Below are 72,089 nucleotides of genomic sequence, written 5' to 3' on the forward strand. Positions count from 1 at the left end.
CATTTCTTTTTCTTCTTTTTTCTTTATTCTGTTCTGTGGCAGTGATTTCCACCATCTGTCTTCCAGGTCACTTATCTGTTCTTCTGCCTCGGTTATTCTGCTACTGATTCTTTCTAGTGTACTTTTATTTCAGTTATTGTATTGTTCATCTCTGTTTGTTTGTTCTTTAATTCTTCTAGGTCTTTGTTAAACATTCCTTGCATCTTCTTGATCTTTGCCTCCATTCTTTTTCCGAGGTCCTGGATCATCTTCACTATCATTATTCTGAATTCTTTTTCTGGAATGTTGCCTATCTCCACTTCATTCAGTTGTTTTTCTGGGGTTTTATCTTGTTCCTTCAACTGGAACATAGTCCTCTGCCTTTTCATTTTGTCTATCTTTCTGTGAATGTGGTTTTCATTCCATAGGCTGCAAGATTGTAGTCCTTCTTGCTTCTCCTCCATTTTCTGGAGCTTTGTTGGGAGATAGCTGAGGACTACAAGGATGCTTAGGAATCTTCTCAGTACAAGAGTCCTTGTGTTGTTCACCAGGCTCTGTTCCATGGCCCTTAAGTGTGTTAACTCCAGAATCCTTATAATAATCCTCTGTGGTAGGGATGCTATGATCCTTTCCACAAATGAGAACACTTGACGGAGAGGTCTACAGGAGCTTGTGGTTAGGAAGTGGACCTGGAACTTGGACCCAGGTTGCCGGCCTCTGGGTCCTACACTCCTGCCAGCCAGGCCCACTGCTTCTTCAGTAAGATGGGGAAGTTCATCGGCAGTTTCCATGGAAACTTTGAGGGCAGGAAGTGAAAAGCATTGGCTCCTCATTGCTTTCAGGGCTACCAAGGACATTCTAGTTTTTACTTTTAATTTTAAATGTGCTATTTTCTTTTCTAGAAATATTAGTAGGCACCAGAAAAAAAAATTTTCCCTGTTTGAAAAAAATTTTTTTTATTCTTCTTAAAACAAAAATAGGGAAGAAAGGAAGGAGAGAGGAAGGTAGAAAGGAAGGAAGTCTCAGCCAATGAGAAGCACTGGAGGATCGGAGGAAAGGCAAAGTCAGAGTACTTCTCTCTCTTTGTCTCAGACGGTGTCCTGGCTGTGGCTGCAAAGCCCTGTGGTCCCTACCTGGCAGGTCGTCTATGTTCCCAGCTTCCTCCAGGTGGCCCCTCTGTGGAGACCCCTCCCCAGCCCCCCAACTACTGGGAAAGGGAGGGTAATGGCTCATCCACCATTGCCTCAATGTCTCCTTTGGTTTGTCAGTGCTCCCATCAACTTTGCAACCAATTTCTTTTTTTTAATCCCTTTATGGAAACAAATGGTCTCTGTTTACCCAGCTGGACCTGTCTAATACACCCTGTAATACCTTTCTTGGAATGCAGCAGCATGGGTGGCATCCAACCCTTCCAAGAGCAGAGAATGGGTGTAGAAATAACCTTTCAATTCCTTTTTCAGTCCAAAAATCTATATTAAATGTGGTGTTTAGTAAGCCCTGGGTTCCCAATTTGTGAACAGAAATTAAATTATAAGCTCAGAGTGCCAAAGAGTGAAGAGGTTGCACTTAGTTTAATCCCATCCTGCCACCTGCCCTCCAAATACCTACCCCTCCTCTGCCCATAATTATGTGGGTTTTGTTGTAGCTTATTTATCTCACCGCTAAATCTGAGAGACCCAGGCTCTTCTTTTTATTCCAAGAGTGCAGAAGATATTTTGGTGAGGTCTCCCAATCATCCAATGATAGCATCAAATTGCAGGGCTTCCCTGCAATGGGAATCCTATCAGACAATAATTACCAAGCAACTACCATAGGCCAGGCCATGTGCCAGGTGCCCAGGGGACACCAAGCTGAACTAGGTTTGGTTCCTGCTCTCTGGGAGCTAAGAGTCTAATGGAGGGCTTGACCTGAGGAGGAAGATGGCAAGTGCCGTAGGAAGGGACACCATGGATGCTCGAAAGAGAGGGATGAGCCCAGCCTTGGCCTTGGCATATGGGAGTCTGATTGGAGAATCTGGGGGGACTTCTTCAGCAAAGTGATGGAAAGTTGGGCCTTAAAGGATAGGAGGATAAAGCTGGGAGAAGGAAATGGGAAGGTTGTCTGGGTCTGAGCAGGGAGGGCAACCATGGGGGATTGAGGGCCCAGAAAATGGTCCAATTTGACTAAGCAGCAATGGTGGGACACCCCAGTGCCGGATTCTTGGCCAAGTTCTCTTTCATATACTCTGAACAAAGGCTCACAAAAGCACTCTCTCTCTCTCTGTCTCTGTCTCTCTCTCTCCAGTCATCTGAGTCTGGCAGAGCTGGTCCTCGGGGAGTAGAAGACACTGTTACTGCCTCTGTGACTCACATCCCCAGCCCCCTCTCTGCCCCCATCCCGTGCTTCCTGCTCCCTTTCTCCAACTGCCCGTCTTCAACCCCACTTTGGGGGTTTCATTTTCTATCCCTTCAGTGGCCCTGCTGTCTGCTTGCTTGCTAAGTGATATATCCATTCCAGACTGAATCCAAGGCAGAGTGCGATGAAAACCAAATGCAAATCGACTAGAAAGAAAGGCCAGAATAAACACACACTTCAAGACTTCAAGCTAACAGTTTTCAAAGTTGAGTCTGCGTCTGCGCCATCCTCCAGGGCTCTGAGGCTCAGCCCAAAGCCCATCTCTGCCTCACGAGGTCTGCCTCACGAGGACACATGGGGAGCTGGAGGGAAGGTGTCTGGGTGTTCCTTCTTCACCTTTGAAAGGCTGGTGTCATCTCAGGGCTTACACAGGGAGCCTCTGCTGGGTCAGCATTTTCTCTGCCAATGGAGTGTCCTGTTCCCCCCACCCCATCCCCTCTGTCACCACAGCCCCCGTCGCCCCCAGCAGCTCTTGGGGCAGATGCTAGCCTTCTGAAGAATCTTCAGGAACCACACCTCCTACCTCCACTGGGCACGTGTGTCCGGCTCGCCCCAGCTCAGGCACCTGGAGAGCCCACTGGCTGTCAGTGTGAGTTCACTCTGGACTTTCTTCCTGGGTACAGAACTTTGGACCCATAGCTTGAGGGACTGTGCTTCCAATAACTGCTTCCTCTTTGGCGTTAGGGAGTAGCAGCCTGAGCTCAAATCCCAGCTTTGTCCTTAAGACATTTTGTAACCCTGGACAAGTTACTGCACCCCTCTGGGTCACCATATCTTCAGCTAGTCAACAAATATTCATGTTACTGCCACTGTTCTGGGCACCACAGACATAGAGGTGAGCATGAGAGATAAGACGTCTTAGAATTTAAGTCTGGTCGTGGGAGATGATCAATAAATGAGTTTTAAAAATCCGGGGCAGGGGAACCTTAGGAGAACAACTTAGTTGAAATATCTAGTTGAAATATGAATGCCCTTTGACCCAGCAATTCTCTGCCTAGGTATATACCCTCGAGAAATTCTTAAGACATTTACACAAGGAGAAAGAATGAATATGAAAGAATTTAAATGTCAATTTGCAAGAGAATGAATAATGTGGGACTTATTCCTACGGATGGTGCAGAGTAGTGGAAAGAAATGAATAGGAGTTGCACATATCAAGGTTGACTGTCTCACAGACATACCATTGGCTTAAAAAAGCATGCCACAGGGCTTCCCTGGTGGCACAGTGGTTGAGAATCTGCCTGCCAATGCAAGGGACACGGGTTCGAGCCCTGGTCTGGGAAGATCCCACATGCCGCGGAGCAACTAGGCCCGTGAGCCACAACTACTGAGCCCGCGCATCTGGAGCTTGTGCTCCACAACAAGAGAGGCCGCGATAGTGAGAGACCCGCGCACCGTGATGAAGAGTGGCCCCTGCTCACTGCAACTAGAGAAAGCCCGTGCACAGAAACAAAGACCCAACACAGCCAAAAATAAATAAATTAATTAATTTTTTTAAAAAAAGCATGCCACAGAAAAAATATGTAATGTGCAATACCATCTATGCGAAGTTAAAATATGCAAAATAATAGTACATATTATTGAGTGACAAGGCATTTTTTAATGCATGGGAATGAATAACATCAACTTCATTACACAGGGAGGTTAGTGCTTTCTTCTGTGGAAGGAGAGAAGAGGATGGAGTTGGGGAGGGGGAAGTAGTGGGTATCAACTGTGTTGGTGATGTTCTGTATCTTAACCCAAAGTTGTGGTTACGCAGTTATTTCTTATAATATTCTTTAGATCATGTGTGTATATTTTCAATGTTGCCTTAGTTTTTAAAACTTATTAGATAATGACAAGTGTTATGAAGAGAATAAAGAATGACCAACGTGGTGGTAGTTGGATTGGATGGTCAAAGAAAGCTGCTCAGAGAGGTAAGAGTTGAGCTGAAAATGTGACTGGCATGGAGAAGCCAGCCGCGATGATGCCTGCAGCATTTGAGGTCGAGAGAACATTTAGTGGAAAGTGTCAAGAACCGTGAAGGGTCTGAGTGAGTACCCTTCTTGCATGCTAACAAGGTAGCCTGCCAGTTTTGTGGGCGCTGGTCGAAGACCCGAGGCATCTGGGTCAGACCAAGAGATTTTACTATTCTCGGCAGCAGGCAGAGTGACATTCGTGTTCACACGGGTTCTCCGTGCTCACTGCCTGCAGGCGACGCAGAGGTAGAGTGGGTAAGACTTGCTGATGACTTTGGATGCGGGGGATAGGAGAAGGACAGAAATTTAGGATGCTTTCTAGATTTGGGGCTGCATCTAAAGGAGAATGAATTGAGGATCCTAGCAAGGGGTGAGAAAGATTCAGAATAATTACTCTGAGCATGGAAGCATCTAAGATGCTTAACAGACATCAAAGATGAGATGCCTAGTAGACATCTTAATAGATGCTTAATAGACATCCAAGAGGAGGTGCAGAGGAAGCAGTTGAGTGTAAGTGTCTGGAGTTTAGGGAAGAGGTCAAAGCTGGAGGTAGAGACCTGAGAGGCACTGGCAGAGGGCAGGTACTTAGAGCCCTGGGATAGAGGAGCTTGTTAGAGAATGCTGTTCATGTTTACCAGCAGAACCACTTGGAACACTTATTAAAAACATAGATTTCCAAGTCCCATTCAGATCTTGCATGTAAGCTTTTTTTATAATGCAGATATATTTTTTGCATAAATGCAATCTTTTCCCAATATTTATTGTGTGCCTATTATTTCAAGTACTGTGCTTGGTTGTGGTGAGAGAAGCTATATCATTGTCCTGTGGCCATAAAGAAAGGCCAGGAGAACCACTGAGATTTTGGCACTGATTTCATGAACCCTGGACCTGCTTCCAAACTTAACATTATGAGGGAAAAATACCCCCCTGTTTATTTAAGCCACTATGGTTGGGGTTTTTTGTTTCTTACTTTCTGCCAAAAGCATTCTAACCTGATACACATGTTGTATTATTATATTTATAAGTCTAGTACATTTAAATAAAATAAAACTAATCACGTCAGGGAAGGGGGCTTTGATTAATGCTTGATTAACTCAAATTGAATAACCAAACTCCCTTAAACCATCAGCCTCCTTAACAAGCATCATTTATTAAAATCTCTTAAACATTTTCAACTCCTTTTATGGACCTAATCATAGTTGATTTTCTGTTTTAGCACTTCATATAACTGACCTGGCAAGTTTACCACTAATTAAGCCAAAATGTTCTCATATACTCAAACTGCTCTTCTAAATGTAATAAGTTAAATGTATAAATACAGTGAATCTATTTTAATACTGTTAATGAGTAAAGTCAAATTTTCTTACACCTTTCAACATAAAATTAGAAGTCTAAATCAATTTCACATTTTAAATTGGAATCATACGTTTTAAAAAAACACATTTAAATTACTTAAATAAGAAACATATGCAAGATTATTCTTGACATAAGAGTATCAATATTATGGGTTTGATTTATTTCATCACCTCCATCTTCGATTCTAAACATTCTCAGACTTGGGAAGTCACTTATTCGACAAAGGAACAGATTTCCGACCTCAAGGGAGTCCAAGTTACTCGTGACCACAGCGTGGTGGAACCTCAGAGAAGCCGAGGGCACCAAAGAGCGAAAATCAGAAGGAAAACGAGGCACCGACCCTTTCTGTAGTTGCTATGACAACAGGGGACACCTTCAGAGGCATTTGATTTTAGAAGCTTCATTCCAGTTTCCTCTCAGTTATTATTCTTTATTTTTCGTGATTAGAGTAGAAGGACGTTGGCAACTCCACCTCCACCCAGGTTAGCTAACTTCCTCTATTACTTTATTGGCTTCTATGTTTGCTTGGTCCTCTGCAGACATTGCTGACATATTTCCGTGTTGCTCTAGGGACATTTTAATGCTGTTGAATTTAATCCTGAACGTTTGGCTCTGAACCATGATTCTGAAGTCATGAGACTAACACAAACCATTCCCCTTCCTTGTGACTTTTCAGGAATTCCCAAAATGAGATTATAGCATCTCACAGTTCATTAGAACTACCGTATTTAACTCACAGGATCTCTGCTGCAGGTACTGTTCGTCCTGGAGGCTGTACTTGCTGGATGTTAGCTGAGACCACCCAAAGGGGATGCTGATCTGGTCCCAACCTCAGATGCATCAGCCCTTTCAGCCCACTGCAGCACAGGGGGTCTCCTTACCATCCCCACCTCCTGTTCTCTTTATTCGCTTCTCTCTAAAAGGCAGAGAAGTTCCCCCTTTTTTGAAGGTCTGGTCTTTTGTGTGTGTGAAAGTGAGGCCACCACAGCAGAGCTGGAGCAACGTTTGTTTTAGATTTTTCATTATTTATAGATATGTGTGGATTGAAACATTACAATTGTTCCCATTTCACCAAATTCTAAGGGAGTAGTCTGCTGATATCCGGCAAAAGAAGTTATATTCCTCGTGCCTCTAAAGAGAAATATTCATTGATAACTATATTTTCCTTAGGTTAAAGATACTCCTAAAAATGGTTACAAAAAATTTTTTTAGTATCATATCTGTTCAAATACTCTTTAAAACCCCAATATTTAGAGAAATTCACTGTTAATCATCTTTCTAAGGTGAATAATCACTTGTAATTTGTACATTTGGCTTAAAATGGAGTATACTTTGTTGAGTTTGAACTTGAGCAATAAGTCTTTTTTCCTCCAATTTCGCCAACCAGAGAAGCCCCTCTTCCTCCATAGAGATAAGCAAATAACGTGGAAATAGGGACTTTCCTTCAGTACTTCTGAGATAGAAGTTTCCACTTTGTAGGCAGAGGCAGGAATATTTAGGAAGAAGGGAATTTTAGTTTGCTTCTCTATATATTTATATTGATTTTCTTGGCCCAAATGGTTGCTCTATTTAAAAGCTGTATCAGACAAATATCAAGCAACCTTAACGTTTCCCTTTCAGAAGAGGATCTTTATGCCTTTCATCATCCTAATTCTAATTTCATCCATTTCTTCAGACTTCCTTCCTCTCGGCACATTTTTTGTTGTATCCAAGTTTATTTCCTAAGTTCCAAGTTACTTGTTTGGGAGAAAGAGACTTTTGATGCTTACTCCCATCTCAGTCCCCTCTTTTTCCAGACACAGGAGGATAACATTTCCTGACCTTCTGATGAGGCCATGTGACTTAGCTCTGGCCATTATACTCCAATAAAGATGTTAAAAAAGAAAAAAAGTTAGCTCAAAAATCTCCAAAAAATAAAATAAAATAAAATAGATACAGAGGCCTGAGAGGAGCAAGAGCCTTCATAGGGCGAGTTTGTGACAAAATGTTGAGATGATTTACAAATGGGGACAATATATACCTTGGGAGCAGCTGTCGTATGTCGGTTAGATATATATTTAGAGAGAGAGACAGATGGGAAAGAGGGTTTTCAGTTTTGGAATCTTCCTTTGCTGCGTTCTCAAAAGAAGGCAGTAAAGATATTAATTGCTGATCTATGATTATTGGACAAACAAGAACCATCTGATGTTTCTTTGAATGCAACCCTACACATAAGTGGGTCAAAGGGCTGGGCTGTACCCCCATCACTGAGAGATCTTCAGGGAGCAGTTGTTTTGCTGGCTCCAGCTCCCTCTGCCCCGGAAGCTTAGTGAGAGTCTAGGACTTGGTATCTGAGGGGCAGACTCTAAACCACATTTAGATTTGCCCCTTTTTTCTGACACTGATTGCCATCATAGGATCTTACTATATGTCTCCAGTCTCTCTTCCCTGAAAATCAGTTTTCCAAGGAGACTTTTCCTTACTAGTAAATAGATCTGTTTCTAGACCTCCCTATTAAATAGACTCTGAGGTCCCATCCAGAGGCTCCCAGAACCCACCAGAAACAGCCAAGTCAACCTAAATCCTCAAAACAGCTCAGGCTCAAGCTGAGATGACAGAACGCCCTTCCTTTATATTTTAAGATGATTTTGTGCATTAAGGACAAGACTCTTAAAGGGTGTCATTTTATTTTTTAATTTTTGGGGTCAAATGTGCATAGCACATAGTATTAATGATAGTGATAATAACACTAATAATAATATCAAGAGCCCAAAATTAACACCCTGTGTCACCTACCCTATGCCGGGAACTACATGTGAATCATCACACTCAGTCTCCACAGAAGCCCTGAGGTAAGCACTGCAGTTATCCTCATTTCACAGCTGAAGAAAATGAGGCTGAGACAGGTTCAGTTCTCCACAGCCACCCAGCTGGGGAGCAGCAGAAGGGAAACCTGAATCCAGGCCCATCTATGCTGTGCTGTCCAGATTAAGAATTACTGGGCTTCCCTGGTGGCGCAGTGGTTGAGAGTCCGCCTGCCGATGCCGGGGACACGAGTTCATGCCCCGGTCCGGGAAGATCCCACATGCCGCGGAGCGGCTGGGCCCCGTGAGCCATGGCTGCTGAGCCTGCGCGTCCGGAGCCTGTACTCCGCAACGGGAGAGGCCACAACAGTGAGAGGCCTGTGTACCGCAAAAAAAAAAAAAAAAAAAATTATTAATCATTCCATCCGCCAAAGAGAAGGCTGGCTGGAGCACCCCCCAAATCTGTACCTTTGCAAATGTGTTCAGCATCCATGAGAAATCAGGGCTGTGTTTCTGGGTGGCATGATTAGAAGGTGATCAACCCTTTGCTCAAGGGCCCTAACCCATGTGATAGGACTTCCACTTTCCTCTCAAGTGGTTCTGTACTTGAACAACTGCACTCAGACCCCGACCAGTGTCCGGATTCCTTCTCCACCCCACACCTGGGGGCAAGGTTCTCCCGCACCCGCAGCTCCTCAGCAGGGTGCCCTAAAACTAGCAAAGAGCTCCATGGGCTCAAACAGCTTCAAAACATTAGAAATAGAAGTTAATAAATATAACTTCAATTTCTTTGCACCGTGATGCCAAAGTGTTTATTGTTCTGCTATTGGAACTTAGAGTATCTTTTTCCTATGAAAAACAACTTGAAGTACAGTGATTAGGTTCCCAGCGCAGTCCACATAAATCTAACAGAGCCACCATGTTGTTAAAAAAATGCTCGTTGACCATAAAGAGTTCAGGACAGATAACTATCACAATACTAATAATTTTTTTAAAAAGAATGGAAACAAGGTATAAGAAAGTTTGTATTTAGTAAAATGTGTAGACTTGGGGAAAAGCACGTTTAGAGAAAAAAAGATTTACGATGGAAGATTTTGGAGATTCTAAAAGAGACTCTGGGTGCTTCAGAGGCCGACAACACAGGTTCTTGTAATATCCAATTATATGTACATATTTTTAAGAGTTTTATTTCTTTTTTTTGGCCACACCACGTGGCTTGCAGGATCTTAGTTCCCCAACTAGGGATCGAACCCAGGCCCTCAGCAGTGAAAAGGGCGAGTCCCAACCACTGAACCACCAGGGAATTCCCTCTAATCATATTTTAAAGAGAAAAAAATTCTTCCTTTTCTCTGATACAGGTTTGTCACCAGCTCTGACTCTTATCGATGATACGATTGATGATCTTATCAATGCACCGTGTGACACACGAATGAAGTGAAAAGAGACAGGGGAGTTTTTCTGGAGGGATCTGAGTTTAAAAAAAAATAGAAGAGAAAAAAGACAGTGGAAGGGGATAGAGAGGTGAGTAGAGCTGCTTTTGATGAGCAATTATCTGAGCTCTGAGTGTACCTGTGTGAGCAGCACCCCTGGAAGGGAAGACAGAGGGTGACAGGTGAAGGGCTAGAGCTGGCAGTCCCTGCCTGGCACCCTGTGACCCCACCGGCTCCATACAGTGTGACTGCCAACTGGAGAAAAAGGATAAGTGTGTTTCTTTGGGGGAGAGTAGAAAAGAAGGGGAGCACAGTTAGAACTCCCTGGTGTCTGGAAGACAGTTCCCTTTAAGAAAAAGAAAGCAAGCCCTGATTTGTGTGTTCCTGCCAGTTGCCATGGTGTAAATCCTCGCACCATGGGCAATTTCAAGCTGCAAATGGTTTAACAACTGGCTCACAAAATTCCTGAATATTTAACCATCAGCTTCAACCAGCTGGTGCGAGGCAGCTGCGACACGCACTCTGGACTATGCGACTAACCATCTATATGTCCAGATGGCGGCCAGTCTACACAGCACGCGCTGTTCTGTTCTGTGCTTGTGATGTTTTAATTATTTTGAAGGTTACTCATTAAAAACTGGCAGAATAGGGGCTACCCTGGTGGCGCAGTGGTTGAGAGTCCGTCTGCCGATGCAGGGGACACGGGTTAGTGCCCCCGTCCAGGAAGATCCCACATGCCGCGGAGCAGCTGGGCCCGTGAGCCATGGCCGCTGAGCCTGCGCGTCCGGAGCCTGTGCTCAGCAACGGGAGAGGCCACAACAGTGAGAGGCCGGCGTACCGAAAAAAAAAAAAAAAAAAAAAAAGTACATCTTTGCCTAAAAGCCACCAGAAAGCAAGGGGCAGAAAACTGTTTGATCAGTCTAAATTTAAATTTAAAAATCATCACATAGCTGAATTCTTGGGACTATATTAAATTTTCTGATGACTCTTTCCTCTTTGAGTTTTTAAAGAGTGAAAGAAAAAATCACCCGTGAGTTTTCTGGAACACTTAAAAAACCTTAAAAACCAAGGGCATGTTCTTAGCAAAAATTTAATGCATTTCCAAAGTGGATAAGAAATGGAAGAGAACATACCTATTCATCTCTTACTTTGTATGGTTCAGCTAATCACACTATCAGAAGCAGGGCTTCTCAGACCCAAAGTGCTATAGAAAGTGCAAAGGTTTCTTCACACACACAGAGGCCAGTCCTGTGGAGTGGAGTGCCAGGAACACCCAGGGAGAGAGCAGCCTGTACTCCCAAAAGGAACAGGAGAAAGGAGTGGGGGGCATCACCTTCCAGCACGTCCCTGCCTGTGTCCTGCCTACACAGTCACCATGATCTGATCCAGAGGCTTCCGTGCGAGGTCAGGCACCGTGGCCTCTTCGCTGGGGTACCCCACAGGGAGCAGTATTAGCAGCTTTTCATTTGCAGGGCGGTTCAGGAGCACCCTCAGACGGGGGCCACAGTTGAGAGGAGTGGTCGTGACAGTCACCAGTCCCGCGTTCTGTAACAGGAGAGGAAAAGAAAACGTTTTAAAGTCAGCAGGCAAAATCCCAGCCTGGGCATGTTCTAGTCCCTATAAGATTTGCTTGTCCCATCATTTCCCTGAAGTTGGGCGGCAAAGAAACGACCAGCTTGGGTCATGGTGTCTTGAATCCTACCTGCCCTCCTCGACCTCCCCAGACCCCACCTTCTCTTAACCAAACAGTGGGAAGCTTCTCGGAGAAGAAAATACCAGTCATTTTTCACAGATGCTTAAGAAATGGGAATGGTTATTTCATGGAAAGAAATTTGGGGAATCCAACTACACCAAAGGAACGGAAAAACAAAAGGCAGTTCCTGTGGTTATATAACCAACAGTGGAAGCAGAGCGTCATCCCTAGCTGAAAATACCTATGTCCAGTGAGGGAGGACCTAGTGGCCAAGAGGTATGTAAGAGGTAGAGGAAATACTCCATCAACCTCTTCCCAGCCCCCTCGAATAATAAACATCCAATAAAAATCACATGTAACTTCAAGACACTTTCCCAGTTGGCCCTCTCCATCCCCCCCTGCTTTTCCCATCAGATGCTCACTACTAAGCCTGGACCAGAAGGAGGTTCTGGAACTGCCTTTGGGAGTCGAGCACGCCTCCAGTCTCTGTGCAATCTGCCCAGACAAGGGCTTCCAGAAGATTCCTTCCTCCTTGACAAATCAAGACCTACACTCAGACTTATGCCTTATAGAAAGCTAGAGGGCAGCAAACTCCACAGTAAAGTGGGAAAAGTTGCTGATGGGAATGCACAGAAGGCACAGGTGAAGGGAACCCACGCCAAGCCTAAACTGCCTCTTCAGGAACCCTGTCTGGGATGGGGACGGTGCCTTGCGGTCTGACGTAGCACAGCAATTCTTTTATCTGTTACAGAGTCGGGAGGTAGATAGGATGCCAGCTCCTTTGGAACAGTTTTTCAAGTCATCTAAAAATATATTCCTCTTTTATGTCACAATGACTATTTTGCAAGTTTTCAGCAAACACATTTTTCTTTGAGATAACAAAGAAGCACAGTTTTTTGGAATCTACTCTCCCTTGAAAGTAGGCTCATTCGCTCTTATAATCCTGTTTGTTTTCTTTATTTCACGTGTTTACTGTCACTCTCCACCCTCTCCCAGGACTGTAGTCCCCACCAGAACGTACAGTTCACGAGGTGACTATTCCTGGTGACTCCTGAGATCTGCCACATAGAAGGAGCTCAGAAAATATCTGTTGAGCGAATGACTTGAATCATGTGAAAGGCAGACCTCAATCCTGCTCTGTTTGACGCTTAGCAGGGCTGGAGCTACTATGTAGATGGAAATTTTTTAAGCACATGGACATCTTTCTAATGCAATACGATGTAAACTCAACTTCTGAGGACAGGAGCTCTATGATAGAGTTCCCCTTATAGCTATTGAATCATCCCACTGGCTCAGACAACAGTAAACGCAGCTGAGAAGCCAGGCCCTGGAACTTTCAGGCTCTGAAGCTCTTCATGTGTATTTACTAAAGCCCTTAAAGCTTCATGTGTTTACAGATGAAGGCAAACACTGCGACCGTTTTTTGACCCTTAAATAATGTTATAAGTAAATTTCCAGGAAGGATGCCAGCTTGTTTGAAACATCATCCTCACCAATCCAGGTTTCCAGAGGCAGTTTTTACATCAGAGTTCCCTTACTGAGGAATCCCTGTCCCTGAACGAGAAACTCAGCTGAAATTTGCAAATAAAACCACAGTTGGCCCCCAAGTATTAAGTCTCTCTCTTGGGCCCAGTGGGAGGGTGACATACCTGCAGGGCAGCTAGGAGGATGCCACATGCGATGGAAACACTGATCTCGTTATAGTAGTGGATCTTTTTCTTGCCATTTGCAGCAAAACCGTGTACTCGTTTGAAAATGAGAATCAAAACAGGCGCTGTGTCCAAGTACTCCTTAATCCAGTTGGTCCTAAAGGGGGAAAAAAAGATATTCAGAATATTTTCTCTTAATGGTTTTTTTGTTCCCTGTTTACCACCTTATATACATTAAAAATAGAAACATTTCCTTGTCTTTTATGTTTAAATTAAAAAAGAGTAGGATTTTTGTTCACGTCATGTTTACCTTTTTCTATCCCAAGTCTATCTATCCCAACAGGTATTAATAAGGGCCTAATATAGCAAGACACGTGAAATGCTGAAAGATACAAAGATAGATCCTATAACCCAGAGGGCAGTAAGCCAAATTTAGCAAACTAAAACCTGGTAAGTGTTGTTAAAGAAATATAAGACAAGGGCCTTAGGAGCCCAAAAATAAAATGTTAGCTTTGAATAAGATTGTCAGAATATTTCCAAAGTTTCTCTTGAGGCGGGGCACTGAAGACCAGCTAGAGAAGGGGCATTGGGAAGGGCAGCCCAGGGAAGAGATGAGCAAAGGGCAGAGTCAGAAGGAGAATGCTTGGCCGGACAGGGAATTTCAGAAGCCTGGTAGGCTGGACGACGGTGTGCGTGGTGGGGCACGGGTTGGGAGGCTCGCAGTTTTCATACAGATTTTGCAGGGTGCTGGACTTGGTTCAGCGGGTGATGGAAAGTTATCACAAGCTTCTGAGCAGAAGCATCACGCAATAGGATCTGTTTCAGAAAGAGACGGATTGGTGTGGGCAAAGGACCAGCTCAAACGGGACCAGATAGGAGACAAGGGCAATGGCCCAGGAGAACTTGGGGAGTTGTAGAGGCAGGAGCTGACAGATCCGGCAGTGGAGCGCACAAGGGAGAAGAAGAAGGTGATGGTGAGTTTGAACCGAAATTCCAGGTGGGCAGATGGTAACGTTCTTAGCCTAGTTATGGAGAAAAGGAAGGAAACTTTTGTGGGAGTGGGAGATAACTCACAGGAGGTATAAATGTTGAGTTTCCATTTTTATTTTCCAGATAAGAGCATATCTTTCTCTGTTTCATTACCCTGCCCGTACATTTCGGCAAACGCTTCACTCTAGCTCAGATATTCAAAGGAAAGATACTCATACGATGCTATATATTGGAATTTTTCCTTAGGGTAAATGATGTCATCAATAAGCAAGAGATAGTCACCACTCATTTCATTCTTAGCTTAGTTACGCTTCCTTGTTTTAAAACACATTAAACCCACGTGTGTATTTTCTACAGTTCCTTGAACACTGCTAATTTCTATACATTACATTCTCAAAGCTACTTTACCATACTCAACCAGCTTATTCACATGTGACTAGTATCAATTCTTTTTCTCTTTACAAAGTGGGAGAATGTTAATAGTTTACAAAAAAAAATCTGGAGTCAACTAGCTTTGCCACGTTGGGCAACCGCTCACCTTCTCACAGTTCAGTGCCCTAAATGTAAAATGTGCTATTGTACACTCACCTCCAATGGTTATTGCGACAGTAAAATCAGTCCCAATAGATCAAGTGCTTAGAATAGTACCTAGTACCATGTATGTGTGAGCTAATATTATTATTATTACTATGTATTATTTTACAGTGAATAATTCAAAACAATTGTTAAATATGAGGTGAAGAATAAGCAATTTACTAGGTCAGAGGCAGGTTAGCAATTTTTACTAACCTTTGTACTTATTTTGCCTAGGCATACATTGGTAGCTAGTATTTTGGGTTTGTTCAATTTTACAAGAATGTATCGTGACATCATATCAGAGCTAATAAAAAGATAGCACCGTGCCGAGGCCTGTTAAGAAAGGACAACTAGCACCTTCCACCTGGGGTGAAGGGTCTCACGCCAGCAGCAGGAGAAGAAGGCTTGACGGGGAGGTTGGACCAGATTGTATATTAAGCCTTTAATGACAGCTATGAGTTTCAGAGTTGACTCAAACTGGCTATCAGGACATATGTCCATTTGTGATGCAATTTAACAGTTATTTAATTACCTACTATGCATCAGCACTGTGCTAGGTGCTACAATATAAGACTTTTTTACACTAGAGGTCTCTGGACCCTAGAGACACTATATATATATATATGTACTATATATATATGTGTGTGTATATATATAGTATATATATACATATATATATGTATATGTATATCTGTGTGTGTGTGTGTGCACGCATATTGTCTGCAGAGAAAGTCTATAATGTTGATTGGATTCTCAAGAGTATCTTGGTGTACCACAAAGGTTTCTAAAATATGGCCTATAAAATGAGAAGAGAAGTAGGCCAATAATTAAATAACCATGTCATAATGGCTATTTTAAATGCACGGAAGGTGCGTATTAGGTGCTTTGAGCACAGAGACAAGAGAGCAACTGATGCTGCCTTCTTTGGGGAGTGACGGGGCTGGCAGCGGGCACACACAGAGCACAGCCTCTCTCTAAGAAGAGAGACTCAACTTTGCCCATCCGTTTTTTCTCATGAATATGCAATTAGATTTACATATTCATGATTAATATCCTGCACTTATTCCACAACACAGCCATAAGTTACAACGCCAATAGACATCAATTTCAATAGGGTTTAAATATCTCAGGAAAAAAATTGTCCTCTGGGGCAAATAAATGAGACAGGAGTAGGACTAAGAGGCCATCCTTCTCACCACCCAGCCCTGGCTACCGGAGAAGAAGTAGTCCCACTTTACCCCACAAGATGGAGATCCCACTGCGTTTTCTTAGGCTTGTGTCACAGTGGGTATTGGATGGCTGGTGCTGGAACTGGCCGCTAAAGGCCCAGAGCTGAGAGCCAGAGGCACGAGTACCTCTACATGCTACGTGCCAAGAACTCGAGCTGGCTTCCCCTCAGGGCCTTCTGAGAGGCCAGGACAAATATCTGTGCCCCATCCCTCCTCATGCTCAGCCTGAGAAGGGGTTAGAAGGGAAAGGAGATGCCTCTGTGGGGAGGGCAGTATTTGTAAACAGGACCCTGTGACCAGCGTTTTAAAATGACAAGGCTGAGCCTGAAAAAATTGAAAGTGACTGTGTTAACTACAAAAATGACTGAGAAATTATGGAATCCATCCTAGATATTGTGTACGGTGACTGGTCCTCAATGGGAAAAGTGGGATTAACAAACATAGTTAGTTGTAGTTTCCAGAAAAAAAATGAAACCTCGCACGTGTCTACCCGAATACGCTGAAATTTCACGGTAAAGCCAGTTACACTGAATTCCAATCCGCTTCTTCCCTGGAGATAAGGAAGCCTGCAAAATTACTAATGCCTAATGAATATTATACCTCTACTAAATTTGTACTTTTACTAACATGTACTAAGATGAAAGCCTGCTGAGTGAGATCATGTACGAGACTATTTATAGGAAAATGTAATTTACATCACTCAAGATCCTGAGAAGTATTTCACAATTTACTAATAATTATATGGGTCATAGCCTATTTATTTACCCGATTCATGTGGCCCTTACTATGTGCCATCACTGTTCTAAGTGCTTACAAATTCATCTAATTTTCATAATGCAGTAGATACTAGACTTATTCCCATTTTACGGATGAGGAAACTGAGGCACAGATAGGTTAATAAGCAGCAGACCTCATATTTGAACCCAAGCACTCTAGCTTCTCAGGCCCTACTCCTAGCCTCTATCTTATTTAATCCTGATACCAAGTTTTTAACATGATCGTTTTGGGTGAGAAAACAGAAGTGTGGTGGTTGATTTTATGTGTCATCTTGACTGGGCCACAAGGCACCCAGATAGCTGGTTAAACATTATTCTGGGTGTGTCTGTGAGGATGTTTCTGGATGAGATTAACATGTGAATTGGCAGACTGAGTAAAGCAAGTTGCCCTCCTCAACGTAGGTGGGCCTCATCTAAACCGTTGAAGCCCTGAATAGAACAAAACAGGTGGAATAAGGGAGAATTTTCTCCGTCTGCCTGACTGCCTTTAAGCTGCGACATCAGTCTTCTCCTGCCTTTGGACTCAGACTTGGACTGCAACTTACACATTGGTTTTCCTGGTTCCTAGGCCTTTGGACTCAGATTGGAACTATTCCATCGACTCTGCTGGGTCTTGGGACTTCTCAGCCTCCATAATCACTTGAGCCCATTACTTATAGTAAATCTCTTTCTCTCTCTGTTTCTCTCTATCTCTCTCTGTCTCTCTTTCTCTGTCTCTCTCTCTCTCCATTGATTCTGTTTCTCTGGAGAAACCAGACTAGTGCACTTAGAGGGAGTAAGCAAATGCCTAAGGTCTTGCAACTGGAAAACCAGAGCTAAGACGTGAACCCAGATGGGATTCCAGTCGGCATCCCTCACCCCTGCGCAATACGTGTGCTCAAGGCAATTCAGCGGTGAGGCCTGAGTTAATTTCCATTATTTCTTCCACAGGTAAAATGAAACTTTTTAACACCTAAAACAAAACCAGAAAACTGAAGTCATAATTATTTCATTTTAGGAAGCCAAACCAAACAAGCCTAATTCTACCCACTTTTGTACCTCAGTTTCTTCAGGTCTGAAACCCATTGAGGTCCCATCCTCTTCAAGTAGTTTATTTCCTCTTCCTCCTCAACGATCTCCTGAATCTTATGCTTCACGTCTGGGTCCTTCACAACCACAAAGGTCCAGGGCTCTGTGTGGGCCCCACTTGGGGCTGTTCCTGTCACCCATTAAATTAAAATCAGAAATTAAAACTGCAAGAAAAATCTGAGTCTGTTAATTAAGAATAAATGTAACTCATAGTTGCTCAAAATGAAGTTAGATCACCTGACACACAAAATGCCTGGCGGTAACCTCTGGGATGTTGCTGCCAGGCCCGTTTTGTTCAGCCTCTCTGTCAGGGTCTCCAAACCAACTAACCGAGATCAAAGCCAGTAGTTCCTAGGTTTGGGGAATTTATCACTGCTTCTCTGATCATGTGAGAGAAAACATCCCTAGGCACTACTCTGTGACCAATAAGGGAACACAGATGGGAAGCTCTGATAGCCAAAAGCCTCCAAAATGCTGTTTGTTTTGATATTCTTGAAAAATGATCAAGTCAGGAAGTTTATTGGAAATGGCAAAATTTAAATGGCAAATGGTTTCAAAAGGATCTCCAAAAGGCAATTGAACTATAAATTGTTTAGTGCCTATATCAAAGTTCTGAGTGTGGCACTGTGGGGTTTGTGGCCCTGTTGTGAACACATGAGAACTCTTGGCCCTGGGCACTCAGACACACAGCAGAGTGTCTTCCAGCTCTTACAGGTTTTGGGAAACCTCAGCCCACCCTTGGATCAGTGCCAACATCCCAGACAAAGCTTCATAGTGCATCATGGGACCCAAGGAGCTTAAGTTCCCTTTAAGATTCCAGCCAGCAGCACTTCCCTGGTGGTCCCGTGGGTAAGACCCTGTGCTCCCAATGCACGGGGCCTGGGTTCAATCCCTAGTAGGGGAACTAGATCCGACATGCATGCTGCAACTAAGAGTTCGCATGCCACAACTAAAGATCCCACATGCCACAACTAAGACCTGGCACAGCCAAAATAAATAAATAAATATTTTTTTAAAAAAGATTCCAGCCATGGGCTGGCCCAGCTTCTGATCTGGGTGTCACCTCTCTGTCCTAGAAATGGACAGAAGTAGACCACGGTTTCTAGAAGTTTCTAGAAGTAGACCACGGTGACCCACTGGTGGTATATTTCAGAAGCAAGTATTTCTTTCTTCCTAGTGAGTAGTTCAATGGCATAAACTCTACAGGTGGGGTCTCAGGCCTGCCAGCCTTGATGAGTTTGCCATCCACAAGTCCCCGTGGTAGAGAGGGCATGATTAAACTGTGAAATGCAAGTCAAATCTAAACATAAAGCCCAAATTTCTGAACAGAGGGATTCCAGTTCACTTTGTACACGTCGTCTGTTCACTAAATATTGGTGTCACCAAACACAAGAAATAAATTGCCGCTTAATGTTTTCAATTACGCCAAACCTCTCTGAATGTCATATGCACACACCCACATATTTAGATACAGATCTATACACAGAAGAAATTTAGTAACTGCTATTAGTTAGATAAAGGACTCACCAATCTAGTGTATTTGTGTTCTTAACTGAAGTGAACTGTTTTATTCTTACTTCCTTTTAATTTGGGCAATGGGTTTATGATAGTCATGCAATAATTTCTGCAAATGAACTTGAATGTGATTTATATAGGAATAAGAATCCAATCAGAGGAGACTCTCAAATAGGGGGCTTTCTCATATCTCCTCTCCCTTTTTCTATAATTCTCATCTATTCCTCTGGGAATAGATATTAATTTACATTGAAAATGCATTTGGGGGACTTCCCTGGTGGTCCAGTGGTTAAGAATCCGCCTTCCAATGCAGGGGACGTGGGTTTGATCCCTGGTCAGGGAACTAAGATCCCATATGCTGTGGGGCAACTAAGCCCATGTGCTGCAACTACTGAGCCCCGGTGCCACAACTGAGCCCGCTCGCAGCAACAAAATATCTTGCTTGCTGCAATGAAGATCCCGTGAGCCGCAACTAAGACCCGAAGCAGACAAATAAATAAATAAATAAAAAGCAAAAGAGGGGGAAAAATGTTTGCCTTACTTTGATTTATTTTGTGAATTCACATGAATATATTTTGCTAGTTCATTAGAATACAGTACTAGAGCATCATGGTGTGTAATATAAGAAATTCGGTTCCCCAAAGAGAAATGTATAAATGTGTGTGTGTGTGTGTGTGTGTGTGTGTGTGTGTGTGTTTTAAGGTGAGGTGAAAGTAAGGATGTTTCTTTTCTGATGTATAATAATGTGTTCAGAAATTTTCATTCTTCAAAAATTTTATAATGTTGAATAATTTCAGAAGTTTTGAACTATTGTCACATCTGCTCCCGAGAAGTTTGTAATAGTTAAAAGTTTGTAGAGGGCTTCCCTGGTGACACAGTGGTTGAGAGTCCGCCTGCCGATGCAGGGGACACGGGTTCGTGCCCCGGTCCGGGAAGATTCCACATGCTGCAGAGCGGCTGGGCCCATGAGCCATGGCCGCTGAGCCTGCGTGTCCGGAGCCTGTGCTCCGCAACGGGAGAGGCCACAACAGTGAGAGGCCCGCGTACCGCAAAAAAAAAAAAAGTTTGTAGAAAGTGGAAATCATCTTGTGCTTGGAAGTCAGTCAACACCTGGGTAAGACTTTACAGGTAAACATATCATTCCAGGCTTTATTCACTGTGTTTGAACTTCAACATTGCTCCACTATTGTCACTTGTAGCGGATGTTCTCAAAGACCCACTGTGCACTTACAGACCTGCTGCTTTGATGACATTATCAATCACTTCCATTGGGACTTGCTCATTACTTATGAATCTAACAGACCGTCTCTTATTGAGAAGTTCATAAAATTCCCGGGATCTCGTAAGCATTTCCTTCTCAGGATACCGGGTGTGGGAGAATGGGATGTGTTCCACCTCTTCCTCTGACACTTGCCAGTCGTCAGCGTCTGCCAGTAAGAACAAGGAAGACAGCAAATTAGAGGATCTCTCTTGGTCATGAAGGGGAGTGCAATGTGCCCCTCCCCCAAAATATGTCTCTTTAGCATAAGAATTATTTTGAGTTAACTATTTTTAGGAAACGCAGACACAGGAGAAGTTCTGAAAACCCGAGTAGAAGTCACCCTATTGTAAGAGACATTTATAAAGGAAATCTCTATTTGGAAGTGTTTCCCTCTCTGTACCAGGAAGAGAAGGATGATTCTAAATCACAAGAAACTCTTGTCAACAGAGAAGGTGTGGACTTAAATCTCTGTAACAATCTTACCCTTGTTTGCTCTGCTTTTCCTGACAACCTCCCCTAACTGGGTCTCCCCAGTCCCCAACGCCTTTCTTCTGTCTTTATCTGAAGATGGATTAAGGTGGTGGCTAAGGCTGTTTGGGGGAGTTACTCAGTTTTCCTGGGTCTCTCCCATGTACACAAGAGATATACATGTTATTAAACTTCTGTTTGTTTTTCTCTTGTTAATGTGTTTTTATTATGGGGGAGTGGTGGTCTCAGCCAGAGAAAATTATTTTTACTCCCTTATAGTCATAAGGTGGTCACTGGGGAGAAGGAAATAAAGTTCTCAAAATATCTGTAAGGTTATGAGCTCAAAAACATCAAGCAAAAATGGGAAAAATAGGTCTACAGAATCCTGAAACTCTGATCTTGACTGTCCTTCAAAGCCCAGACTGGTCATAAATCAAGAAAAAGAAAACTTTTACGTACATAAAGATGAAAAATGTAAATTTCTGTTAATGGTGAACTAACTTATTTGAACCAATCTCCGTTGGCTGAAAACCATAAGATCTTTTTTTTTTTTTTTTTTTTTTGGCCAGATCTTAGTTCCCCGAACTCGTGCCCCCTGCAGTGGAAACATGGAGTCTTAACCACTGGACCACCAGGGAAGTCCCCTGAAAACCACTAAGATCTTGAAATAAATAATTTTTTATAAAGCCGTTTTAAATTCTTTGAGTTACTGACAACATAGTAAGAAATTCCCAGGCCAAAAGTGAAGGGAAAATATGATCCTGCAGAAGTAGATAAGCACAGACGCTGCATTTGCCCTGATAACATCTGCCAATCCCAATATATTTGAATTTTTATTTTTATATTTTCAGGGATCAAGCTGGACAGAAATCAAAGCCCAGGTCCATATACGATGGGAAGTCTAACAAGCTGGGACCCCAAGACTACATCCTTAGAAAAACTAAGAACCATAAATAAATCAGGGACTTCCCTGGTGGTCCAGTGGTTAAGACTGCACTTACACTGCAGGGGACATGGGTTCCATCCCTGGTCAGGGAACTAAGATCACTCATGCAGCATGGCACGGCCATAAATAAATAAATCAGCCCCCAAGAGTTTATAACATTTTGATGGGTCCTGCCTCAAACCTGAACTTGGAATAGTGTGGTCCTGCCTGAAAATACCCCCATTACCCAGCAGAAGCAAATGCCAATATATAAATAATTTTAAGTACAATTATCAGCAACACATAAAAGACAACCAGACATACAAGAAGAGTATCTTGAGCAAGAAACAGCAGAATAGGTTTTTAAAAATAGAGTCAGACACCAGATTCTCCAAATATTGGAATTATCAGACTCAAGAGATAAAACAACTATGATTACTAGGTTTAGAGGGGGGAGAAAAAAAGACAGACATATATAGATCTGTAGGGTACAGGAAAAGATGAAAAGTGACATAGAAAATATTTTAAAATAGAACTTTTAGAACTGAAAAATAAAATAATAGAATTAAGAACTTGGTGGGTGGGTTTAATAGCAGGTTAGACATACCTAAAGGAAGAATTAATGAACTGAAGACAACTCAGAAGAAAATATCTAGAATAGAGCAAGGAAAGACCAAAAGACAGAAAACATAAAAGAACGATCAAGAAAAAATAAAGCAGAGCGAGAATGTTCTAATATACGTGATGATAGTGACAGCAGGAGATGGGAAAGAGGATGTGGCAGAGACCATATTTGAAAGAGAATATCTGATATGAAAACCTGATGAAAAATGCCAGATCTACAGATTCAAGAGGCCCAGTAAATCCCACGCAGTATAACAGAAAAGAAGCCCACACCTTTTATAATCAAATATAAAATCTTAAAATCAACCAGAGGAAAAAAAAAAGATTCCCTTAGGAAGAGGCCCGGATGGCTTCATGAGGGAGTTCTACCAAACACTCACAGAACAATTATTGCTAACTTTTCTCCAACTCTTCCCAAGAATAGAAATAGAGGACACGTCCGCCACCCACTCATTCTATAAGACTAGCGCACACTTGCTACCAAGCCTGACTAGGACATTAAAAGAAAGAAAAGCTACAGGCTCAACTTTCTCATAAATATAGATGCAGAAAGTCCTAACCAAAATATTAGTAAACAGAATTCAACAATATATAAAAAAACAATACACTTCGGCCAAGTTGGGATTACCCCAGGAATGCAAGGTTAACTTAACATGAGAAAAGCAATGTTGTTTGTTACATTCGCAAGCTAATAATCGCTGTAATGCAGAAAAGGTGTCTGATAAAATTTGGCATTCATCTCTTAGTAAATTGGGGTAGAAAGGAACTTTCTTAACCTGATAAAGTCTAACTATGGGGAAAAACACCAAAACAATCCAGAACCAACTACATAGTTAGTGGTGAAACATTGAAACTCTTCCATCAGATATTGAAAATTAATGAATATTGCCTGTTCTCACCACCGTTCTAATTATGAAAGACTAATTTTTGAAGCTTTTAGAAAAGAATATAGGAGACTATATTCATGACCCTGTAGAGAAGAAGGATTTCTTAAACAAGATACAAAAATATTAACCATAAGAAAAAAATCTGTTCAATTTACCTACAGCAAAGTTATCTTTACACCTGCCTGCTTCTGCCACTTCTGGTTTCCCCCATTTCCTTCCTGTTCAGAGCTGTGGAAACCCATTATCTGTAGCTCAAGGTCTTACAGAAGATGAAGATGCAATGGAGGATTCAATAGGTGAAGTTGAAGCTCTACCTCTGAATACGTGTTTCTTCATTCCTTTCAAACCCATGAGTAGACAATACTTTTGATCTGAACTATGAAGATTTAAATGTGAACTACAAAGATTTCAACGGAAAGAAATTCTAAGATGCAGTATTCAAAAAGTTAAAAAGTGTTAAAAATAGGAATGCTTTGAATGGAGTATATATACATATATTTATATATATACTCCTTGCTTATCTTGAATTAGCCTTGGATTTCTGATTGTTGTTGGACTTCATCAACTCCCAGAATCTAGGAGGCAAAAGATACCAAAGGGGCTACTACAGAAAGTGGACCTCGGTACATCAAACCAGAATGAGTTGAGGTGAGTTGGACTTTTCAGGGAATTTTAATCACATAAATAAGGTTTCACCAGGAAGTCTGCCCAAGAAATAGACACTGAAAATATCAGTGGACTCTAATGAGTAGATGGTTCTTCTACACAGAGGCTGAAGACTTTCCTGAATCTGCTCTGATGTTTTTCAGCCTGACGGGGACCCGTGCAGAGAAGCCGTATCACCAGTAGGAGGCAACTCCTACTTAGATAAGAACAGATAATCAGAGTCCGCGATGATAAAATGGCTGAAAATGCCCAGCGCTTAACTTTCATTAAAGTAACAAATTTAGATTGTTTTAAACCATTAAGGTTTATTTGTGTGCATGTGTATGCCTTACCTGAATTATTACTGTACTACCTAAACTGTGTCTTTAGAAAACTGAATGTAATGCTATCACATATCTTCATCATTCACAAACACCCGAAAGCCAATGAATATTTGCCTGATATAATGTATATCCCATGCCTTCCACTGTGTGATAGGAAATAATTAGTCGTTACTTCCTTCTTTGCGTAGATACAAATCCACTTTGATGCCATAGATTAACTGATGTTTTGGTTACGATTCTGATTCTTGTGACATTTACTAAAGGATTTTCACTTCCAGTAATGGTTATTTACATAATTTACCAAACCTCCAAAGTAAAGAAAGCTAAAATCCTTAGTAAAATACATATAGAACATTTTCTTCTAAGTACTGAAGAGCTAACCTGTGACTGTAGAACATCACAGTCAAAATCTGGGTGAAGGTTAGTACCCACAGGGGTAGATCGGCACTCAAATGTCCAGAGAATATTTTCCAATTACCTAGATACCGCCATGAGGCTGAGCTGAGATAAAAGGATGGTGACCAAAGTCAAACCCCCAGGGCCATCCAGGGCCTGAAGATTTATGTTACAATAGTAAGAGTCAAATGTAAGTAATCCAGCCCTGGTGCCTTAGAGCCTAAGGTAATATCCTGTGAGTGATCCAGGGAACCGTAAGCCTTGAGCTCAGATTAAAGTTGCCCCAGAGTGTGAGGACGTTGCTCTTCTGATAGGTGAAAATGTGAACATTCCCTGGAATAAGTAACAGTATCCTAGACCTCAAAAAAATTTATATGTAATTTTCCAATAGAATGACCAGCAAAGAAGTAATTCCCATAAAATTCAAAATAATAGTTACTTCTATAGGGTATGGAAGAGGTTGTTACTGGGAAGGAACATATAGGGGTTTATGGAGTACTGGAAATTTATATTTCTTGATCTAAGTGATAACTATATAGATTTTTGCTTAAAATTATTTGTTAAGCCATTCGTCTATCTTTTATACACTTTTCTAGTAAGCATATTACATTTCACAATTAAGGGTTTTGGTTTTTTTTAATGAGAAGGCCATAGAAACAAATTACCAAAAACACCCACAAGGGTAGTTCAACTGACTACAACTATTATAGTGATTTAAGGACGTCTGAAAAAAAAAGAAAAGACACTTGACACTTTCTTAATGAGATGAGAGGATGAGAGATGAACCATCTGGGGAAGGTGGGACAAAAGTAGAAATAGGAATGAATGGGCACAATTAACTTCTCCTGACCAGGCAGCAATCCTTCATGGAGCCAGAACTATAGCCTAGGTTTCTTAACTCCTTAATCAGTGGTTTTTCCCCCAATACAGTAATCCGTAATCCTCCCTTATCAGAGGTTTTTCTTTCTCAGATTTCAGTGTCCCATGTCCAGCTGTGTTCTGAATATATGAAACGGGAAATTCAAGAAACAAACAATTCATAAGTTTTAAATTGTGCACCATTCTGAGTAAGATGATGAGATCTCATGGCTGTCCTGCTCCATCCTCCCACCCACGTGAATCATCCCTTTGTCCACGTATCCACCCAATTAGTCATATCCACCCAATTAGTCACGTAGTAGCCTCTCGGTTGTCGACTGTCAGGATACTGCTTGTGTTCAAGTAACCCTGATTTTACTTAATAATGACCCCAAAGCACATGAGTAGTGATGCTGGCAATTTGGATATTCTCTTACTGTGTCTGATTTATATTAAAGTTTATCATAGGTACATACGTACAGGAAAACACTTAGGGTTTCAGGCATCCACTTGGGGTCTTGGAACGTATTCCCTGAGGATAAGGGAGGACTGCAGCAAATGTCCAGTAGGCAAGAGGGAACGCTCGTGAAAAGGGGACTTCAAAGACACTGAGAACCCAACTACAATACCAAAAGGGACCACGGTTAGCTCATAGCTAGTACTGAGAAACTTCTTTTTTTATGCTTTACTAGCCGGGGCAGTGGGGACCCACACTGTACACATTTTTTTTAACTTTTATTTTATATTGGAGTACAGCCAATTAACAATGTTGTGCTAGTTCCAGGTGCACAGCAAAGGGCCTCAGCCATACACACGTGTATCCACCCCCCTTCAAATGCTCTTCCCATCCAGGTTGCCACGAAACGTGGAGCAGAGCTCCCCATGCCACACAGCAGGTCCCTGCTGGCTTGAGGAAGTAAGTGTGATGGGAGAGTGGCAACAGCTATCAGCTTTCTAGCAATCCACTCTGAACCGAGCCCAGATGTCATCAGTATCAACCCCAAACCCCATCAGTATCAAACATGTCAGCAAAGACTTCAGCACCATGATACTCCCACGCCATTTGTCATGAAGTCCGGCAACCTCCGCAGTCAGTAAGTGGAAAATGAGCCAATGCATGCAAGGTCTCTTTAACTTCGGGTCCCTTCGGCATCTGTGTAAACTAAAGGCAGCCGAGCGGCGTGACGGCAGTTTCTGCAGCAGCTAAAGGCCAGGGTAGGCGCTCCGACTCTAGCGGAATGAAGGGGCTCCTCCCTGAGCTTTATCAGCACAGCCTTATCTCTGAGCACAGCAGACAAATGGTCCCAACCGCCACTGGGCTGGATTGTCCAGAAGGGCTATCCAAGCAGAGCACTGGGGCGCTGCTCTTCCCGGAGCCTCTCCCAGGGCAGAAAGTCTACACTTGGCCTGGGGAAAGGGGACAGGCTGAGCCAGCTGGGAAAGAAGCTCCAGGGGATCTCAGGGCAGCAAACCCATAAAAAAGGCACAGCTCTCTCCTTCCTCTTGAACTCCTGACTGCCCCCAAGGCATAAGCCCTCACCAGAGGGAAGAGAAGAGCCTCTGTTCCGCAGCTGTCCCGCCTCCACCCTAGACCAGCCAAGCAACGCTGGGGGATTCATTCAAGCTGTGGAGCCCACATATCCTAAAATAAACGCACGCTACAGTGGTCTGCTTTTAATGTAAGTCCTGTGCTGCCACACATGGGGTTTGCTATTGACACCAAGACCAACACGCCTTTTATCATTGCTTTAATGCCGAGGAATCCTAAATTGCTCCGTAATTAGGTTTAATGACCAAGTAATTCTAGGCCACGGCTATCCTTTAATGTTTAGCTTAGAGGCATTTTTTCTGGCTGCATCTCTACGGGAATTGCTTTTGTGTTTTTGCAGTTCTACTTCAAAATCTTTGCAAATGGGCCAAATGTTTTCCAGCTATGAAACTACAAGGCCAATTTGTGTCATGTCACCCTTGTTCCCTCCGAGCACCAGTATTAATAAGGCTCAGGGTGACACGGCTCTCACAGTAGACAGATTCTGATGGTGGCAATGAGAGCAGCTTCAAGGCTCAACACCGGCTCAGAGAACTCCTCCTTCCCACTGTCTCGGCCATCGCTCTGCTTCCTACGTGGGCCTCTCAGCCATTCAACTCCCTGACTGCAATATAGACTCACTACCTCACTAGCAGCAGCAGGGGGGGCTGGGGGCTGGGGAGTCTGCGGATGTCCGGATGGAAAGGCCTTGAAGAAAGCAACGGTATCCCAGGTGAAGTTGACAGAACTTGTTTTCTGAGCCCCTTTACCTCTCGTGGCGTCCCCGGTGTCCCCGGTGTTCTGTACTGAGCTTCACTCTCCCCAGCAGAACCCACCCAGACCTGATCCCAAGAACAACATCTCCATTCAAGTCCTTTCCTTTCCCTAACCTTCTCTCATCTGAATTTGAATTTACCTGCCCTTTGTCCTAGAACCATAATGTCTTACAGGAGCCCTGGTAGACCAGCCTTTTAGAATTAGCCGTGCAGAAGTATGCACACGTAGGTGTGCTGAAGAATGATGAAATGCAAAGATGAAGCTGAATTTTTTGCTTCCTGGGGCAAAGGAAAACTGTGCTGGTCATGAGTGCTGCCCTTACACAGTGTTTTTGTCAGTGGTGTGCTGGTAAACCAGCACTCTGAGAAGAGGGAAAAAAGAGCCCTGGTTTATAGCACTTGCCAATTTCCATAGAGTAAACACTCCCATGATGGCCCGATCTCAAGCTATTGGCAATTGAACAAATGGCCCACAAATTTCCTGAACATTTATCCGTTGGCTCTCGCTAGCCCCATAGGGTAGCTCTTGCACACCACTTGGTTGGGAAGCATGGAGTTCAGGCATTGGTGGACTTCCAGGCATGTAAGAGGGTTGATATCATCTGCAGGAACAGTGTTACTTGGTTGAGACTGTTGTTGACTGGTTGGCCCTCAGAGGGGCTGGTCCTGGAGTGAATCCATCTCTGATTGGTTGACTTGTTAAGCTTTTACTGAGATGTGTTGTCATTGATCCAATGAACAGGTTCGAAACAGCTGCCTGTGGGTGTATAAAAATCTGTCTTTGCCCAAGTCCGAGGGAATATTTTATTCTCAGGTGTTGCCCACACCAGATAAAAATGTTAACAAAGGCTTTTTTAGTGGTCACTGGGACAATCAAAATTTCAGTTAGAATAATAGCTTCTGGATGGCTAGTGAAGCTGAGTGAAGAAAATCCCCACTAACATTAAAATGGACACATCTTAATAAGATGTGTTTCCTGTATCTTTTTCTCCTGTTTCCAGTTCCATGAGCTTTCATGAATCTGGGCCTGACTAGAGAATTTTTGTTCAGTATTTCCCATTCATTTTAGGGAAACGATCTGAGGTTTCCACTTGGAGATTAAATACCAGTCATTTCTCCTCCTCAGACCTCTGCTACAGATAAACAGGGAACTGAAATGCGTTAACAGGATGCCATGTGTGACTGGTCCCCAGAGGAAGTCTGTGTCTGACTTCTAATCCGCATGTCTTCTCTGTACCCCCGACCCTTCCCCCCACCCCGTCCCCCCAAACAGGCTGATTCCTTGATCTATGAATGTCGAATAGGAATTCTTTGTGAATCAGAGCCGGCGGAAGCTAGATTGGTACCCATATATTCTTTAACTCACACTAGAATGGCCCACAATACTTATTTTACTGTTTTGTCCCTGATTGTTAGTTTTCAAAATGGTTTGAATCTGGTATCTATTTGCTGTTATCAAAACCATCTCATGTTTCCTTGGTAATGGAATCCCTTCTCTTCTCCAATTATACATCCTCTCTTAGACTGTGTCCACCCACCCAATGGTTAAGCGCAGGGACTTGGGTGGCAGAGGAGACTGAGTTTAAACATTAGTCCTTACCTACCACCTGTGTGACTGTGTGACCTCAGTAAGTATCACTTATGTAAACAACAAAAATCCCAACAAGAGACTGTGAACTCTGCACTCTGGGAAGATTTGCTCACGGCTGCCGAGCGGCCACTATGTGTTCAATTCATTTCTCTGTGTGAGGAAGAGAGAGTGGAGAGGCAGAGGATTGAAAGTGAATCATTAGGTGGAGAAGCAGAAGGGGGCCATACAGCTTTGTTCTCTGTTCCCAGCCTTCAGGCTCAGCCCCAGGTCCCCGGTTCCCCACCAGCCTTATCACCCCCTCTGTATCCCTCAAACTCTTGGGTCTTCAAATCCAGTGGCCTTTGCTCCATACACACTACCTCTGATCTCTCAGGGAATGTTTAACCCTGCTGGCCATCTCCTGCCCCCTCTGTTCTGGGTCATTCTTTTGGAAAAGGAGCCTAGCGAATTGCCTGTAGGCCTGGACTCTGGAGCCAGCCTGCCTGGGTGCTGACTCTACCACTAATTGCTTGGGCAGGTGACTTAGCCGATTTGAGCCTCAGTTTCCTTATCTGTAATATGGATATGATAATAGTGCCTGCCTCACTGTATTGTTATGAAGACAATAAAATGAATAAATGATTCACCGTATGTAAAAGTGACATTGGATACTGGAAGCACTATGTGAGGGCTTGTTATTACTACCCTGGCCCTCCTTTCCCACGCCTTGTTTTCTGAGTCCATTCCTTCCAGCAGTTCCTCTTATCTGAAGGTGCCCCCCGCCAAGTTCTAACCTCAGCCTTCTCTCTAGCAATACCCCCCAGTGAATTCATTAGTTTTCCAAGTTCCAAGCATCACGCCTAGGCTGGTGACTCTCCAGTCAGTGTCTATGGCCTGGATCCCTCACCTAGAAACCTCCCTGCCTTTCTGCTTCAATGGGTCACTATCCCCTCAAATCCAACACGTCCTGCACTACATTCAACAGCTTCCCCTTTAAACCGGATCCCCTTCCCACACCCATTGATGACAGTTGTTATTCTGATTCCTCCAGTCTCCAAATCGTGCCCACTTCTCCCTCTGTTCTTGTCTAATTTATTACTAGACCCTGTTCTTCCTTGACCATCCCTCTAGTTCACCCCTTCCTCTGCATCGCACTGGCGCCACCGCCCAGCCCATCATTACTGGAACAGATCCTTACTCAGCTTCACAGTGGGTCTCGTGCTCATTCAACGGAAGTGCTTCTCAACTGGCATAATTGGCATTCGGGGTTAGTGGGGGAGAGTAAGAGGCTGCCCTGCCAGGAGGCTGCCTGAATTTGGATCCTCCTGGGCAGTACATTCAGCACTGCTGGCTCCCAGCACTGAGTGCCAACTCTATACCCCATCCCCCAATCCTGAGGTTAGGACAACTTAGAACACACACACACACACACACACACACACACACACACTTCCAGGTGGCCTCTGTTAGAGGGAGGGAGGGTGGAGGCATTACTACCCCAGCTGAGAGTCACAGAGCCTCTTCCAAGTCAAATCCATCCCCCAAAACCACCTCAGATAAACCTCAAACACAGGTTACTCAAAGCTCCTCCAGAACGTCTCCCTTCCTGCCTGCCTCCTTCATCACCCCTTCTTTCTCAGGTCAGCCATGCCCCGGCCCGCCCTCAACACCCCACTTCATTTTCACCCCTCCCCTGGTCAGTACAGTCCTTCCATCTTCTTGACATCTTTCCCTGGGGTTCCGGACTCAGGCGCTTCCTGTTCCTCTTAGCCTCCTAACCTTTGTATTCATATCCTAGTAATGCCCCAGACCTGGTTCAGCCTTTTTCTAGCTGACCCACCAAACCCCCAAGCCTTCGCAAAACACCTTACAATCAGTTCCACCCAGTTCGTCTCTGTTTTACTCTCTGTCGTTTGCCTGTTTATGGCCTTGTCTACTGAATTGGACACTCAGGTTGGAGGACAGCAGCCACTCTTATCTGTGACCCACAGGGCTGGTGCAATGAAGGGTAGCGAGCCCCTATGTAGATGCCCCTTTTTTATTCCAAAGTTCTTGATCAAAACCTGACCACTTAACCCGCAGCCCCCCCAGCCTGTGATGTGCCCCTTCAGAAAGATTTTAGCAGCCTCAGAGGACTGGAGCCAGGGAAAATGTCGGCCCCTCAACAGCTTTTTACTGAGGACCCAGGAATAAAGGGAGCTTGGTGCCAGGAGGTGACAAGCTGACCACCAGAGAGAAATGATGTCTCTGTCACACACTGATTTGTTTACATGGCAGAAGCTGATGATGAAACTGACCTGCCTATGTTTCTTCCTCTCCATAAGCCCCACCATCCACCTGCCCTCATCATAAAAATACAGAAGCTGGAAACCAAGCAACATGGCCAGTGTCTTTACCTTCTTCCAGCTGGTGGACGTCAGTGCTGTTTTTCAAGTCTTCATCCACCCAGGGGCGAGCCTCGGCCCTGGCTCTAGGCTCCCCCTTCCTTCTCTGGGTTCCTCCATCAGCATTTTGAAAGATCCACACCATCAAAAGGCAGACAACTGCTACCAAGACTGAAGTCAGAAGAAACATGGCGCTGAGGCTGATTCTGAATGGGGCCAATACTTCCGGGGCCGGTATTTAAACAAACAGGGACAGGAGTGGGGAATGCCGGGAGATGGAGTGAAGGAAGGAGGGGGGGCCGGGGGAAGGAACAGAGTGAACTCGCTGACTCTGCAAGGACTCTTGCAAAGGAGAAAAGATCACAGCCGTGTGTCCCGGGTGTGTTGTGGCTCTGGGAATGCACTGGTGCGTGAACTTTTTTAAACTGTGTGCTCCATCAATATCTTCTTAGACAGTAATTGCCAGGATCTGAGGAAACACTTTAATGCACTAGATCTTACCAGCAGTGGTGGAAAGGGTTTACTCCTCCTCCTGTGGATTCTCTCTGAGAGCAGTGTGTCTTCAGCTGGCCCGAAGCTAGGAATCACCTGGAGTTGGCCCCTTTTCAACCAATCTCCATGCCCCTTTTGAGCGATTACCAAATCTCCTGGGATCTTGTCCTGGGGTTTTGGAGACGGGGAAGGATTGCCTATCTCAGGCCTCTCACTCACATTTTGCCTTATGTGTATCTACATTATTTGAATTTTTTTCAACCAGCATGAACTATTGTTTTCTACTTTTTTATTGTGATAAAGTATAATAATATCAATATAAAATTTACCATCTTAGCCCTTTTTAAGGGTCCAGTTCAATGGCACTAAGTACATTCACCATGTTGTACACCCATCACCACTCTTCCCCAAACTGCTTCATCATCCCAAACAGAAACCCTCTAATCATTACGCAGTAACTACCCCCTTCCTTTTCCCACAGGCCCTGGTAACCTCTAACCCACTTCCTGTCGCTATGATTCTGACTATTCTAGGAGCCCCTAAGTGCAATCATAGACTATTTGTCTTTTTGTGAGTGGCTTGTTTCACTTAGCAGAAGGTCTTCAAGGTTCATCTAGGTTTTAACAGGTATCAGAACTTCATTTTCATGGCTTAGCAGGGGCTATTTATTTTTCTAATTAAAAATAGATGCTAAATAAATACCTTGTGATATTTTTTAAAGATCGTTACAATGCAGCGCCATGAGTGCTACGACAGATGAGCACTCTGGGTCCCTCATTCTGTCTGAGGCAGGACAAGACCCCACAGACGACAGAAAGCTTTTACTGTCTTGACAAACCCAGTGTGACCTGGGACAGTGCTACTCAAGCAGCTTGCGCCAAAATCTAATCAACGCATTCTTCCTTTCCTTGACAAACTCTCTCCAAATAAATACATAAATACAAATGAAAAAGCCAGCTGGCCTAGGCAGCATGTAGTGTAGCGACATGGTTGCTTTGCCTGAATTTCCATCCTAGTGTGTGCTCTGTGCCTCATTGTGACTGGCTAACAAGAGTGGATGGACCGCCAGTCTGCAGACCACGTGGTAAATAACATTAGTCTAGAAAACCCATTTTCCCAAGACACACCCATGACTTTTAACTTCCATTGCTGATGGTGAATCTGATTATCCCTGTCCCTGTGTCCTTCTTGCTTTCATAACATCCCACAAGTGTATTTGCAGGGGAAGTCAAATGAGGTGAAAGAGAACTTTCCAGGAAAGAGACTTCCTGGGGTGTTGAGGGAGGGAACACAGTTTCTAATGATTCACACGAGCAACCTTCATCAAGCATTTCTCTCAAGTGCTCATTTAGCAAGTGTTATATCAAGTATTCAAGCTAAAGGCTTGAAATAGGATGTGCCTATGTCTGCAGCAAAATCTTTTCTCAGTGCAAGTGTGAAGTTGGGGGAAAATTTCCAAAATATTTTTAAACCTAATTGGCCTCACCTATACACAATTCATACTCACTAATAACATCAACACCATCAAAGGCTATTTATTTTATATAGATCTAATGCCCAGAGGGCTGTGTGATGCAGAAGTTTATGTTACTATGTGTAAGCACTGTGTTGATTCCTTATCTACTTTATCCCATTTAATCCACAGGATGAGGCACTTTAAAAGAAACTCCACCGCTCTAGCAATTTCACTACTGGCTATACATACAAAAGAATTGAAAGCAGGGTCTCAAAGAGATATTCGCACACTTATGTTCATAGCACCGTTTTTCACCATAGCCAAGAGATGGGAGCAACCCAAGTGTCCATGGACAGATGAATGAATAAACAAAATACGGTATGTAGAGACACTGGAATATTATTCAGCCTTAAAAAAAAAAGAGGGAAATTCTGACACATGATGCAGCATAGATGAATTTTGAAGACATCTGCTAAGTGAAAAAAGCCAGTCACAAAGAGATAAAACTTGTACAATCCACATATATGAGGTATCTAGTGCAGTCAAATTCATAAAGACAGAAAGTAAAATGGTTGTTGACTGTGGCTGGGAGGGGGGGAAAAGGAGAGTTATCGTCTAATGGGTGCAGACTTTCAGTTTTGCAAGATGAAAAGAGTTCTGGAGATGGATGGTGGTGATGGATGGCGGTGACGGTGGCACAACAGTGGGAATGTACTTAGCACTACTGAACCCACTTAAAAATAGCAAAGACGGTAAATTTTATATTGTGTATATTTTACCCAAAAATATGTTTTAATTTAAAAAACCTCCACTGCCCTGAAGAAAATGGACAGCTTATACACTGTAGCTAAGGCACGGTGAGTGAGTTAGAACAAGGTCCTCAAAGTGTGGTCCTGGATGCCCACCATCAGCATCCCCGGGTGATTTGTTAGAAATACAGATTCTCAGGCCCTACCCCTGACCCACTGAATCAGAAACTCTGGGGGTGGGCCCAGCACTCTGTGTTTCAAGAAACCCACCAGGTGACTCTGACGTTTGCCGAAGTCTGAGAACCACTGGCCTCGAGAAAGGCTCTCTCCTCACACTCCCTACTTTACCCCAAATTTAGATTCTCTACGCTCAAGTCCTCTCCCCATCCAAAAGAGCAAAGTATTGTAAACATCAAATGTTTATTGAAACATTTTCCTACGTGGTGCCTCAATAAAGCACAGAATGCTGCATATAATGAACTCCCAACAAATATAAATTCAAAGTTTTAAGAATGGAGGTGATGTTTTAAAAACTATATTAAGGACGATTAATCTGGTCACAAACTCAGGTGTCAATAAAGGCTGTGACCAGGAAGCCCAGTCAAAGAAGATATGGTACATATATAGAATGGAATATTACTCAGCCATAAAAAGAATGAAATAATGCCATTTGCAGCAACATGGATGGACCTAGAGATTATCATACTAAGTGAAATAAGTCAGACAGAAAAAGACAAATACCATATGATATCACTTAAATGTGGAATCTAGAAAAAGGGTACAAATGAACTTATTTATAAAACAAAAACAGACTCACAGACATAGAAAACCAACTTATGGTTAACAAAGGGGAAAGATAGTGCGGGATAAATTAGAAATTTGGGAGTAACATACACACACTACTATACATAAAATAGATAACCAACAAGGACCTACTATATAGCACAGGGAACTGTACTCAATATTTTGCAATAACCTACATGGAAAAAGAATCTGAAAAAGAAATATATAGATGTGTGTATATGTGATATATATGAATCATTTTGCTGTACACCTGAAACTAATACAACATTGTAAATCAACTCTACTTCAATTTAAAAAAGAAGAAGAAGAAGAAAAACCATTGCAGCCGTTCAGATGAGAGTTAACTGAGGGCTCATCAGGGGAGAACGCTGTGGGACTGGGAAGAGGAAATGGTGGCATAAAGGTTGGAGGTGGTGGAAGTGACAAGGTCCAGGCATAGGGGGGTCTAGAGCGGGAATCAAAAATTACATCCCTCCTTCTCCAAGCATATTCCAATCTGTATTTTGTTTCACTCTTTACTTTCTCTGGGGAAAAGAGTTTGGGATTTCACAGGGTTTGTGTTATTTAACCCAATGAGCATTTAAGTGGAGAGACTGGAGGGAGAGACTCTTCTAGAAAGACCTCTTAGGAAAAAAGCTGAAAAGAAAATACGGGTCTCACAAAGCTGGGGATTGTTCCGCAGCGTGGTTCATCAAGTGAGACTGTCTCTGCCCCTATCAAAACATGACTTCTGTGACTGGGGGATTTCCTGAGTGTTTCTTTTCCTCACCCAAGCAATATCCAAACAGCACTGCTCAGTCATGGATTGGGGCCCACAGAAGAAAAATTACAGGAATTCTCCAACCACTGTATCATATTATCTTCGGAAAACAATGCCTTTTTATGAATGAGCTTAGCCACAAACAAAATCGCATCCATTCTAGACAAGAAGACAAAAAACTGTGGTGATATTAGTCAGAAACATTTTTAATAGAAAAATGCCATGTTCCAGAGCAACGTTATTTAGCATTTATCAGTACTGTATTTGCTTCCTATAAGATTCATTATTGCTTTTCCACACCTTAAAAAAATTATCATCTGAACCAGTGGTGGTTTCTCAATATTATTTCTCCTCTAAGAATAAATTACAAGGCAGAATTTTGACAAAACAAGGTGGCTCTTAAGAAAGGCATTTAAGGGGATGCCTGGTGTGTTCATTTTCAAGGTCTGCTGTAACAAAGTCCCACAAACTGGGTGGCTTAAAACAACAAAACTGTATTGTCTCACAGTTCTGGACGCCAGAAGTCTGAAAGCAAGGTGTCAGCAGGGCCGGGCTCCCGCTGAAGGCTCTAAGGAAGAATCTGTTCCAGGCCTTTCTCTTCACTCCTGGTAGAGGCCAACACACGGCATTCTCTCTGTGTGTCTTCACCTCCTCCTCCCCCGAGGGTCTCTGTCTGTGTGTTTCTCCTCTTCTTAAAAGGACACCAATCATTTTAGATGTGGGCCTACCCTAATGGCCCGAAATTTCTGTATTTCCAAATAAAGTCACATTTGCACGTTCCAGGTGGACGTGAACATATCTCTTCGGGGACCCAGTTCAACCCATAACACCTGATGAAATGGAAGTGAAGATACTTTCGCCTGTTTCCTGTGAGTATCACCAGTTAACTGTGAAATATGAATCAAATCATACTGAGTGAGTCTCCAGGGTTTTAGTTTTTCTGGTTGTAAAGTGGGCAGAGCAGGAGAAACTGCATTCATTTCTCTCCTTGAAGGCAAAGGTGTTCCCTCAACCACTCCATCTGTGATCAGTTTCCTGTTGGGGGTGAAGGCTCGTCAATGACTCACCTGTCCAGCTGGGACACTGAGATTGCTCAATACAGATGTTGGAAGACAAGAACCTTTTTTTTTTTGGTACGTCTAGATCTAACCTTGGACTCTGGAAAGGCCAGAGGTCCAAAGGTTATGTATTTTAATTTTCATTATATTTAATGTTTTTTATTAGATAGTAATGTTAATTACTATAACTATCAACAGCTGCTGGTCAACTCTGTCTCCCATCACATTACTCTGACTTCCACCTCTACCCCTTTTTCCACTGGGAGAACCACAGGGAGAGAGGACAGGATCTCTCCTTCTGATTACATTGGATCCGCCCAATAATCCAGGATAATCACCCTATTTTAATATTTCAAGCATAAAAGAATATTTCTGCAGGCAAAGAAAGGCATTCAAAGCTTTTCTGCAAAATAATGATTTAAAATCTCTTTAATTCTGCATGCTAAGCCAGTGTGGGCTGTTTCTCTACTCATTAATAGATTAAGAGAGTTATGGTACTCTTGTTATATGAATAATTAAACTAAGCCTAAAGCCGGCTGCATAATATTCTTTTTTAAAAACTGCGGTAAAATATACATAACATTTACCATTTTAACCATTTTGAAGCATACAGTTCAGTGCTGTTAAGGACGTTCACATTAAAAAAAATAAATTTATTTATTTGTTTATTTATTTATTTATTTTTGGCTGTGTTGGGTCTTCGTTGCTGCACGCAGGCTTCCTCTAGTTGAGGCGAGCGGGGGCTACTCTTTGTTGCGGTGCGCGGGCTTCTCCTTGCGGTGGCTTCTCTTGTTGCGGAGTACGGGCTCTAGGCGCGTGAGCTTCAGTAGTTGTGGCACATGGGCTCAGTAGCTGTGGCTCGCGGGCTCTAGAGCACAGGCTCAGTAGTTGTGGCGCACGGGCTTAGTTGCTCTGCAGCATGAGGGATCTTCCAGACCAGGGCTCGAACCCATGTTCCCTGCATTGACAGGCAGATTCTTAACTGCTGCACCACCAGGGAAGTCCCGGGGGCTGATTTTTTAATGAAACATTGTATAATACAAGTAGCTAATTTTTCTGAAACTTGTTTTTTTTTCCCCCTAGTTAGCATTACAATTACTCTTAAATTCTTGTATTTTCATTTTAAATGTTTCTCTAAAAAACAAATAAATTTATTTATTAACTAAATAGTGGCAATGATTCTTTACAGAAAAAAGAATACAACGTACACTAGCAAATGGGAATAAGAAAAACACAATTTAACAAAATAAGAACTAAGTTCATATCTAAAGCAATTACAAAGGGACATTTTAAATTACTTCAAGCTTTGTGCTTTGTGACCATGTAGAGGGGTGGGATAGGGACAGTGGGAGGGAGAAGCAAGAGGGAGGGGATATGGGGATATGTATACATATAGCTGATTCACTTTGTTATACAGTGGAAACTAACTCAACATTGTAAAACAATTATACTCCCTTAAAGATGTTTAAAAAAATTACTTCAAGCTTTATATGATTCAGTGCGCATACATTTTTAAACTTGAGAAAATGGTCAATTTCTGGGGAAAAAACAAGCAAGATTCTAAAGCTGACTAAAAATATCAGTGACTGTGACAAAAAATTAAAAACATTGTCAAAGACTGCTATGTTTAAAAAAAGACGTATCCTACCTCAGATGGTGACCTTTTCAAACACTTAAAGAACAATATTACCCAGGCTAAATAAAAGGTCTCAGAGTCTATGTAAGCATGAAAATCTGTTCAATTTATTGAGCAAAGTATTAATAATCCTACTAACAAAGCTCAACAAAGATAGCAGACCAAAAAAAATCAATCAGATTAATCAATATACTTTAAATATATCCTCATTAAATACAGTCAAATAAGATTTATCCAAGTGATGCAGAATAATTAAATATGAAGATGCCTAAATATATTCTATTACAAAAACTGGTCAAATTTCAAAATTACATAATAGTCTTCAAAGATTTCCAAAAGCTATCTGATATTATGTAATACCCAACCTGATTTTTAGGAACTTCTTTAGACGTCCTAAAATATTTCTTTAACATGGTCTAAAAAATCCACCTTAAACTGAATCAACAATATTCCTAATAATAAACACCAGAGGTAATATCATTAAAATCAGAAATCAACATTAAAAAAAAGAAGGAAAAAGAGAGCTCACTCTAGAGCATTCTTGTTCTGGAAACTCTGGTCAAGATATTAAGAATGAAACATGTTAATAGACTCTCTAGATCACCAAAACATGGGTGCCACATTCTCCAATTGAATTTTACCAATAATAAAACTAATAGTTTTGTTCCCATTTATCTAACTCCTGAGTCTATCTCTGAACTCCAAGCAGCAGAGAGGGAGGTGATTAATTATCACACTCAAACCCCAAGAGTAGGCATATTTTTCCTTCCAGTTTTATTGAGATATAACTGACACACAGCACTATAGAGACCATATAAAGACCAGAGCATGGCTAGTTTGGTCCCAGAGGTAGAGAGCGGCTAAGGGCGTGGCTGCCTCTGAGGGTTTGGACTTTGAGGCAGCTCCAATCACAGCCGAGGCAAAAGGCTCTTGTTTTACTTGATAAAAACCCTGCTGTTGGGGGAAGGCAGAACCAACCACAAGATGGCAGGCATGCACTTAGAGAGGGTCTCAGCTTCAGCTGAGAGCAATGCCTGGGCTCGGCAGGGCTACGCCCCCTATGCAGCCTCCTCAAAATGCAGAAGCACTTCCTCTCCCGGGCAGCAGTTTCCATGGTCTCCGGGCAACTGAAATGGAGGAACAATGGTGTCAGAGCCTGAAAGGCACGAGAGCCGTGTGGAGGGCAATACTCAAGATAAACTGGAGAACTCCACGAGCGAGGCTTCCGCAGGGCTGAGGGCATCATTTCACAAGTACGTTCCGCAGGTGATGAATTCCACAGTATCCTCTTCAATCAAAACGTTCTCTGGACACTTAAGTCGGGGAAACGTTGTATCCTCTCTTCGTATGAGTTAAATTGTGTCCCCCCCCCCCCCCAAGAGGTTTGCTGAAGTCCTAACCCCAGTGCCTCAGGATGTGACCAGATTTTGAAATAGGATCATTGCAGATGTAATTAAGTAAAATTCAGATGAAGTCATTCTGGAGTAGGGTTGCCTTCAAATCCAGTGTGGCTGATGTCCTTATAAAAGGGAGGGAGACTTAGAAACATAGATACACAGGGAGACAGCCATGTGATGATGCAGGCAGAGATTAGAGTGATGTGTCTACAAGCCAAGGAGCAAACACCAGAAACTGGAAGACACAGGAGGGACTCTCGCCTATATGTTTCAGAGGAAGCACAGCTCTGCCCCCATCTTGATTTCAGATTTCTTGCCTTTTCACTGCAGACCAGAAATTTCCATTGTCTTAAGCCACCTAGTTTGTGGTACTTTGTTACAACAGCCCTAGGAAACTAGTACACCAGGCATCTCCTTAAATGCTAAGCCACCAGTACCTTTCAGAAAGGAATATACCCCTCCAGGGTCACAAGGTACATAAGGCAACCTGAAGGCCTAAGACATCCACGGTTTGAGACACAGTAACCTAGAATATCACTTAAAAGACACTATTCTAAGAAAAATATGTTCCGATTCCAATCTTTATCTTCCTTTTAGTCTGGATACTTTATTTGCTGTATCACTTATGTCATTCCACATTCAGGTGTCTGTCCAGAAAGGAAGAGGTTAAACACTCAGATCAAATTTCAGAGAAAACTCCAGAAAGCTCAGGGGTTTGCATTCACAGCATCAGACCAAGCTTCCTCACCATTTCAAGTTTCATTTGACAGTAATGATTTCCTCCCTTCTCCTTTGTCGCCTGCCAGAGAGGCTGCCCACCCCATCTGCCTGTTGGCACAAAAGAACTCACAAGAGAAGGCCCTCAGTGGATGCTGCTTGTGTTTTCACCTCACACCCTTAATCTGGGTGGGAAGAAGGGCAGGAGAGAAGGCTTGTCTCTTTTCCAGAGAGCGTATCCTTGTGAATGACAACAGAATGAGAACAAGAAGCCGTAACCCTCAATCCCAGTGGAATAAAATTAAATCAGAGGGTAAAGTGTTTCAACAAGACTGATAGAATCAAACTGTCTTTTAACTAAGACGCTTCCGGCTCATCCCTCCATCTGTTTAATAGAGCATCGACATCAATTACCACTGCTCTGCAGTAAAACAAGGAATAACAGAGTGATGCTAAAAGCATGATGGCCCCAGGAGAGGAGGAGAGCATTGCTGAGCAGAAGTGTAGTACCAGGGGCTCCTGGGGGGATGGTGGTGGCTGCCTCACCCAAACAAAGCCATTTCCTCACACAGACTTGGGATGGAGCTGGTATGATGTGAACTTATTTCCTCCTTTCTCCTTGGTGGGGGCGGGGGAGGCGCGCGCGCGCGCGCGCGCGCGTGTGTGTGTGTGTGTGTGTGTGTGTGTGTGTGTGTTACCATAGTTACCACAGAACTCAAGACACTGTGCAGGAAGCTGAATCTCATTACTGACAGGGAAAGGTGTGTTTTTAGGGTCAAAAATACTGGCAGGAAAGTTACTGAAGGAAACGTGGAGATGACTTCAGAGAGTAACATAAAATCCAAAGTAACCGCAACATCCGGAATTCGGACTCTGACACCCTCTCGCCGCTCACACTCTAAAATGACAGGTTTCCTAAGACAGAATTACAGGTTGAGTCAATAGTCGCGGTTCCACAGGATGTAACAGAGCTTCCGGCCGTAGTGTAATTAGGCAGCTTGCCAGCAGCTCGCAGCTGAGCCCAGCTTAAATCTGCATTTAGGCAGCACAAATCGCTTAAAGAGTTTGGAGCTACTTGAGAGATTTTGCTGATTCTCCAGCGATTTTTCAGCCTATCTGTATTTATAGGAAAGAAATGAAATCTCCCTGGAAAGTATTATCCTGTATTCCTCATTTCCACATCGGAGAATGCCTTCGTGGAGGTCAGTGGGAGGGAAAGGTGGATAGCCCCACTTCCTACCAGCCAGGGTCACGAAACCTCAGGGATCCCCTGGGTAACCCCAGCCTCTCGCTTTCCGGTTAACACGTGGCTCACAAGGGTTGCACCACTAGTTACCTGCAGATCTAAAACATTAACCAGATGTCCTGAATGTTCTCCCCACGAGCCTGGAGTTAAATTCCTGCTCAACCACTTACAGAGTGTTTGACCTTGGACAAGTCACTTAAACGTCTCCAATCCCCTTTTCCTTATCTATCAAATGAGAACCACAAACCATTTTCTTTCTGCCTCACAGGTGGTTGTGAAGCTCAAGTGAAATATGTAAAAAAAGTGCTCCTAATTGGCAGACATATTTGCAAAGGGAAGATATTACAGGACTTCCCCTCTGTGGGTGGGACTTCTTCTGCTGACATGAATGACAGGATGGCAGCCCCCAGGGCCCTTGAGTCCCTGTCAGGAAGATGCTAACAAAAACACACCACAACCTTGGGCCTTTAATATTTTTTTAAATACTTAATGTGCAGAGTTCGACATGGGTTAGGAATATCAGACTGCCAGGAGAGCAGACACACAGAATAAGTTCCAGCAGATTTATTGTCAAACCCTCTGGAAAGAAACATGGTACCACTTCCCCCTTCCCACTTCCTTCAAGCTCCCCGGGCTCTTCTGGTCAGTCCCGACCACTCACCAGCAGCTACCAAAGGGTAAAAGAGAAAGTACCAGGAGCACATAAGAGCATCTCCCGCACCATTATTCCCATTGCTTATTCTTTTAGCCAGACTTGCATGTTAACCTAAAATGAAAGAGCAAGGACAGTTCTGTAAGATATTAACTACCTTCCTTCTATTTCAGTTTCCTCTCTGTAAAATAGTTCCAATAGTAGTTTCCATTTTCAAAACATGTTGGGAAATAATGAGGAAGCATCATTATTTGTGTCATCTTTTACTCCAATGGCTGAGTCAAGATTAAGTGTACTTAAAAACGGGGGGTAGGGGGTGCGGTGGTCATCTACCACAAGGCCTACCATAATAGACAATCAAAAAATATTTATTGAAGGAATAAATGAATGGGTAATATTTATGACTTTTAAAATATTTAGTATGACATAGCAAAAATAAACTCAAAATGCATTAAAGACCTAAATATGAGACCAGATACCATAAAACTTCTACGGAAAACACAGGCAGAACACTCTGACATGAATCATAGGAATAGTTTTTTGGATCTCTCTCCTAAAGCAAAAGAAATAAAAGCCAAAATAAACAAATGGGACCTAATTAAACTTAAAAGCTTTTGCACAGCAAAGGAAACCAACAAAATGAAAAGACAACCTACTGAAGGGGAGAAAATATTTGCAAATATATGACCAACAAGGGGTTAATATCCAACATAAAATAAACAGCTCATACACCTCAACATCAAAAAAACAAACAACCCAATTAAAAAATGGGCAGAAGAACTGAATAGACATTTTCCCAAAGAGGAAATAGAGATGGCCAACAGGCAGATGAAAAGATGCTCAACATCCCTAATCATCAGGGAAATGCAAATCAAAACCACAATGAGGCTTCCCTGGTGGCGCAGTGGTTGAGAGTCTGCCTGCCGATGCAGGGCACACGGGTTCGTGCCCCGGTCCGGGAAGATCCCACGTGCTGCGGAGCGGCTGGGCCCGTGAGCCATGGCCGCTGGGCCTGCGCGTCTGGAGCCTGTGCTCCGCGACGGGAGAGGCCACAACAGTGAGAGGCTCGCATACCACAAAAAACAAAACAAACAAAAAAACAGCAAAAAACCCCACAATGAGCTATCACCTCATCCCTGTCAGAATAGCCATCATCAAAAAGAACACATAAACAAATGTTGGCGAGGATGTGGAGAAAAGGAGACCCTCTTGCACTGTTGGTGGGAATGTAAATCAGTACAGCCACTGTGGAAAACAGTATGGAGGTTTCTCAAAAATCTTAAAATGGAACTACCATATGACCCAGCAATTCCACTCCTGGGCATATATCCAAAAGAAACAAAAACACTAACTTGAAAAGATACATGCACCCCAATGTTCATAGAAGCATTATTTACAATTGCCAAGATATGGAAGCAGCCTAAGTGCCCATCAACAGATGAATGGATAAAAAAGATGTGGTTATATTATACAATGGAATACTACTTAGCCATAAAAAAGAATAAAATTTTGCCATTTGCAGCAACATGATGGACTTGGAGGGCATTATGCTAAGTGAAATAAGTTAGAAAGAGAAAGACAAATACTGTATAAAATCACTTATATTTGGAATCTAAAAAATACAATACACTAGTGAATATAAAAAAAAGTGGACTCACAGATATAGAGAACAAACTAGTGGTTACCAGTGGGCAGAGGGAAGGAGGGAGGGGCCATATAGGGTAGGGGAGTAAAAGATACAAACTACTAGGTATAAAATAAGCTACAAGGATATATTTTACAACATGGAGAATATAGCCAATATTTTATAAAACTATAAATAACTATAAATGGAGTATAAACTTTAAAAGTTGTGAATCACTGTATCACACACCTATAACTTATTTAATATTTTATGCCAACTATACTTAAATTTAAAAAATCAATGAGAAAAAAATTTAGTAGTGAAACCATTTATTTTAAAAAATTTTACTTGAAACTCCAATAACTTGCACAGCTGATTCAGCTTCTTTCATTTCCTTGCAGAAATTCCAAGGCCCCTCCCAGGAGCTCAAGAACAGGTAGAAAACCACAGCTATAGAACTTTATATTGATAGAATCATTAACATTTTTATTCTTATATTTTGACCTTTCCTCCATAAGGAGATGCCTAATTTTAAGGAAAAATTGTCAGTTGGATTTGTTCAAAGAATAATATTATTTTGTTTATACTTCAGACATTTTCATCAAGTTAGACTCTAAATTCCCTCATAATAATTATCACATAATTACGCACAAATTCTATGTTCTGTTTAACATTCCTTGAAGTCATTTCATTTAGTTGAGCTTGTTAGTGGACATGATTGTCAGAAAAGCCAAAAAGCAAAAGGGCCCCATCCTGTGCCCAGTTTTACTAAGATTCTACAATACTGTATTGATCTAAACAAGAAGCAACCCTGTTTTTCCTATGGGTTCCAAATGCAGCCAGGAGACTTGGGTACGGCTTCTTAATATGGATGAAAATATTTGTATATTTTTTGTGTCTGAGTAGGAAGCTGAAATACATTCTTATGCTATTTACTGCAAGGAGCTATGCAATAATCTCTTTTTTTCTGGAAGGGAATTTACAGGGCCCCTTATCCATGTCTCACTCAAAGCCACAGCAGTCAACCCTGGACATTTAAAGGAATTACAAATTCCAAATTCCTCTACAGACTATGATTTTCTTGACAAAGTATGTTAATTTAATGGAAAAGAACAACATAATCTCTTTGGACCCTTCCAGACGGCTGTTGCAAATGAGGTCGTAAAGAGAGAAGAGTTGAGTTCAGTAGAAATGGAGCTGCTGGCAGCTGGCTAAGCTCACTCAGTAACTAAGAGGTTTGTTCCTACACGCCAGCTTTAAAGCACCCTCGACTCCTAGCCTCAGTCAATCTAAAAGTTGCTACATATCATAGGCTTTCCAGATCACAGGCAAATAATTTTAACTCTGGAGGTTACATCTGAGATAAAGGTCCACTGTATTATTATTATTATTTTTAATCATCTGAGACCCCATTCAAGGGCAGTCGTTCTTTTTTTTTTTTTTTCTGCGGTACGCAGGTCTCTCACTGTCGCGGCCTCTCCCGTTGCGGAGCACAGGCTCCGATCGGACAGGCTCAGCGGCCATGGCTCACGGGCGCAGCCGCTCCGCGGCATGTGGGATCTTCCCGGACCGGGGCACGAACCCGCGTACCCTGCATCGGCAGGCGGACTCTCAACCACTGCGCCACCAGGGAAGCCCAAGGGCAGTCATTCTTACTAAATTCATCATAAGGCGTCATCCATCGGTCAGTCAGTAACTGCCTATTGGGCCATTCCAACAGCACAGTTGCTAATTCCCGAGCAAGTAAAATGTCCCTCTCAGAATGTGGCTCCAAAGTTCCAGAACCCTCTTTAAAGGTCAATGTCACAAAATTCTGCTCTTTATGCCACAAATGTTTATTGGCATTCCACCAGTGTTCCCTTTCTTGAATTCTACTTCAAATGGAAAATTTGAAAACTGTATAATTAAGTGATAATAAAAATAAGACATATTGTATATACCATAGACACAGGGGTTTTGATTCATAAATGAGAAAGAATAAATATAAATGAGAATTCTCTACCGCTTTCTGAGTTGAGGCAAACTCTGACATTGAATGAGAAAACACCACTGTAACTGGAGTAGGGATTATATGCAAGCTAATAAAATCCTCCAACTTCCCCAGCATCACCAGGAATATAAATGTATTCACTTATCTGGAATGATTCAGGAACTCTTTCTCATTGAATTTTTTAAATAAAAAGTTTAATTAATCTTCTTATTCATTAAAATTTGTAGCACACGCTCCACTGAAAGAATTTGAGACAACGTCCAGAACAATATAAGTACAGAGAAACAAGATATTAAACACAGAAAAAAAGCAGATTGTACTTAAAGTAATATATATTCAATACTTGCAATTCCCAGAATGAGGCAAGTTCGTGCCCCTTGATAAAAATACTGGTTTGTGAGTTTTCTTAACTGCTAAACCAAGTAGAAAAGCCTACAAAAATATACCAAGTCGTTTCTATCTAGAGGTAGAGTTTTACACATTCATCACATTTTTGAAAATAGGTGAAAGATGCATGTGACACAAAATTCAAAAGGAAAAAAGGTCAAGTGAAAATGTCCCCTCCTCCAAGACAACCATAGCCAACCAGTTCTGCCCAGTGTCCCAGAGGCATTCTACAATTCTATAAGCGTGTAAGTATAAAGTTCCTCCCTCCCCCACCTCTTTTCCTCTATTTTATTTTGGTAGCATTTGCAGCAACTGATTCCCAGTTAATCTGCAGATTTCACACACTCCACTCTGCCTTCCCTGGAACTGGGTCTAGTGGCCGGGGGCCTCCCACAGTGCATTCGGGGAGGGGTCCGGACAGACGCTGGACCACTGATCCAGCTGTTGGTCCACCCAGGTCACCGCTGAGCTGTCCCTTATCTTATTCACAGGGGACGACGTAATCTGCAGGCTCCGCGGCCGTTTCTACTGCTCCCTGGCCTCGCTGCGAGACTGTCCAAGGCCCTACCTGCCTGGATCAGTCTCTCTCTCCCACCTCTGGGTTCTGCAGGGAGATCAGATCCCTCTAGACAGAACCCTCAACACCCACCATCCTGCCCCCTTCCCTCATCTCCCTCTTCCTTCCTCGGCCCCAAGGAATTCTTTTCTAGTTTGAGGGAAGGAGACTTGCTTTGTCACAGATTTCTCTAAGCATTTTTCCTGAGCTCAGAGTCCCTTGAATTCCTCAAACATTTTTAGGGAAACAAAAGCCAGAAGGAGACTTGTCTGTTATTTTCTCTTTTTTTTTTAAGGAAAGTCAGTTTAATTATTCTTACATCTGTCCACTCCCTCTTGGGTCATCAATGCTTACGTTCTCCAGGCGCACTCAATAAGCTAAGGTGTCAAAGGGAGTTCCCATGAGAACTAGCCCAACAGTTACCTGCCTTACTTGCCTGTCACTGACTAGACTCTCCAGGTAATTATAAATGCAATAGAATTCTTGAGACACAAGAACTTCCTCTTTGACTCAGAAGAGTAAGAAAACATGTACAATATAAGTGTGTAAAGCAATAAATTCTAATCAATGTTGCAAAAGATGCTGTTATTGTAACAACAATCGGCTCAAACTAACTTTCTAAAGACACTTTTCTAGGATATTGCCTGTTATTTTTTGCTTTCTGCCTTGTCACATTCCTCTCCTGAAGGCCGAGGAGAGATCTCGTCACTTGAAAGGGAGCAGAGGAGCATAACGTATTATCCATTCACTCCTCAGTACGGTCTGCAGAGCCCTCATCCTCCAGCTTCTACCCCACTCCACAGGCCTGCACCACCTGCCCCCACCTTGCACTGCAGCCACACTGGTCCTTCCACTGTCCTTTGTACTAACTGGACCGCTCGTTCCACAGGGCCTTTGCACATGCTGTTTACTTTATCTGGAAGACTCTTAACCTCTTCTCTAGTAACTAATCCCTTTCAGTGCGAGTGTCACTTCCTCGGCAGCCTTTCTGGGCCTATTTGTCCCTTTTTAAAGTCTTTCATGGCACAGTGTACCCCTCCTGGAAGTCATTGTCCTTGATACTTAATAGTCATGTACCTACTTCCCCATCTAGGCTGTAAGGTCCATAAACCCTGAGACCATCTGGCTTTAGTATCACTCTTGCCTAGCACAGTCAAATCTGGCACTCAAATAAATGCTGAACTCAATGAATCTGGCACTCAAATAAATGCTGAACTGAATGAATAAGTAAATTTAGGAAGGAATTCAACAAATCAAATCAATAAATAAATGCTGAATGAATGAATGAATGAATGAGCTATACTGCCTCCTTTATCCTCAGGTCTCTGCTCTTCTCTCTGTGAACCCGTACAATTTAGCTTTTATCTTTATCATCTATCAATGAGATACATATTTTCCACTAAGTGGTATTATAACCTTCTATATCACATTTCTTTAAGCTTCTCATCTTAGCTACCCTTAAGTGGTCATGCTCAGGGGCTTCTTGCTAAATGTTGGATTCACTATTGAATTCATTCATGGGTGCTATAGTTAGCCAACCCCTTTCAAATAATTTCCTTCTTTTCTTTTCTTAAGCTTTGATTTTAAGAGTGAATTATGCATCCACATCTGATATCTTGAATACTTTTTGACCTTGCTTTATCCTGTAGCCTTAAGGGTCATGGGAATGAGAAATCTGAATTGCATGCAATTTTCAGCTAAAGGAAACTAACTTTTGCATCGCGTCTTGCAGCTCCGGAGGTTAAACACAGTGAATGACCAGCTTGGTTGAATGACTGGCGAGCCTGGGAGTCACACTAGTGCAATGAACTAGTTCACTCACCCAGCTGATGTGCACCTTGTCTGCAGCCACCCATCAGGAAGTTCTCCAGTCCTTCAACCGGTTATCTGATCCATAAACATCAATACTTCTCAGAGACCAAAATTACATTAATGAACTAGAATTTAAGAGACCTCTGGATAACTTCTAGAAGTGATGTTAGGCTGGATATTTAAAGGAGAGGTGGTGACCCCAAAATTTATACAGGAGAGAGTGAGGGGAAGCAATCCAGTTGGAGGACAAGGCTTGATACTGCTTTTACACTGAAGACGTCAGCTGCCCACATCATCCAATGGGGAAGTGGGTTGATGAGGATTGTGACAGGGAAGGCTACAGGGCTCCCCCCCATTCCCCAGCTCTTGACACCAATGGGCTTTGACTTCTTGTTGTCTCTACTTATCCGTGAAAACAAACTACTGACCTTTTTCTGTCCTGCTACCCGCCACCCTCCCAGAATAGCGGTCACTGTTGATAATGTCATTGCTACCTTGAACCTTCAGAGTTAGACAATCTCTTTAACTCACTCTACAGCGCCTAGCGCCAGAAACCAAAGGTGCTCAGGAAATATATCTTGATTGTGACCATATATAGTAATATACAAAGGTTTCACAATGGGGTCTATATGCATCTTTTTTCACGCATATTGGAGCAATACATGTTACTTTTGTGCCATTTCAGATTTCATGCTTTCAGAAATAGTTATCTTTTGACAGTTCATATTTTATTAGGTTTACTCTCCCTCCCTCTACCATTATTCTGGTGTACCAAAACATGACTGAAAAACATTTTTAAAAGACTCTCCTCTCCACTTTAGAAATCAACTCACTAAAACCTCTGAAGACAAACAGTAATATTTTCCACAGATTCTAAAACAGCTGTGGAAATGATACTAGGAATAAGTTGCCAGGGTTCCAAAGTGGGAAAGATTTTCCATTTGACGGCAAAGAGATAATTCTCTGAGACCTTTAGTAACTTTTCATGATGGCCTTAGATTTGTAGATACAGTTTGCAAGAAGCACTGATCCTGCAATTCAGGTAAATAGCCACTAAGTGGGCCGAGGGGACTAATCAGGACCAAGGCAAGGCTGCCACAAATCTTCCACGAAATGCTGAAACGCACTTTTCATTTCCCACTATAGAACCTCCTTTGAAGACAGTTGACCCTACATGGTTTTAGTAGATGCTGCCTAAACAATGACAGTTCCTATCCCCAAGTGTTACACAAGATCAAGTGTAATATGAACTTGGAAGTGCGATTGTACTCCTATCCTCCCAGCTAGAGAGGAAATCCCAAGGCAGGACCACCTCTTGTCATCCTTGTGTCCCCAGTGGCATCGATGGTGCTGAAATGACTTTGCCTGCCCTGAAAGGTACTTGGTAAATGCTTGTTGAGCTGAGGTCTTCATCATCAAGAGGAACCACGTCGTAGTCATAAAATCCTGACTTGGTCATGTCCAACCCATCCAACTTCTCTCCATCCCTTGGAGCAGTGTCTTTCTGGACTGACTGGAGTGGGGGGTCCCCTCCAGGCCTTGGAAGCTGCCCCTGGGAGCCTTAGGGGAATGAGAAGCCTATGAACTTGGCAGTCAGAAGACCTGCACTGGGCTCCTTAGGTGTGTGACGTGGGTGCAGGCAGAGGCAGGGGCTGTGTCTGTACCTCCCTGGCTTTCATTCTGAAAATCTACTCCCGCAACTTAGACACACAGAAGGAAGTGTTACTGTTTTCTGTATTTAGCCCATGACTATTGCTTTCCAGATCTCCAGAACTATTTACTTGGAGGAAGAAACCACTGAAACTCCAGCTCAGTCCAAGTATAATCTGGTGCATTGGCACAGAGCCTTGCTACTCAGAGTTTGGTCTGAGTGTGGTCTGAGCCCAGGGACACTGGCCTCAGCTGAGACCGTATTCAGTCGCAGGTCCCACCCAGGGCCAAAGAAGCAGAGTCCACATTCCATAAGATCCCTAGGACACCCTCAGCATGTTCACTTTTGAGAGACACTGACATAGGTCTTCTGGGGACAGTGTTCAGCCTCTCCTAGGTAAAAATGCTGGTCTCTTAGGTAGTCCCCTCCCCTGCTTCTCTCCCTTTACCCTGGGGGCATCCAGCCATGGGCAACTTCAGGTATGAGGTCTCTCACAGGGGGCCCTGTCCTACCAGGCCTCATCCCACATCACAGTACAACAGACGCTCAGGACCCAGCAAGACTCCTGCTTGGCCCAGTTTATGGCCACTCGTCAGCCCTGACACTGGTCCCCTTGCCCCAGCTTTAGAACCTCCTCTGGCAGGACCTACAGGTGACTCTCAGCTACTTGTGGACCTTGCCTAGGTCACCAGAACCTCAGACCACCTTGGTAAAATTATTTCTGGAAGCCACCATCCCCCTGACGACACCTAACTCTCTTTGGCTTCCCCCTGCTGGGTAGAGGGGTGACCTGCAAGTCAGTCTCTCCCAGGCTCCCAGATGAGTCAGAGGGCAAGATCACCTGACTTTTCCAGCCTCCTTAACTCATCCAAAATATTTTCACCTTGGCCAGAGCTCAGAGAGGGGAAATCAGGAGACACACATGGAAAGCTCCCTGCTTCACGGGCCTAATCCTCCCAGTGCGTTAGATGGCGTGCAGGTGGAGACACACATATCCATCATTTTACTGGGGCTCACACAGAGCCTCACACAGAGTAGATGAATACTACTGCACTTCACGCGTCACTGCTGGTAGGACCCTCACTTTTCTGGGCTCTATTTCCTTAGATTTGGAGCACGAACAGCAACAAGCACAGCACACCCTGCATCACAGGGTTGTGAGATGGTGAACGTCCAAGTTCTTGGTACAATGTCAGCTGCTGAACAAGTGTGACCACCTCTCAGCATTTAGCGCTTGTAGTTGAGAAAGCAGTTTTGCTTTTAACCTCTCACTTGATCTTTACACCAATCTTCTGAGTGGGGCAGAACAAGTATAGTCGATTCTTGTTATTTGTGGGAGCTGTGTTCTATCAAGTCGCCACAGACACCAAATTAGCAGATACTGAACCCCTGTTCTTAAAGGAAATACTGGCTCAGATTCCCGTGAGCCTCTGGTCACATCATTTTCATCTACCAATCATTATATAAACGTGTTTTAAGTTCGCTTTTGCTTAAAGACATCTTATTTAATGTGTGTTGTTGATTTGTTAACATGGAACTCATGTCCATCATCACCATAACTTATGCCCAGATGAAGCATATCTAAGATACGTATTTTCACCATCATGCGCCTTGCAGCCTTCTTGCGCTCAGAAACACCAGGCGGCACTCAGCCCCAGGCTTGGGGCCATCTTAAACAGCAAAATCACCAAAAAAACTCCCCAAATTCAAAAAATTTAGCACTAAGTAGATATTGTGAAAATATTTCATAGCATGAGAGAAGGAACAGGAAGGCAGAGAGTGCCTTGCCTGACAACATTCAGCAATGTGTGCAGCAAGGGGCTCAAACTTTTCGCTGCCATTATGTGACTGCAGAAGCGCCACAGGTAATGATTTGAGGGACACAAATAAATGTTAGCAAGTAGCCAAACTCATAAATATGGAGTCTGTGAGTAATGAGGGCCGACGGCACTCTTAGCCTCATTCCACAGCTCCAAAAACCAAAATGTGAAGTGACTTGTCAGAGGTCATGGCATCCATGAGTGGCGAGACCAGGGGTGAACTAAGACTTTTGGTTCAACTGCAGCTTTTCTCCAGTAACTACTTAGTAACTACTTCCCGTCAGCTGCCAGTGGCCGCTCACCAGGTCGGGATGCCCGAGTTACCTTAAGTTCAAACTCCTGATCCAAGCTTCCAAGAAAATAACTTCCAGGGTCATCTGAATATCTGAATTCCATATACGGCAGGTGGAGACAAACCAGAGGAAGCCACAGAGATTTTTTTTTTTCCTCTTGGACGCCACACAAAAATACAGGCTGAAGTTATTATACAGACGGTCCCTGACTTGCAATGTTTCCACTTAGGATTTTTCAAATTTATGACAGTGCAAAAGCGATACGCATTCAGTAGAAACCGTCCTTTGAGCTTTGAATTTGGGTCTCCTCCCGGGCTAGTGATTGTCTCGTGATGCTGGGCAGTGGCAGCCACAGCTGTCAGCCAGACCGTCACGAGGGTCAACAACCAATTCGCTTAGATCCACTCTGTACCCACACAACCATTTTGTTTTTCACTTTTTTTTTTTTTTTTTTTTTGCGGTACGTGGGCCTCTCACTGCTGTGGCCTCTCCCGCTGCGGAGCACAGGCTCCGGACGCGCAGGCTCAGCAGCCATGGCTCACGGACCCAGCCGCTCCACGGCATGTGGGATCTTCCCGGACCGGGGCACGAACCCGTGTCCCCTGCATCGGCAGGCGGACTCCCAACCACTGCGCCACCAGGGAAGCCCTGTTTTTCACTTTTGATAGAGTATTTAGCAAATTACATGAGAGAATCAACACTTTACTATGAAGTAGGCTTTGTGTTAGATAGTTCTGCCCGACTGTTGGCTAGTGTAAGTGTTCTGAGCACACTTAAGGTGGGCGCGGCTAAGCTATATGATGTGCAGTAAGTTAGGTGTGTTAAAGGGGGCTGCGGCTCTCTGACCCTCTGGACACTTAAAATGTGAAAAGAAATAATCTAGCAGTGAGGGTGTCCTTAAAACAGAGGCTGGGCAAGGCAGGGTGTCTCCAGTCTCCGCAATCTCAGAGAAAAGCCAACAAGCAAAGCATCGTGCAGGTGCTAATGGGAAAGTCTGAGTGTGGCCTTCATCTCGTCATTGGCTTGTCCTCTCAGCGGATCCGCCATCGTGAGGCCACGGGGCTTGGGCAGAGGCTGTGCCCGCAGCTGAAGCAGGCGGGCTGGTGGACTCCGTGTGGCTCTGAGGGGCTCCCGGCCTGTCTGCTCCTCTCTTCCCCATTTTGTCCCGCTCCTTTCACCAGCCAGCATGCTTCCCTCCGGTCTGTCTCTGATCCTTTTGTTTTGAGTGTCTTGATCGTACCATATAGATGGCTCCCCGTGGGAACACAACTTACACACTGTTAGGAACATCACCGAGAAGCCTCGTTCCCCATTTACGTTCAGAGGGTCCCCATGGCTGGGTAAAAGGAGATCCGTTTGAAGGAACCCAAGATATGGACGAGACTGGTCCACTCTCACTGTTAGTCATGCACTGGCTTGAGATTCATTGTGGAGCTGACTGTATTCAGCCTGCTTCTCCGCCATGCAGCCCTGGCCAGAGACAGCCAAGGTCTGGAGATGATGCAAAGGGACGATTATACCCAAGACCTCAGGACAGCACATAACAAAGCATCAGCAGGACCCTAGAGCCTGCGAAAGCTCAGGTTCACCGTGAGAGGGAACCTGGCTGACGGCAGCCTGGGGAAGCTACCTGCTCTGTTGTTCTGTGATGGCGGCTGGGTTTAGGCTTAGAGGCAGTCATAGAAAGCATTACATCGGCTACTATACTAGCGTTTCTTAGTCTCTGCTTTCTGCTTTGTCTGTGTTTGAGATCAATGAGTTGATTAACCACTATCCTTGTACCATTATATTTAAGGCGATTTCACATGCCAGACTCCGGGCTTAGTGCTGTGTGTGTGAGGTCAATAACCCCGTGAGGTGGGCCCTTTCATCACCCCCATTTCACAGATGAGGAAACTGAAGCTTAGAGAAGTCGGGAAGCAGTGCCAGGCCCTGGGGCGGATCCACGGGTCACCTGGATCCCTGGGTCAGTCACCTCCACATTCTCGGTTCTTCCTCAGAGCCAGGCATCTTCTGGTCCTTCTGAAAGGCTTGAAGGAAAATAAACATACAGCAGGTCCTGAGCAGCTCCTGGGGAGATCCGCGATGTCAGTGACCTGAAATGGAGAAGAGGCAGCTCCAGATGCGGAATGGATTCGTTTCAAATAATGATATTTTCATCTTCAACAGAATCACATACAGGGTGAAGACAGAGCAGGAGTGATGATGGGAAGGAACTTAAACTCTTTTACCAATAGTTTCCTCTCAGGGGGAGGGAGGAATACAAATAGGTACTATTTTACTAATTCTTAAAATGAAATTAAGAGGGGGCTTCCCTGGTAGTGCAGTGGTTAGGAATCCGCCTGCCAATGCAGGGAACACAGGTTCGAGCCCTGGTCCAGGAACATGCCGCGGAGCGACTAAGCCCATGCACCACAACTGCTGAGTCTGTGCTAGAGCCCGCGAGCCACAACTACTGGAACCTGCACTCCTAGAGCCCATGCTCTGCAACAAGAGAAGCCACTGCAATGAGAAGTCCTTGCACTGCAGCAAAGAGTAGCCCCTGCTCGCCGCAACTAGAGAAAGCCCACACACAGCAACAGAGACCCAACGCAGCCAAAAATAAACAAATAAATTAAAAAATAAATTAATTTAAAAAATGCAATTAAGAAAATATTTTTAAGAACAGAGTCAAATCTGCAGTGTGAAATGCATCCTGATAGACCTGGGGATGACCCAGACAGTACAGAAAGAAGCCCCCTCATTCAGTCACACGAAGAGGATGGTGACCTCTGAGGCCTCAGCGTGGGACCTCTGCCAGGCCTCCTCCTCGACGCAGCGGCAGCGCTGGGGCCGTGCTGGGCTTCAACCTCTGCTGCCACGTCTCCTGGTCTTTGATCAAGGAGATGGCAAATGCAATAGAAAAACCTGGGAGATACACTGATGGTGGGAATGTAAATTGGTGCAGTCACTATGGAGAACAATAAGGAAGTTCCTCAAAAAACTACAAATAGAACTACCATATGACCCAGCAATCCCACTCCTGGGCATATATCCAGACAAAACTATAATTTGAAAAGATACACGCACCCCTACATTCATAGCAGCACTATTTACAATCACCAAGACATGGAAACAACCTAAGTGCCCACTGACAGACGAATGGATAAAACATTACTCAGCCATAAAAAGAGAATGGAATAATGCCATTTGTAGCAGCATGGATGGACCTAGAGATGGTCATACTAAGCAAAGTAAGTCAGAAAGAGAAAGACAAATAACACACGATATCATTTATATGTAGAATCTAAAATATGACACAAATGAACTATTCTATGAAACAGAAACAGACTCCCAGACATAGAGGACAGACTTGCAGTTGCCAAGGGCAGGGGGGAGGGTTGGGTTGGGAGTTTGGGATGAGCAGATGCGAACTATTATATAAAGAACGGATAAAAGACAAAGTCCTACTGTATAGCACAGGGAACTATATTCAATATCCTGGGATAAAACATAATGGAAAAGAATATGAAAAAGAATATATGTATATGTATAAGCGAATCACTTTTCTGTACAGCAGAAACTAATACAGCATTCTAAACCAATTATACTTCAATAAAAACATTAAAAATAAATAAATAAAATAAAATAGTAGTTTGTAAATAGTGTTGCTAGATTTAGTAAATAAAAATACAGGAAAGAAAGAAAGAAAGGAGGGAAAGAAGAAGGAAAGAAGGAAAGAAAGAAAAAGAAAGAAAGAAGGAAAAAGAAGAAAAGGAAGGAAGGAAGTTAAGAAGAAGCCCAGGAGGTTTGGTAGAGGAATCGCCCATCATCTCTGGTCCCCCCCAGCTGCTGAAGGGTCAGGAAAGGGGAGACAAGTTAAGGAGCTGCCACTTGTCCCAGAGCTCCTCAGCAGGAGGTCTCATTTGCCAGCTTTGATTCTTGTTCAAAGGACAGCTTGGAGGACGCTGCTCCCTCAGAGCTCACAGCTCTTACCCTTTTTCCTTCTCAGCTGGCTTGACCGGAACCAAAATCTACAAGGCTTGTCCTGTAACACACATAACCTGCACCAGCCTTCCTGTCTTACTGTGATTAGATTGCCTGTCCATTTATCCACCCTCCCTGGGGGTCTTGGAAGTTTCCAGCTGGCCAGAACTGTGTGTCTTTTATCTGTGTGTCTCTGACATGATGCCTGACCCACAGCTGTACCAATTAATGGGTGTTTAATGAAGTAAGGGATTAGTGCTACAGTCTAGATTGCCCGAGAAACAGGAGCAAGTTAACAGGTCCCTGCCTGCCCGCCCACTTCTGATGGAGCTGAGGCTGCAGGAAGCAGAGCGGACATCCTCAGGAGACAGAAAGCGGGAAACCTGTGGAGAAATGGAAAGGCAAATTTCTTCCACTTCTCAGTCCTGTCCAGAGAGGTTCCCACACAGGAGGGTGTCCCCATGGCAGACATGACCAGTAAGCCTGGCAGAAGGGCCTGTGTGTCAATGGCCTGTGTCACTTTGGCTGATTCCCTCAGTTCAAAGTGAAAAAAGGGCAATGAAAGTTCCATTGCCTTCTGTGTTGGCTACTTTTTTTTTAAAATTTACATTTATATTTTAAATGATATGAATGTACCCCCAAGGCCTTGTGTTGAAAAGGAGTTTTTGAAAGGGACCTGTAAACAGGAAGCACCGAATGTCACGGTGCTGCCCAGGGGACTTGAAGTCTTCAGGGTGTTTGCTTAACCTCTGCAGCCATAGGTTCAGGACTGAACCCAAACATTGTCACCAGTCACGAAGCCCTGTGTGTGCAAGTGGCTGAGGACACTGAAACGGAAACTCCCAGGTGCGTGAGCTATAACACAAGCACACTCTGTATTCAGGGCAACATCTTCTCTTACTATTTGAATTATTTACTCTCAGTATGTATAGAGACATGGACTTGATACTCTTAAGGATACAAAATAGAACACATAAAAAGAAACAGTATCTTAAACATTCACCGAAAAAGTGACCTGATAAAAAATATAGAAAATACAACTTTCTATACCTCAAAAAAGATTGGATACAGACTTTCTTTTTTAAATTACAGACGTTTATACCTTTGTATTCTAAAAGTATTATTTGTATTCAGTATAAGCAACTATTCTTTTTCAAATATGAGGTTTTTTCCCTACATATATGACGCTGCTTTCCTTTCCTGCCAAATAAATTCAGCCCCTGGGCTGCCCTGGCTCGTTCTGGGCATTAGGACGCAGACCTGCCCTTGACCTTCATCTTTGATATGTTTACTGGGCACCAGGCCTGGCAGTCGGTTCTAAGGGGACAACTGTTGACAAAGTATCTGCCTTCCTGGCATTTATCTCCCCAAGGAACAAAGAAACAAGTGAGCCAGCATATGGAGCTGTGCCGATGGTGACAGGCGCCACAAGGCAAAGGGCAGGGGGCTGTGACAGAGAGGACGGTCAGAGAGGATGGCCTGGGACCCAAGACCTGAAGGAGGAGAACAGGCAGTGGCAGGAGGAGCCAAGAACAAGCAAACCAGATGGAAGCAGCAGCAGGTGCCGAAGCTCCCAGGGCCAGCGGGGCCCGGCCAGGCGGCAGGGCGAGAGTGCTCGTGTCTGCGAGGGAGCTGAGAAGTTGCTCAGGCGGGAGCTGGAGTGCATTCTGGAAGGATGGGAAGCCACTGGGAAGATTTCTGCAAGGAGATAGCATGACTGATTTACAGTTTTGAAGATTATTCTCTAGATTGTGGTGGTGGTTGCATGAATCTACACACACACACACACACACACACACACACACACGTGCAAGTAAAACTGGTGAAATCAACTCTGTGGATTGCACCGATGTCAATTTTCTAATTTTGATACTGTGTTCAATAGTTGTATAAGACGGTAAGATGTTACCATTGGGGGAAACTGGGTGATGGGTACATGGGCTGTCCCTGTACTTTTTTTTTTTTTTTGTAATTTCCTGTGAATCCATAGTTATTTCAAAATAAAAATTTAAAAAGATTATTCTGTCTCCAGCCTAGAGAAGAGATGGGAGGATTTGCAGCAGATGCAGAAAGACATGTTGGGGCTTGGAACAGAGATGGAGGTAGAAAGAAATAGAAGGATTTGAAATGTATTTTAAAAGTAGAAAAAACAGTAGCTCTCAACAGATTAGATGTTACCCAGGCCAGGGATGGGGGCCAGGGTTTGGATTGAGAATAACTCAGTTATTGGCTTCAACAACTAGGTGGATGGTGGTGATATTCTATATATTTATTTTTGGGGGAAAAAAAAAATCCCAACCAGCTATCACTTCAAAATAACAAATCTAAATAAACATCTTGGAAAAAATGTGTCATTAGTAATACTGGGGACAAAATTTTTTAAAAGGAGTAGATTTTAGACAGTCCCAAGAATTGAACTGAAGCTAGAAACTTTGGGCTTTGCGGTACACAGTTCTCTCACTGCTGTGGCCCCTCCCGTCGCGGAGCACAGGCTCTGGACGCGCAGGCTCAGCGGCCATGGCTCACGGGCCCAGCCGCTCCGCGGCATGTGGGATCTTCCCGGACCGGGGCACGAACCCGTGTCCCCTGCATCGGCAGGCGGACTCTCAACCACCGCGCCACCAGGGAAGCCCAAAACTTTGGGCTTTAAATCAAGGTTTTGCTATGAAATGTGTGACCCTGGACAAGTCATTTCATTCCCTCAGAGTCTCAGTTTCCTTACCTGTTTAAAAAAAAACAACAACAAAAAGGACTAAACAGAAGCTCTCTGAAATTCTGGCTTTAAAATTCTGTAAAACGTGAGCTATTAATATTGAAGCTATTGAAGGTGACTTCAATAAGGTGACTTATTGAAGGTGACTGTTTTTACTGACCTCAGGCAGGTGAGTAACACAGGAGTGTGAGTTTTCTCTGGACACCAATTCTCAGAACATCAGTTGCTGTTAATTCTGTACCTGTGCCAACTTTGCATTCCAGGAAGAGCCCCCATAGGGCTCCTAGTCCTCGAAAATCAGCACCTTTGCAAGATATTGCAGCCAACACATGGGTGGTAATAAAATACAGGGGAATGCTCCTCTATCTCACATAAACCGTCCAAGCTCTACCTGGTCTGCAGCAGGATTAGCTGAGAAACACAGAGAAGCCACTGCTGACTGGGCTGAAACCGTATCTGGGCCTGATGAATGTGGTAGGTGAATGCCTGGCTCACCGCCCGGACACTCCGCTGCCTTCGGCCTCCTTGGCTGCTGTGTTAGACCATGTCCTTCCCTCTTGTCCTAAACTATCAGCAGGGTCATTTCCCTGGAGGCTCTATTTTGAGTCAGATTTGACTGACACACTGCACTTATTAAACTGTAGGCGTCGCCTAACTACAGAAATATCTCTTAGGAAGCACAGCGAAAGCGATCTTTGCGAAGGTGTGGCCTCCAGGACAGTAGCATGAGCACCGTGTCCCTACAGAAGTCTTAGAGAAATCAAAACTCTGCCCAAGTAGGAAATAGATGCCCTTCATCTCTCCCTTCAATGGACACTTACTGAGGGCCTACTATGTGACGTGCACTGCGAGTGAGGGGACCAGGGAGCAGCTGCAGGCTTTAGGGGTCTTGAGGAAGCCACTTGTCCTAGACAGAAAGAGACACTCAAAAACTCGGGCCCGGCAGCTCCTTCCCCTTCAACATCACTTTTCAGATTACATGAAATTCAATTTTCCAGATGGAAGTCTTTGAATGATATTAACAATGTAAGAGGCATCACCCTCACATCTAGTGGATAGAAAATCAAAGTTTGAAAGAACTAACCCAGCATCATCATAGTTCAGACAGCCACCGTCTCGCCCTGTGTCTTTTCCGGCCTTACTGCCCTCTGCTCTCTCATCACTGCAGCTCGCTCACGGCCCTTCCTGGTGTTTGTCTGCAAGCCTTTTCAGGCAAATCCACTGCTAACTATATGACTTCTACCATTCCAATGCAAATTCCAGACAGAGAGGCTCTGATTAATCATTTTGTCCCTCTCGGGTAATGGTTTAATTCCAAGCCCCCTCACAAGTTGACAAAACAGACTGTATGCCCTTGAGGCAGGCATCCTCCCCGAATCCGGTTGTCCCTGAGCGGTGGGATGGGCAGCGGGGCAGTGGGGGAGGCGTGGGTTCCTGTGGTGTCCAGGCACACAGTGAAGGAGCTCGTGGTGAGTGAGCTGTTAGCCAAAGTTGGAAGATCCGTGTGTGAAAGAGATGCGGCCCAGAGATTCCAACAGCCACGTCTCCATCTCTCTCCCAGCAAACGTGACGACAGGCCAAACCACAAGTGCCATTAAGGGGATACCTAAACTCTCTCCGGGGACACAAACACTTTCCAGGTCCTATCACTCTGCCAACATCAGAGACAATGGGGCTAATCTGAGTTGCAACTACTTCAAGCTCTAAAAACGGCTGTTTCTTGGGGGAGAACAGATACATGTATTTGTACGGCTGAGTTGCTTTGCTGTGCACATGAAACTATCACAACATTGTTAGCGGCCATACTCCAATATAAAATAAAAAGGTTTTTTTTAAAGGCTGTTTCAAAAAATAGTATCATGGGGCTTCCCTAGTGGCGCAGAGGTTAAGAATCTGCCTGCCAGTGCAGGCGACACAGGTTCGAGCTCTGGGCCAGGAAGATCCCACATGCCGCGGAGCAACTAAGTCCGTGCACCACAACTATTGAACCTGCACTCTAAAGCCCACGAGCCACAGCTACTGAGCCCACGTGCCGCAACTACTGAACCCCGCACATCTAGACCCCGTGCTCCACAACAGGAGAAACCACTGCAACGGGAAGCCCACGCACCGCAATGAACAGTAGCCCCGCTCGCCGCAACTAGAGAAAGCCCGCGCGCAGCAACAAAGACCCAACGCAGCCAAAAATAAAAATAAATTTTAAACAATATATCATGGAAATCATCTAGGCTGGGCCTCATACATGTCACTCCAAAAAAAAGAAAACCACGTCACTCTCTTCCTTTCCTCGTCACCCTCCTTCTGCAGGTGCGCTTAAATGTGAAGCAAAGTCCCTGATGAGAACAGAGGGAACTAACAGAATTACTCACTACATTAATGGATCAAGCCAGGGACAGCCAGGGATTTAAAACTCCCATGAGTGTTTTCTTCCTGAGCTAGTAATTTCCCATTTATCTGCAGTTTGCTGAGGTCAAGTCTGTCATCAGCATTAATGTCCATTTGAAAGATTTTGAGATGTTATATTTAACAAAAGCAACTAGTCCTTCATCAGTAAAGGAAAAGAGAGTTGGCTTTTCTCCATCTCTTAAAAAAATGAATCAGGAAAAAAAAAAAAATGAATCAGGCAAATTTCTGTAAAAAATTTTTTAATTAAAGTATAATTGACTTAAAATATTATATTAGTCTCATGTATACAGCATAGTGATTCACTATTTTTATGCACTATAAAATGATCATCACCAGGCAAATATCTATTAAGACCTCCCAGAAATGAACTTTCACAGTCCCTACTGTTAAACACAAGTGCTAAAGATGCAGAAGAAGCCTATGGAATGTGGGAAGAATCTACTGTCATATCCACACGCATTCGTTCACCGTGGTCCTGCCTTTAGCTGGGGTGGAGAGGGCATCAGACACGGCCGCTGATCTCAAGGGGCCTTGTAATGCCACTGCTGATGACAGCCAGCTCTTACGAGGCACCTACTCTGTGCTAGTGCTTTACATACATTGCCCCTGATCTTATAACCATCGTCTAAGGCAGGTGACAGACTTGGGGAACAGACCAATCATATAAATGATGACTAAAAATATAAAGAAAAGTTTCAAATACATGGTAAAGAAAGCCAGGTTATTAAAGTTTTGAGAAAGGAAGTCAACTAGGGCTGTCTTGTGAGGCTTCCAGAAAGTACAACAGCAGGAGAGAGAGAGGATGATGGATCTGTGAGAGGGAGAAGAGGGAGGCAATGTTGAGAGGGCACAGGCTAGCTTGGGGGCAGCGGGCGGGGAGGGAATTTTCCCACTGGGTTTACTAGACCTCCCGCATTTCTTTGTGCATATCTCTGGGCTAAAGGGACTTCCCAAATACATGGCAGTTGGCTCCGAGCCTGCAGAGTCACCTTTCCCAGGCAGAGCTTGCCTTCCTTCCCAGGAAGCCTTCTGCAGCAGCCTTGGGTCATGACATCACTCCCTTTCTTACCGCCTACAGCATTTACGGTTGTAGAGCCCAAATTATCATGTGGTGGTTTTTACAGTCATGTGTCGCTCTCCAATTCTTCATCACGTACATTTTTAGTGGCTCTGACAAGATGACAAACTCTTGGAGGTCAGAGCCACATTTTACACTTGCCACCTCTGCTCCCTGACTCTGCATTTGCCCGGGATTCAACCCTTGGTCTTCTGATCTTCTCCATCTATAGTATCCCTTCAACATGTCTTCCAATCTCATTTTAATCTACCGTTTATTTGCAGATGACTCATAAACTTTTATCTCCATTCCTTCCCTCTCACCCAAGTTCTACTCCTGAATCTCCAATTGTCCACAGGATACTTCCATGGCTGTGTCTTGTCATCATTTCAAATAGGATATATCCCAAATAGAATAATCTATATTCATTGCAGACCAAATTTTACAACTTCCTCACCTTTCTCAAATATATCACAATTCACTGAAACATGCAATCCTTCTACAAAAATTCAAATGATAAATGTAATGTTCCTTTAATTGAATTCCAGGACTCTGAGTCCAGGTCTATGTGGTCAGTCTCAATCCACTTGTGACAGCAGTTGCAACAGCGCAAATGCCTAGAGCATCTCTCTTGTGTAGCTGTCATATCCAACAGCCTCCGCTCCTGCCCACAGATCTGAGAGGCTAGAAGTGAGCCCAAATGTTCAATACATTTTTACCATTATTAAGTAACATTAGCAGCCTAAGTGATGCCACAAAAAGAATTAAGATCCAAAGTTTATGACTTTGCCCTCAGGAGAGCCTTCTCGAGGTTTCACTCAGAGCTTATTCTTACTTTACATTCAGTCGTAGCAAACATGATTATCTGGTTTATAGCTCCGTGGTAGAGGGATAAAAATACAAGGGAGAAGTGTCCCCGCCAAGTTGAGGAGCAGAAGGCAGGCTCTCCATGTGACGAGACGATTTTAAAGCCGTGAGAGAGGCTCCAAAGGATGGCAGTCTAAACAATTTTAGAAAAAGGCAGAAAACTTTGCCGCATTCTGAGAGCAACTCTACTTTATGGAAGAGAGCAAGTTATTATATGGAATGACAGCAAACATTTGTCTAACATTTTACATTTTGCAAATTTCGTCTGCTTCCTCAGCCATCTTTTGAAGGAAACAAGTCAAGTATTTTTCTGCTTTTGTATTTAAGGAGACAGAGACAGAGAGATGGCGTGGCTTATCCAAGACCACAGAGGGAGGAAACGGCAGAGCCAGGAGACTCACTTGTGCCATCTTACACTCTCAGCATCTTCTTGGGGTCAAGTACAGTGGGAAGAGGTTGGTTAAATTTTTCTTCCCAGTTTTCCCACCTCTGTCTTCTCCTTTCTCACGACAGCTCTGGGGGCCTTGCTTTCCCCATCTGACTACCCCCCATACTTAAAGTTATGGGAATTTCTCCTGGCTGCTTCCTGTACTAGTCAGTACCCCTATTCCCCAAACTCATGACCACCAAATCAATCTACCAAAAACACCTTTTCTCTACCTATCAACTCCTCAAAAGCTGGCTGCCCCTCTTCTACTGAATCACACCTGAGTTCCTGAACCCCTGGCTCCCGTGGCCCTCTGGGATCTACCTCCCCTCCACTGGGCCAGCTTTATGTCCCCTCTGTTTTACCCACACCCCACCCCAGGTGGGAGGAACTCACTGCCCCAGGATCGTAGCCACATTTTAAGACCCCATGTAATTGCCACCTCTTCCCAGAAGTCTTCCTTGATTGCATTAATTTCTCTCTCTTTTCGTTTATAGTATTTTTCTTCCCTCGCTACTTTCCAATCTTGCACTTTTTGAATTTACAAACAAAAAATTTAAAGATTTAAATTAATCAGTAAAAGTATATAGGTTGGGCTTCCCTGGTGGGGCAGTGGTTGAGAGTCCGCCTGCCGATGCAGGGGACACGGGTTTGTGTCCCGGTCCGGGAAGATCCCACTTGCCGCGGAGCGGCTGGGCCCGTGAGCCATGGCCGCTGAGCCTGTGCATCTGGAGCCTGTGCTCTGCAAGGGGAGAGGCCACAGCAGTGAGAGGCCCACGTACCGCAAATTGGTTCCAACTGTGACATGTAACTCTGAGACCTCAGGCAAGGTGCTCCCTCTCTGACTTGGAGCTTTTTTATCTGAGTGTGAAATGGCAGCTAAGGCCAACATTCTAATTGCCCTTTTTGTTAATCCACAGATGGAGGGCTTGGGGGCTGTAGACATTTTGCAGAGTATAAAAGTGCGGTCTTGGAAGCAAAGCTCTGAGCTTCACAGGATCCCATCACAAGGCAGGCTGTGCTGCTATTGGACTCCTTCGCATTCGACAAAGCAGGGCAGGGAGTCTCTGGGGATTTCAAGGCTCCATATCCTAGGAGTCTGATGAGGATGGAGTCTCTGCAGAGTCACGAGGCCATAACAGAAAAAATGGTCTCGTTCTGGAATTCAGTGTGGAAGAGGCAGCACACAATAGAGCAGAGAGGAGTGAACCTGAGGCAGTGGAACATTCTCCCATATTCTTTTAGGGGGAGAGGCAGAGGAGAGTAGGGTTACCAGAAGAAATAATCAGTAGCATTCATTATGTTCTCTTTGAATATAATTTTACAAAGAGAAGGAGGAAGAGGAGAAAGAGGAGAAAACAAATCCTAGGAATAGCATTTCCCACATCACGGGGGCCAGATGCAGATGGTGAGAAGGAACAATGGAGGGACCCAAGTTTTCAAAAAGGCCGAAAGACGAGGCCAAATTGGGATTAAGGGAAATAAGTTCAGGCTAGTAGAATACGCCACCCCAAAATATGACTGTAGGGGTTCAGGACGTGACCCTCCCAAACACACCAATTTGGCATATTGATGATTTGGAGCTGTGGGTGTTGAACAACAGCAAATGCAGGGACAGGCTTTCTCTGAAATCCCCTTCTCCACCCAAAGACGCTCAGTTGAAAACACTCTCCTCTCAGGGAGTCTCATCAGCTACGAAGACTGACACATCACAGGAGAGGAGGCTAGAAGTCAGCACCACCGCCGGCCTTTGTCCCAAACTACCACACCTCCCATCAAGTCTTCTAAGGGCCCATTCATCTTTCCTAAAAATCACTCCCCCCCAAGAAACCTATATCCCCTGTGCCCTTCCCTATTAAGATCATATTTAAGTCTAAATGCTAAGCCACCGTGGGGAGTTACTCCCTGGGCTTCCCGTGTACAGGCGGTTACATGTTAATAAACTTCTATTTGTTTTTCTCTTGTTATTCTGTCTTTTATCACAGGAGTTTCAACCAAGAACTCAGAAGGGTTGAGGGAAAATTCCTTTTCCTCCCTTATATAAGAATGAGTGTGGACAGTGTATTAGTCAGAGTTCTCCAGAGAAACAGAACCTATAGGATGTGTGTGTGTGTGTATTCAGTGTGGACGTCGGCTCACACAGATATGGAGGCCGACACGTCCCAAGATCTGTTGTCTGCAGGCTGGAGACCCGGGAAAGCTGGTGTGTCGTTCAGTCTGAGTCTGAAGGCCCAAGAACTGGGCGCTCTGATGTCCAAGGGCAGACGGTGGTCATCCCAGCCCAGGAAGAAAGAGAGCATCTGCCCTTCCTCCACTTTTTTGTTCCATTCAGGCCTGACGTATTGCGAGATGCCCACCCACATTGGTGAGGGTGGAGCTCTTTACTTTATCTACTGAATCAAACACTCATTTCTTCTAGAAACACCCTCACAGACACATCCAGAAATAACGTTTTACCAGCTCTCTGAGCATCTAGCCTAGTCAAGTTGACACATAAAATTAACCACCACAGACAGCCTTGAGGAAGTAGATCTAGGCTGAGAGAAACTCATACATCTCTTTCCCTAATGAACACTTCACACTTGCTGGCTTCAATGTTTTCTTTAACCAAGAAAGCTCTTTACTCAACAAATGAAGAGTAGAGATTTTAAAGAAAATTGATGGTCTAAGGGACCCATGTTGATACCAAGCAGAGCCCTGTGGGGCTCCTGGGCACAAAATCCTTCTGTGTCCCCTCTTTCTTTGATTACAGCCTTCATTCAGCCTCCATGACCTTCCCTGAGTTCCAATGGGCAGATTCAAGCAGTTGTTACTTAGGGAAGGGAGGGGACGTGAGACCAGGGAGACACACACAGTCAAGAGTAGCCTTGGGGTAAAGCCCTGTTTCCCCATCAACGGATGCACACAACAATATATCTGAGCTATTTTGCAGATGCTGAAACCCTCCCCAGGTGGGAGAAGTTAACCGTTAACGAAGGTACCTGCCCACAGACATGTAGACCCCAGGCCAGCTGGACCTGAAGCTTGATGATGCTGACTCACCGCCTACTTACCTCACCACCAACCCATCAGAAGAATCCAAGGCTGTTACTGCCTTGATCCTTATCGCACAGCCCTGACCACAAGCCCCAACTATAAGACCTCTCCCTATTCCCCACGGAGGGGGGCACAGTTCTTGAGGCGCTAGCCTGCTGTGTTCCCTCTTTGCCTTGCAAAGAAATAAAGCCACTCTTTCTTTCTCCTCCGTAACTCTGTTTCCGTATTTCTGTTCGGCATCGGTGTTCACAGAGCCAAGATTTTGGCATCAATGTGGATGATAAAATCAGAGTGTTCACAAAGGCCCAGTGGCCCAACCCTGCCTGTAACTCCCCTGAGTGAATTTCTGGAGGTGGGGGGTGTCCAAACCCCCCGGGAGTTTGGAATTAAACGTGCATGCCTGGGCTTCCCTGGTGGCGCAGCGGTTGAGAGTCCGCCTGCCGATGCAGGGGACGCGGATTCGTGCTCCAGTCTGGGAGGATCCCACATGCCGCGGAGCGGCTGGGCCCGTGAGCCATGGCCGCTGAGCCTGCGCGTCTGGAGCCTGTGCTCCACAACGGGAGAGGCCACAACAGGGAGAGGCCCGCGTACCGGGGTGGCGGGGGGGGGGGGGGAGTGCATGCCACAGAGAATCTGAGATCCACTCAGAGGCTAGTCTCTGAGCTGGTGGTAGATTCTGAACTGGATACCTTGGATGCTATCTTCGAAGCAAGTCCCCAGCAATCTATAGTTTTCTAGAAGGAAACAAATCTATAGCTTTACTCATAAATTCTGTGCAGGAACAGTCAAGTCTTGGAAGGAGTTATATCTTCCAGTGTTCCGTGTTACTTTGCATTTAAAGAAGACGCTAATGGTCTGCTTAACCTACATGTAAACATTGACTGCCATTGACTGGAAACCTTACCAATTAACATATATTTTGTACGTGTATTATATAATGTATTCTTACAATAAAATAAGCTAGAGAAAAGAAAATGTTATTAAGGAAATCATAAGGAAGAGAAAAATACATTTACAGTACTGTACTGTATTTATCCGTACTATAAATTTATATCATCTGTTTATGACTCATCCATCAGTACCTACATCTATATTGTCTTATGATACAAAACACTGTAGATGTTATAAGTGTTACTAACACTAGACATCAAAAATGAAAAGATAATGTGAAAAAGAAATTCATATTTATTTACAGGTATGACAATTCATGCATTGATAATGAAGAAGCAGCAATACGATTGTTTTACGGTGGCCTAGCGGAATCCATACAGTTGCTTCACAGTAGGCTGGCCTATACTATAATGAATGAATTGTCATAAAATTTTCATGCCATACAGTATTACAGGCATATTTATAATATAGTATTAGAAACATTGTTACATTTTTTTGAAAACCACTTACCTGTGATGATGGGTTGATTTGCAGTTTCTCCAATTATGAGAGAGAGAGAGGCATACTGTACGGCAGTATAATTCTTTGAAAGCAAAGTAATAAAACAGTATAAAAACTGACACATTATTAATTTATTAAGTATCACTCACCTTATGCCTGTGTAAGGATAGACTATTATCTACATATATTTTATCCATTCATGACATACTTAACTTTTTCTTAATTTTTTTGATACTTCTAGGCTACACAGTTAGTCTGCGAGTTTTTTCAAATTGTGGCAAGTCTCTGCAAAATTTTCCAATGTATTTATTGAAAAATATCTGTGTATAAGTGGACTCACATAGTTCAAAGTCATGTTTTTCAAGGGTCAACCGTATTGAAAAGAGCTGTCCCCGGGGACCATTGCTCCAGATCAGGGGTCAGAAAACTTCCCTATAAGTCCTGACAGCAAATGCTTCAGGCTTTGCGGGCCACTGGGTCTCCTGTTGCACCTTCCCAGCTCTTCCGTGGTGGCCTGAAAGCAGCCGTGGATCATTCATAAACTAGTGGCTGCTGCCGTGTCTCAATAAAACTATTTACAAAAATGGGCTGCTCTCCTGTGGACCACAGTTTGCTGACCCCTTCTGCAGAGTGTCTTATTCTAGAAACCTTCGACATTTTTTCTATCAGTCTGGTTTGTCTAATTTTAAAAAGAGAAATCTATTTTTAACTGTTTCAACTGAAATGTATTATGATAGGAATGTTCCAGAAATAGCCTGGCTCCCTACGTGCCATGTTGTAAGCATACACCACACAGGTGGCACAGCGAAGGGGAAAGTGGGTCCCCACAGGCTCCAGCTGGCCTGCCACAGGCAATCCCAGCTCAGAGACCTGCTCGTGATCCGCCCCCAGCTCTGCTTGTTCGCTGGGCCCAACGTGCTTCCCATTTCCTGTTGTTTTCCACCCTCGACACAAGGCCCTGCTGCTGGAAACTGTGCTTAGCACCTCGCATCCTTGGGATATTACCAGTCAACACCAGTAAAGCCACAGGCTAAATTTAGCACAGCCCTGCCTGTCGAATCAGTCAGAACTGTCACCCTGTAATTGCAGTCGGCATCACTTCCTAACTGCTTGATTCCTGCTGGTTTTCCCTGTGTCAGAGTGAAACTCAGCCTCTCACTCGCAGTAAGTCTGTGTGGCTGGCTTTGATCTTTGTCCCTGGAGGGGCTGAAGCCACTGGTTTATGCTCTGCTGATCCCCCGCCGCCCAGGAGCAGACCCCAATGCTCTGACCGACACAGCTGCACCAGGGAAGAGTGTGATGAATTGATGGGCCGAAGGGGCAATAAATGATCATAGCCATCCTCCTGCAGAGAGCAGAGTGGAAGACTAAATCAGGACCACACATTATCTCAATAAGCATTTTTTAAGGCATGTCAACTTGAGGGTGAGAAGTGAGTCATGGCCAAGATCTAGGGACAAATGCCAACATCTAAAGCCGTCACCACCCTGGGACTTCCCTGACAGTCCAGTGGTTAAGACGCCACGCTTCCACTGCAGGGGCGTGGGTTTCATCCCTGGTTGGGGAACTAAGATCCCACATGCTGCACAATGTGGCCAGAAGTTAAAAAAATATAATAATAATAAAATAAAGCCATCACCGCCCTGCAGGTACAACTGCGGGGCCCGCCAGCTGGAGCCGCGTATACTGACTTCTTTCCTTCCATGTCCAGCTACGCGGAGCCCTGACAGGTGAACAGCACAGAAAAGCAAGCGCTGCTTGTGAGCAGCTCTCCATTGTGAGTGCTTGGCTCTGTACAGCCTCTATTCTCCTGGTTCAGCCCTCAGGAAGCAAGTCGCTAATTCATATGCTTCACCGTCCAGACTGATTGGACATGAACACGTCTTAATGTGATTCTGAAAAGCCGACACTAATATGTTGGTGATGTCCATCAACTCAGCCTCATCAGAGAAGAGCCCGGAGTCTCTGCTTCACCCATGTGAAGGTTTAAAAGACCTGGGGAGGTAAAAATATGGATTATTCTAGGAACGACAGAGTCCATCAGGGTGCTCTGAGGGTGCCCGCAGGGAACGGAAGAACATACACATGGACTGTCTGCCCCCCGGAGGTCACAGACAGGCTAGTTTCTGGGAGTCCAGGACAGCTGCACAAAGCTGCTAGAGGCCCTGAGGCAGAGGCTCTGGGCACAAATCATTTTCTCCTTCATAAGGGTTTGTCAGTATTAGCAGGCTTCCACTGTGTCCCGTGGCCCAACGCGGGCTAAGGCTGGGGATGTCACCGGGCACGCGTAGGGAAATCCATTAGCCACCGCCGAAACAATCCCTCTCCGTCTCCTTGCCCTCGGGCCTGCTGATAAAAGGATGCTTCTAGCTGGGTAGCAGCTGGGAGTGGGTGAGTGCTGCACTTCCACTGGGTCTATTGGGATGAGGCAGCTCATTGTCTTGTAAAACATTGAATCTCCCCAGTAAAGCAATAGAGCACTGGCCTGCGGGTCAGAAAAAGGGGTCCAGGAGCAGATTTGCCACTCATAACTCAGTGGCCTTGAGGACATCAGTTAACCTCCTAGAATCCTGGTTTCTGTTAAGATGGCATTGTTGGAGGAGAGTCATCCTAAATTCTATACTAGGGAAGACTCTGCTAACATTTTATGACCGGTGCGTCCATGGTATTTTTACTCTGGAACACACAGGTATGTGTCTGCTGCATAAAAGCTGGAATGTCCTGGAGTTTGTAGAAAAGAAAAAGGAACTGTTTAATCCAGCTCTTTTCTCATGAGTAGTTTTCACTCAACTCTCTTTCTGACAGTGACTTACACCTGGTTCAGCCTCACTCGTCCTGTAATTAGCTGGGAATGGTAGAGAAGCAGGTCAGTCTCAAGTTCTGATCACTGGTGCTGAGGCCCTTTCATCACACTCGACATCCTCTCCATCAGATTGACCAGCCTCTTGCCCAGGTGTGTGCTCAGTCTTCTAAATGAGACCTCTTTGGGCTCAAGAAGACAGCAACTCGGTAACAATGCTCTTCGGGATCGTCTAATCTAAATTCACCTCATCTTCCCTCTCA

At 44.0% G+C, this 72,089-nt stretch overlaps 1 protein-coding gene across 2 annotated transcripts; it reads right to left on the bottom strand.

Moving 5' to 3' along the window:
- Positions 1-5,103: 5,103 nt before the first annotated feature.
- Positions 5,104-32,281, bottom strand: IYD (iodotyrosine deiodinase). 2 transcript variants are annotated; one of them, XM_060029791.1, is made up of 6 exons: positions 32,075-32,281; positions 20,632-20,823; positions 17,852-18,011; positions 13,243-13,399; positions 11,234-11,445; positions 5,104-8,848 (listed from the first exon to the last, which is right to left on the bottom strand). In XM_060029791.1, the coding sequence occupies exons 1-5, from the start codon at positions 32,250-32,252 to the stop codon at positions 11,263-11,265; spliced, it is 870 nt and encodes a 289-aa protein (XP_059885774.1). In that variant the 5' UTR covers positions 32,253-32,281; the 3' UTR covers positions 5,104-8,848; positions 11,234-11,262. The 2 variants fall into 2 exon arrangements, with proteins under 2 accessions (XP_059885774.1, XP_059885773.1); XM_060029790.1 differs by lacking the exon at positions 5,104-8,848 and having other exon boundaries at positions 10,774-11,445.
- Positions 32,282-72,089: the final 39,808 nt, after the last annotated feature.

The sequence above is a fragment of the Delphinus delphis genome, chromosome 14 (assembly GCF_949987515.2).
Source record: "Delphinus delphis chromosome 14, mDelDel1.2, whole genome shotgun sequence".
In the NCBI taxonomy this organism is placed as follows: Eukaryota; Metazoa; Chordata; class Mammalia; order Artiodactyla; family Delphinidae; genus Delphinus; species Delphinus delphis.

Coding starts and splice junctions, on each gene's coding strand:
- IYD (XM_060029791.1), bottom strand. CDS start 32,252: ATGTTTCTTCTGACTTCAGTCTTGGTAGCAGTTGTCTGCCTTTTGATG. Junction 20,824..32,074: donor CGTCCACCAGCTGGAAGAAG/GTAAAGACACTG, acceptor TCTTACTGGCAG/ACGCTGACGACTGGCAAGTG. Junction 18,012..20,631: donor TAATGTCATCAAAGCAGCAG/GTCTGTAAGTGC, acceptor AATGGGTGACAG/GAACAGCCCCAAGTGGGGCC.